This window comes from Zingiber officinale, chromosome 1B (assembly GCF_018446385.1).
Source record: "Zingiber officinale cultivar Zhangliang chromosome 1B, Zo_v1.1, whole genome shotgun sequence".
Classification (NCBI taxonomy): Eukaryota; Viridiplantae; Streptophyta; class Magnoliopsida; order Zingiberales; family Zingiberaceae; genus Zingiber; species Zingiber officinale.
In genome coordinates, this window is record NC_055986.1 from 101,361,877 (window position 1) to 101,433,965 (window position 72,089).

Here is a 72,089-nt window from a genome sequence, read left to right on the forward strand (position 1 = left end):
TAAGCTGCTTTCCTCATATGCATTTTATTCTTATCTTTGACCCTAAAGTTTCTCAATCTGGAAGTGTCTCTACCACTCAACTTTTCATCAGTATAGATCTTTACAGGGAACCAAGCTTCTTCTCATCATTTTGTTTTACTTTATATTTTTATTAACAGAATGATCAGAAACAATCTGGCACCTAGCTAAGTCAGAGAGCAGACAATTTATTTACTACATTCGGATGACTATTGAGTGCCTTGTGCATGGTATCTGAGACTCCAACTTGCAACATAATCAGTCCCATAAGATGACAATTTGCACTTGAAAGGAAGGTCTTTTATTTGTTTTTATTTATTTTTGAAATTAGTTTAATCTTTATTGTTGCAGGTGATGAATGTGGAAACTTCAGTTGCAAAAATAGGGTTTTTTTTTGGAACCATGAATGAGAAGCTTTGGTGTATGACACATATTGAGACTTTGAGGTAATTTTCGTTGTTGCTTTTACATTTTCAAGCAATTTTTAAAAAATGCTTGAGATGTTGATTTTGAACAACAATTGGTAATGTAAACTTATATAGGCATACATATTCATACCTATTCATTTAAGTTTCCTTTCATTTGAAAATCACAATGTTTCTGCATAGTTGTTTTTGACCTCGAGATTTTTCTTATTCATATAAATGCATTTATCATCTCTAGGTGTACTTGCCTGCCGCAAGGGTTCATTTTTGTTTTATCTAATTCATTTTTTAAGTTATAGAAAGACTACTATGACATGATACTGACATTATTAGATAAAGAGGTTAATTCGATCTTGCCTATACAGGCACTGTCCCAACCTTTCACATTGGGATGGTGGGACCCACATTTAAGTAATGGGTCCCACCATCTCATTGTGAGAGGTTGGGACAGTGCCTGTACAGGCAGGGTGAAATTTACCAGATAAAGATATGGTTGTTTAGTATTCTACCATTTTTTTATGATTTTTCGTAGTTCTAAAAAGTGATGCGGGTTGTTGCCTATGCCTAGGCGGAAATAGTGATTGAGTGATCCCTTGTTGTTGTAAAAAGTGGTTCGCTTTGGCAATCTAAACAATGTGCTTAGTTAGTTTAAGTAACCTCGTCTCGCTGGTTTAAAAGGCTAATCCGATGCATAAAATTTTTGTCATACGAAATTTCATAAAATAATTCATTGTACCAAGTCTTACTCTATTTTTTACAAGAGATTGTTAATCAGATTTGAATTCATGACCTTTAGATCAAAAAGTAATAATTTTACCATTATGTCAAGACTCCCCTTCTTATCTTATCAGTCTAATTAAAAAAAAAAAGAATTTATCTGACTCTATCGCATCTCTCTTTCGTCATTTTATTATACATTTATCTAATTTTGTATGAATCGAAGGAGAGCTTTGGTGTAACAGTAAAATTACTGACGCGTGATTTTATTGTTATGGGTTCAAGTAATAGAAATAACCTCTTACAATATAAGGTAAAATCATGTATAATAAATCTAATATAATCTGATTCTTCCCTAGATTTTATATATATTAACGGTAGTTTTGTACATTAGACTATTCTTTATCTAATTTTGCATGAATTATAATGTGAAAAATAATATGTTCTGTTTTGGTTATGTATGTACTAATTAATAATAGTTATTTACGTGTGATTGAAAATGATTAATACACTTGTTATTATAGGATATTCTCTCTTATAACTACTAAGTGATTATTGTAGACATGTCATGTGTATCGTAGGCATTTCTTTTGTTGAGATCATGCGCTCACTATATTTACAACTTTGTATAAAATGTTTGAAAGCATCAAGATTAATGTACGTAAAACCATACAAATGAAGAAAAAAAATTCAATAGAGTGCTTGTTGACAAACATATGTCAATTTTTTTACTTACTCTTTTATATTTTATTTTAATATTATTTTTATATTAACCACCTAGGCCTTATGCAGTGTTCGACCCCCTACTGCCTATAACCGTTTTTTCAAAACCGTCGCACCTTTTGGAGTTTTCTCAGTTAGACTGTCCTTTGACAGTTTTAATAAATTTCATCACTATTGATGTGGAGATCAGTAGAAGTTCACTTGGCACGGATCAATTACTAAGATATAGATTAAAGTGGAGACGGTCAATACTCAAGTAGAAAGACTCATTTGTAGGATCCGAGTGGAGGGGGGCTAATCGGCCACTCGGATATATGTTGACCGTCCGGGTATATATTTATCGCTCGAATGTACACTGGTCGATCGGCCTAAGTGTGTCTAGTTGGCTCAGATAGGGTCGACCGGGACTCCGGTCTACGCGGCGTATGACTTGAAACAGAATCATGGGAAGAGGAAAGCCCAGTGAAACCAAGGGTAAGGAAAATACTCCATCATTAAACAAGAAGATGGAAAGTTAAGTGATTAATATCATTAGTGTCATTAAACAAAAGAAGATAGAAGGTCACAGAACAAGATATAAAAGACAAGAAAGATTACAATTATCGTCTACTCTACTCCATTTTCTTTTCTCTTTCTACCTGTTCTAATTTGAGTGTCAGACGGTCAACGCTAGAGACTCTTTCTCTAATTTTGATTTTGTTTTGCAGAAGATCAAGAGGAGGAGGTCTTTATCCTATCAACAGAGTCGTCTCATTCTCATTTTTTTAACTTCACGATTTCAGACAAGATCAATTATTATGTAGCTTCATTTTTTTTTTGTCATTTCAAAATGCTATATTGATTAACTTAGTCATTTTTCTATTCAAATTTCTATGTTAATTTATTTTTTCTCCTGCAATATTTCCTGTTTGCACTCAAACATAATTTATTTCCCTAGTCTTAATATTATTATGATGTTCAATATCTATATATCAAGTAGTTTATTACTCTATGTCTGCAGCATTTGGGACTGGAAAAATGCAAAAGAGAGGTAAATTTTGAAGATGCTCGTTCACAGCTGGCTTCCAATAAGTGAAGCTCGATGATGTATGTATTTCTACTGTATCTTGTTAATCAAGTACTATAGTAGAGTAAATTCTAATGTGGAGGATACCTATCATCACTATCTGCTTGCATTTGTGTCTCTTTGCATCTACTTCATCCGATGATTCATAACAGTTTGGGTGGCATTTGGTGTATTGTCAATTATAATCTTGCAATATAATTAGTGTTATCATGTAGATAGATTAACCTCGATGATGTATGTATTTATACTGTATCTTGTTAATCATTGTACTATAGTAGAGTAAATTCTAATGTGGAGGATACCTATCATCACTATCTGCTTGCGTTTGTCTCTCTTTGCATCTACTTCATCCGATGCTTCATAACAGTTTTGGTGGCATTTGGTTCAATTTTTTGGATCACAAAGGTAGTGTTGTTTTGATAAAAATAACATCAAGGGATGATGTTTTGGTAAAATCAGCTCTAAGATGAGGTCAGATCCTCTGGACCGTAAAGTACGGTTCAAAGGATGGACCACTTCACTCATAAGTAGGATCTCATGGACCCTACCTGTATCATAGGTAGGATCTCATGGACCCTACCTGCTATACATGTAGGGTCCATAAGATCCCACCTATCAGCAACCTTTGGTCCAGGAACGGACCAAGGGTTGCCGTCCAGAGGATCCAGGCTGCTCTAAGGTGATGACATTTTTGAAAAAATTAATATCAAGATAATGATAATGTTAATGATACTTTGATGAAAACAACACTAAATTAAGACCAAGTGCTGCTACTCAAATAATATTGAGATGGTGATATTTCCACCATAGTAGTGTTAAAGCAAGTTTTTATTTTTTATTTTTTACTTTCAGTAATAATCTTTTAATATTATAATAATAATTATTATTATTTTAAAAAATATGAATTTAGAAGATTTAATGACTTAATTTTTTTTAAAAAAATTAAGGGTGCGTTTAGTTTGCCCCATTTTCATTTTCATTTTCTGAAAAATACGTGTTTTTTGTTTTTTAAAAAATGACTTTTCCGCGCTTTTCGTTTTCTTAGAAAACACTCTCTCATTTTCTTAAAAATGAACGTGGAAAACGCAAACCAAACGCGTTTTTCATTTTCTCAGAAAATGAAAACAGAAAACAACGTAGAAAACGCAAACCTAACGCCCCCTAAATTTTTTTTTCAAGATCATCAGTATTTTTATATGATATTTTTTAATAAAATATTTAAAATTATTTTTTATTTAATTTTATTTAAATAAAAAAATTAATTTTTTATTTTAATTTAGAGTTGAAAGGTGGAATCTTTTAACAAATTCAAAAAATTAAGAGTTTCTAATGCCAGTGGACATTTAATTAATTCACCCCTTTCTACAAGAAGGTAATGCATTGATGTCCCGGTGTAATGCATAGTGTAGTGGTCAGGGGCGTAGCTAGGTGGAGCATTGGGGTGCGATCGCACCCTCTGAAATTTGAAAAAAAAAATTATATTGAGAAAAAAATAAAAAGACTTAATTATAAATTTTAAAATTTTATGGACTTTTATATTAAAAAAATCTAATGAAAAACTAACCATGTTTTGATTATGGTGAAATTTTCTTATTTGATTTTTTTCGTTACAGATTTAAGTGCTAAAAAAAATATATAGTGTTAAATTTTCATATTCATATTTTTATTTGCTAGTCAAATATGTTATTTGTTTACTATCAATTTTATTATTATTTTTGAATGGTTGGAAAAAAGATAGTTATTAAATTAAGTAATTATGTGTTTAAAATATTATTCTAATGATATATTGTCACGTCCTGGAGGAGTCCCTATCCGAAGAAATTTCGGCAGCATCTCCCCTGTACGGCAGACAATCTGAAACTTTACTACATCATCATATACCTCAGCCACATGCGGCTGGAATAATAACAATAATAGACAAACAATCACACATACATCCACTCAGTTTATATCAATTTCAGCCTCTGGCTGACACAACCACGCAGTTTAATAAGAAATGCTAAGAAGACTCAAAATCCACCCTACTCAACTACACTCATAAAATACAAATCCGGCGATAAGATCAACTTACCTCTTCTGCCGTCTAGGCAGGCATGCAATAAAATAAATCCAAATAAAAATCCATCGACAAATACAATCCATACAAGCTCCAAGTATCAAAACAAAAACAAGTCTAAACATAGTCTAATAAAGAAGAAAACCAAAAGATCAATAAGCCCTCGTGGTCTGCAGGGAACTAGCAACTGGAACTCTCTCCTGACAGCATCAACCTGAAAAAAATAATAACGGAGGCGGGGGTGAGTCCAATGCTCAGCGGGTAACAACTGATATACATAGTAAGGAAGTAACTGTTAGGATGTATACTAAAAGCCTAGCTTTTGATATAAACATTTATCTAGAAATAAGAATCACATTGGTCAAATGTCTACATTTATGATAAATGTAGTTGTTCAATTAATTTATATTGTAGATAACATGGTGTGTGGTGTCACACACAGAGGATCATGTTATCAGTACCTTATAAATTATAAACAGTAGCTCACGACCAAGATGGAAAGGAACAAACTATTGGAAGGTCGTAGTGTAATTAGGTATTAGTTTATCTTAACTATATAATTACACTAGTACACTTAGAGTGTATTGAGTAGGACCATTAGAGGTCGTTTCTTTTATACTGACTTTATAAAGGAATAAAGACCTCAGTTATTATGGAAGTGTGTGCTCTTAATCCTAGTACAATAACAAGCACATATATTTGATATTTATTTCTTTAATTTATCAATGGGTGAGATTTAGTTCGATAAATCAATAAGCCCGATAAGTTGGGAAATGATATCACTTATAGTGTGTGTTGTTGATTATAGAAGGAAACTGTATCCTAGTAATGTAGGTTGAGAATGTCCCCAAGAGGAGCTCATAAGGATTGTCTTGTTAAACCCTACAGGTGGACTTAGTCCGACATGATGATAAGGTTGAGTGGTACTACTCTTGGACTAAGATATTAATTAAATGAGTTGTCAGTAACTCACTTAATTAGTGGACATTCGACATCTTAAACACAGGGAGACTAATACACTCATAATAAGAAGGAGCCCAAAATGTAATTTGGAATTGGTGCGGTAGTTCAATAATAGTTCCCTAGTGGAATGAATTATTATTGATAAAATTAAGTTGTGTGTTCGGGGCGAACACGGGATGCTTAATTTTATCAGGAGACCAAAACCAATTCCTCCTCTCGGTCCCTATCGTAGCCTCTTAATTATAGAGTACTATACCCACCTTCTTACCCATCCTATAGGGGTTGGCCAAGCTAGCTTGGAGACCAAGCTAGGGCCGGCCATGGTTTGGTTCATGGGTGAATTCATGTGGCCGGCCCTAGCTTGAACTCAAGCTTAGGTGGCCGGCCCTATTAAAATAAAAAGGAATTTTAATTTTAAAAAAAAAATTTATGTGGATAACATGATTTAAAAGAGAGTTTAAAAATTTAATTCTTTCCTTTTATAAGATTCTATAAAAGATTAAGAGAAGAGCTAAATCTCTTTCCTTATTTGTAGATTAAAAGGTTGATTTTAATTTTGGTAAAAACTTTCCTTTTAATCATGTTCATGATTTAAAAGAAAGTTTAAAAATTTTAAAAATTCTCTTTTATTAGTTTCTACAAAATATTAAGAAAAGATTTAATATCTTTCCTTATTTGTAGATTGAAAGGAGATTTTAATTTTTAGAGATAACTTTCCTTTTTGGAAATTATCCACATGTTTAAAAGAAATATTTTAATTTATAAAATTTTCTTTTAACCAATCATAAAAGGATAAAAATTATTGGAGAAATTTTTTATAAATTTCTGGAGACAAATTAGGAAGTTTTAATTAATTAAAACTTTCCTTGTTTTTGGGAGAAGAGTGGCCGGCCAAATAAATTGGAGAAGAGAAAATTATTTTTAATTAAATAAATTTTCCTTTTCATGGCAAAAGAATTAAGGAAGTTTTTATTTAAATTTCCTTATTTGCCAAGACCAAGGATTATAAAAGAGGGGGTAGAGGTGCCTTCATGGCGAACGACTCTATTCTTTTTCTTCCTCTCTTTTCTTCCTAGGTGTGGCCGGCCCCTAGAGGTTTCCCTTCCCCTTCTCTCTTCTCCTTCTTGTGGCCGAGACTTCATCACCTCTTGGAGACATAGAAGTGCCCGGATCTAGCTTGGAGAAAAGGAGAGAAAGGAGGCTTGTTTCTTGCATCCCTTGGAGCTTGGTTGGTGGAAAAAGTTCTTCATCCTTTGGAAGTTTTTGCTTGGCCGAAACTTGAAGGAAGGAAGAAGAAGGTGCCTTGGTGGTTCTCATCTCGGAAGATCATTGCCCACACAATGTCCGAGGTTAGAAGAGGAATACGGTAGAAGATCAAGAGGTCATTAAAAGTTCACAAAGAAAGATATAACTAGTAATTGTTTTTCGCATCATACTTGTTTTATTTCTTTGTAAAAATACCAAATACAAGAGGCATGTGATTCTAGGTTTCGAATTAGTTTTCGATGTTGTGTTCTTTTGTTTGTTTTGTTTTGTTTTTTTTTCGAACTTGTGCTTCGATTGTTCTTTTTGGTTAACCTAGAGTTATTTAAGGAAATTAAATATTAACTTTCCTTAAGAGGCTTTGTCAAGGTGGTGGTGGTTGCTCCCATATCCAAGAAGGTCATGTGCCTCGCCATGCAGTCCTGGAAGCCAAATTTGGAAATTAATATTTAATCAACTTTGTGACCTAGGTGATTTGGATTGAACGTGTTAAATTCCGCAGGAGATCCAAGTCTAAACCTAAAAGAACAAATAAATTAAACTTAGGATCAAACGTGTTAAGTTCTACAGGCGATCCAAGTTTAATTTAAAAGAACACATGGTAGCTAGGAAAAGGTTCAAACCTTTGTACAAAATTTTTGTACAGTGGAACCGATAGATTTGCCGAGTTGCAACCAACAATAACATCTAGCACAAATCATGCGTACAGTCTCCTGACGTAATAAAGGTAAATGCAACTGAAATAAACAGGAGAATACTGTACTAACCAGGATCTGGTACAAGGATAAACAGTCCGAGAGGTATTGAAATCCTGTATGCATGTCAAGCATGAGCATCCAACCAATATGCAGCAAATAAATGTAGCAAACAAAATCACAAGAAATAAATGCATCAATGCGTATGATGCCAATGCAGTCATGGTCACCCTGACGCCAGTCAGCCATCTCACACACAATGGTGGGACCGAGTGGGTAGGGCTGTGACAACCGTGCACTCTGACGTCACTACTCATGATGAGTGACCGAGTGGACGGGATGCTGTCGGAGTACACACATACTCCTATCCCAAATCATAAATGGGGGAGCGCAATGCTCTCATCTCCCGGTACACGATGACGGGAAGGGATCTCGACGTGCTACCACGCTGCAATCACACTACCCATGAGCGGACCAACGGAGCACCGAACGAGCAAACTGATGTGCTACCACGCCGCGTCACGCTACCCATGAGCGTCACAACGGAGCACCGAACAGTGATGAAACTGGCGATGTGCTCGACAATAATGGAGTAATCTATCACACAGCATGCAATCATGCGAATGGTGCATGACACTAAGCATGGTAATATACTGAACCAATCTATATACATATATGACGTGCACCATAGTCAATAAATCATATCAAGGGTACACAGATCAGATAAGGTATCATACCTAGGTTCTGAACATGGTGAAGCATGGTTATGTCACTACCCCTAATCATGTATAATCAGGTAACCAATAACATGAGATGCAAAACAAGCAATCAACCAAGCATGTAACAGGTAGCGGGTAGTGACTAACCGAAACAAAATAAGAAACATAATTATTGTTATTTGTTAAATTCACTACTATGCATATCAAAGACATAAAGTCTAAAGTACCTGCCTCCAATATAGATCGAGCTAATCAACCTCTATGTCGAATTGCTCATCCTGAATCCAATTCCTGTAGTAAAATTGTACAGTTTAGCAAAGTTAATTATAAACAAAATAGCTAACCAAATTCCTAATCCATCGACCATCTAGGGTTAGCTTCATTAACCCTAATTACACCATTAGATAAATTCTAAACCTTTCCTAGTCTCACATATGTGTACGCTACCACAAAGGAAACAATTCCTCTCCTCCTTACCTCAATTCATAGTCGTGATCACTGCTGGAGCAAGGGCTGCTGGAGGAGGTTGCTGCCGGAAATCAACAAACCACAGCACACTATACTTGCTGGACACTTCACTACTCGAAACAAAAAGAGGATCAAGTGGTCACAACACAAGGATCAAGTACCTGATTCACTAATTAGGGCAACTCCCTTACCTCTAAAGATCACGAACCTGCTGTAAAGAAGAGAGTGGCACCGGCAAAGAGAAACTAGGGCACAACGTGGTTGAAGTAGATCCAACAGTGGAATTAGGGCACGGAAGGGAACACTAATGCTCGGATTGCTGCTCCAAATCGAAGACCAACACAAGCTTCTGGATTCCGGCGATCTAGGGCACAGGAGTTGAAGCTTGGCCGAAGGGATGGGATCGGGTGGCAATCAGAGGAGAAGAAACTCCGTGATGTTCGAGGCTCAAATCGTCGGTGATCTGCCCCGCGGCGTCGTCGACGTCGGAGAAAAAAGAAGGAGGACGGCGATAGGGCCGAGGATTCAGCGGTGGTCGGCGCTAAGGCACAGGGGAAACTCGGCCAAGGAGTCTCGGTAGCGGCACAGAGGCGATCGGCGCTGGGTCGGCACTGCTTCGTGCGGTGTCGGCTGTGGCGGTCGGCTCTGGCAGCACAGAGAGAAGAAGAAGAGAAGAGAGGCGCTCCACGCCGTGAGAGGGAGAGGGAAAAGGCTCGGGAGAGGAGGGAACCGCTCTGCGGTTAGGGCTCGGAGGAGGGCGTCGGGCGCGCGGGGGGAGGAGAAGAAGTCGGGCATGGGTTCGGCGTTGAGGGAAGGAAACAGCGGGGAAAAATAAAAAAATAAGGAAAAGAAAATAGAAAAAGAAAAATAAATCCAACTTTTCCTCGCTTAAATGGGTCGCCTAAACAGGCTTTTTTTTCCCGGCCCCGTTTTTATCCCCGTTAACTCGTCCGTACGAGCTCCGAAAAATTCCTGAAAATTTCCAAAAATTTCGAAAAAATCCCTTATAAATTTTCGCCTATTTTTGGTATTTTACATTCTCCCCCACTAATAAAAATTTGGTCTCCAAATTTCGTTATCTACCATCAGCAAGTACTAACAACAGATATAGAGTATAAATGCTGAACGGTAAATTAAATCACATACCTCAAGTGAAAAGATGGGGGTATCGAGCTCGGATAGTATCCTCAAGCTCCCAAGTAGCCTCCTCATCTGAATGATGCTGTCATCCGACTTTAACCAGCCGGATAGTCTTGTTCCGCAACTGACGCTCCTTCCGGTCCAAAATCCGTACCGGAACCTCCTCATAAGTGACGTCAGGCTGAACTGGAACTGAGACATCTGTCAGCACATGCGTCGGGTCAGGTACATATCTCCTCAGCATAGATACGTGGAATACATCGTGGACGCCTGCCAGGGACGGTGGTAGTGCTAACCGGTAAGCTACCACTCTGATCCTCTCCAAGATCTCGAAAGGGCCAATGAACCGCGGAGCTAGCTTACCTCTGAGGCCAAATCTCTTCACCCCTTTCGTGGGTGAAACTCGCAAAAATACATGGTCGTCAACAGAGAACTCTAGTGGTCTGCGTCTCCGATCAGCATAACTCTTCTGACGGTCCTGCGCCTCTGACATCCTCCGTCTGATAGTACGGACCAACTCTGCATCCTGCTGAGCTCTATGAGGTCCCAACATCTGGGCCTCTCCAACCTCATCCCAAAGGGTGGGTGTCCGACAAGACCAACCATATAACACCTCAAACGGTGCCATCTGGATAGCCGAATGAAAGTCGTTGTTGTAGGCAAACTCTACCAACGGCAAGTGGCCATCCCAACTGCCTCTGAAATCCATAACACACGACCTCTGCAGGTCCTCTAAAGTCTGAATGATCCGCTCTGACTGTCCATCTGTCTGCGGATGGAAGGCTGTACTGAAACTGAGTTGTGTGCCCAAGGCTTGCTGCAGACTCTGCCAGAAACGAGACGTAAACCATGGATCTCTATCCGAAATGATACTCAACGGAACACCAGGTAGTCTGATGATCTCTCGGCAATACAGATCTGCCAATCGATCCAAGGAATTAGTCCTCCGGATCACTAAGAAGTGCGCGGATTTGGTTAATCGATCAACGATTACCCAAATCGCGTCATGACCTCGTCGTGTCCTCGGCAAACCCACCACAAAGTCCATGGTAATGTGATCCCACTTCCACTCAGGAATAGAAATCCCCTGAAGTAATCCTGTAGGTCTCTGGTGCTCAGCCTTCACCTGCTGACAAACAAGACATCTAGCTATGAAATCCGCGATGTCTTTCTTCATGCCGTTCCACCTGTAGGAACGCCTCAAGTCTTGATACATACGGGTCCCGCCTGGATGGATCGTAAATCGAGAGCGATGAGCCTCCTGAAATAGCTCCTGTAAAACCGGATGAGACTGAGGTACGCATAATCTGCCTCGGAAGTATATAATACCCTCCTCGTCTCGTGTAAACTCGGTCTGCTGCCCAGAAGCTATCTGACTGCTAATGAACTACAAATGCTGATCACCAGCCTGGGCCTCTTGGATTCTCGTCCTGATCGACGACTGAGCAACCATGGTAACAAGAATACCCTGCTCTGTATGTCCCTGCTCCTCAAGGTCTAACTCGGAGAAACCCTGAACCAAGTCTGTAACTGAAACTCGATGGCAAGCCAAAGTCCCTCTGGACTTCTTGCTGAGTGCATCGGCAACCACATTAGCTTTCCCCGGGTGGTAGCTAATGGTACAATCGTAATCCTTCAGGAACTCCATCCATCTCCTCTGTCGGAGATTAAGCTCCTTCTGAGTAAATATATATTTGAGACTCTTATGATCAGTGAGAATCTCAAATGTAATGCCGTATAAATGATGCCGCCAAAGCTTCAGAGCAAATATGGTGGCAGCTAACTCCAGATCATGAACTGGGTAGTTCTTCTCATGCTCCTTCAACTGTCGAGAAGCATAAGAGACTACTCTGCCGTGCTGAATCAGAACAGCGCCCAAACCCTGAAGAGACGCGTCGGTGTAGAGTACAAATCCATCATCTCCAGAAGGTAAAACCAAAACTGGAGCCGACACTAATCTCCGCTTCAGCTCCTGAAAGCTGGTCTCGCAATCCTCGAACCACATGAACTTCACGCCTTTCCTGGTAAGACGTGTCAGTAGCATAGCAATCCGGGAGAAACCCTCAACGTATCTCCGAAAATATCGAGCCAAACAAAGGAAGTTGTGAGCCTCTTCTATAGACTCCGTCTACTCCCAACGGTAACAACCTCGATCTCCTGTGGAACCATGGTATACCCTACTAGTGACCGTGTGTCTCAAACATCTCACATAAGACAACCAAAATACGCACTACTGATCTTCGCATATAGATGTTTCCATCGAAACATCTCTAGAACTATGCAAAGATGATGTGCGTGGCTCACCGCGGATCCGAAATAGATCACAACATCGTCAGCAAAGACAATGGAAACCGATCCAAACATCCTCGAAATACCAGAATCATCGAGCCCCTGAAAACATCTAAGGCTCTGCAAGCCCTAATGGTAAAACCAAAATACATAATGTTCGTATCACAGACATTCCTAACCATAAGATCTCCGATAATAAGTCAGAAATTTGATCACCAACAACATAAATCACCAAAGAATAAAACCTCCAGTGTGAGAGCAACGCTCCATCACAAAAAATATCACATATGTGGGAGCAACGCTCTACCACAAACAATCCGTAATATGTGGGAGCAACGCTCCACCACAACAATCCAAAATATGTAAGAGCAACGCTCTACCACAAACCAACAATAATATGTGGGAGCTCCGCTCCACCACAACAATCCATCAGTGACCAAGACATCTAACTATCCAACTAGAGACTATACAAGATCACTTTACCACATGTCATTGTGGCTAGCCAAAGGTAACAACCTAGTAAGCAAATCAAATCCATTGTCAACTCTCTCAATATCGTAGTGGGGCGGTCACCCACTAATAGGAGAATTAGTTGACAGGGTAATACAACAAATGATGTAATGTAGGCACTCCACATCCTACACTCAACATAGGTAAAATCATCATGATGCTACCAACAATACACCTAGCACATGTGCACACACAACATAAGTATGATCGACATAATCCTCCATTTAGTACACACCCAACACACTCATAACACAGGTATAAATCAGTGTGATACCTCCAACAATACATACCGAACTCGTATGCATAAATCAGCGTAGGTATAATCGACAATACACCTCAAATATTACACCGAACACATTTGCACATATCACAACTCAGATTAAATCGATAAGATACCTCCAAAAAAACAATTAGACACGTATGTCTAACCACAAGAGTATAATATACTAGACACCCACAATAATCATAACTGGACAAGTATACACCACATAGATATACATAATCAGCATATTCGTGTCTGATACCAAATAAATTGTCAAATAACTAAATCAGTTTATGGGTCAATTCAACACTAATTACATCAACTCAAACTAGAAAATGTCAACCCACATAATATCATATGTATAAATGTGTACGACCCAAAAGAAAAAGTCAGAATTCAAGAACATCAAGACACTCTCATTTTTATCCTCAAAAATATCAGCCCACATAATATTAGATGAATAAGTCTCTACTCCCCATGAGAGCAAGTTAGCATTCAAAACATCAAATCATTATTTATCCACATAGTCCAATATCAGAGGAAGCAAATATCAATTTTTTATCATCCTGTTAACTAACCACAACTAACCAGATTTATTAAAATCTCATAGGCACACTCAACCGTAAACTCTCTAGCACCCGATTTATAATCTGATCACCAACTATAATCATCAAACCTGTAAATATCATACATGACACTCACTAAATCACCATCAATGACAACCCAAATAATAGATCATCAAAATAGTTATCCACTAATAGATCATCAAAACAAATATCTAGTAATAGAACATCAGACAACCACATAACATTTACTCTCATAAATCACTATAAATCAACATATCACAATATCTGATCTCACAATATCCCTCAACCTTTAACCATTCTCAACAATGATCAAACATAATAACTCCCCAATGACCAATTTTCATCGTATCGGCTACCCTAATATCCAAAAGATATGAGTATAAAAACTCTACTGGCTAAGTCAACAGGAATATGTAGGTATCATCCACTACCCAGCTAACAATAGCAGAGGCTGGTTTGTGCCTCCATCTCCTACTAGTAGTAACAGAAGCTAAAACTACTGATGGTATGATATGAAAAATCACTAGAGACCATAATCCTTGATCTCTATTAAGGTCAACCATGCTCAATGGCTAACCCATCACATGTAATATGTGCTACAACAACCAGACAAGTACTAAATAAAGAATGCTAATACATGTCATAAACTATAAAATTAAACATCATACCTATATGCCGTCTGGAGATGTTCCATCGCTGTCCAGTCCCCAACTTCTGACCTCAAAATTCCGAACATGAAAATCACCAGAAATCAATATAAATCCGAAACGGAAGTCCAAAACATATACATAATGGAAAATCCGTGCAATCCAAAATAACTAGCCAGTTTGACTCGCAAACTTGGGCTAACCCAAAAATCCAGAATACCAAAACAGGTATCACACCCTGCTCTAATACCAATTCCAATTAATTGGTATCAGATAAATCTCAAGATCCGTACACGAAATCAAAACAAGTATCGCCAAACCTTGGCGCTCTGATACCCAATAAATTGGTATCAGGTTATCCCAAATATCCAAAATATGAAAACAAAGATCGTAAAACTTGTACTCTGATACCACTAAATTGTCACGCCCCGGAGGAGTCCCTGTCCGAAGAAATTTCGACAGCATCTCCCCTGTACGGCGGACAATCTGAAACTTTACTACATCACCATATACCTCAGCCACATGCGGTTGGAATAATAACAATAATAGACAAACAATCACACATACATCCAGGCAGTTTATATCAATTTCAGCCTCTGGTTGACACAACCACGCAGTTTAATAAGAAATGCTAAGAAGACTCAAAATCCACCCTACTCAACTACACTCATAAAACGCAAATCCAACGATAAGATCAACTTACCTCTTCTGCCGTCTAGGCAGGCATGCAGTAAAATAAATCCAAATAAAAATCCATCGACAAGTATAATCCATACAAGCTCCAAGTATCAAAACAAAAACAAATCTAAACATAGTCTAATAAAGAAGAAAACTAAAAGATCAATAAGCCCTCGTGGTCTGCAGGGGACTAGCAACTGGAACTCTCTAGCACTAATCGTTGGATACTGATATACATAGTAAGGAAGTAACATCTAGCACTAATCATGCGTACAGTCTCCTGACGTAATAAAGTTAAATGCAACTGAAATAAACAGGAGAATACTGTACTAACCAGAATCTGGTACAAGGATAAATAGTCCGAGAGGTATAGAAATCCTGTATGCATGTCAAGCATGGGCATCCAACCAATATGCAGCAAATAAATGCAGCAAACACAATCACAAGAAATAAATGCATCAATGCGTATGATGCCAATGCAGTCATGGTCACCCCTGACACCAGTCAGCCATCTCACACACAATGGTGGGACCTGTTGGTGCGGTTAGCACTAACGATTTAACCCAGGTTTTGATGAATGACAAATCAGGTTAAGTTAGTTTTGTTGTTGTCTGACACTTTGATCCAGTGTGCAGGAGAAGTCCAGACAGGTCGATGAGCTGACCGGATGTCTGGCACGAAGTCCAGCTAGGTCGACGGGCTGACCGGATAGCTGGCAAGAAGTCCAAGCGGGTCAACGGGCTGACCGGACGCTTGGCGAGAAGTCCAGCTAGGTCGACGGGCTGACCGGACGCTTGGCGAGAAGTCTAGCTAGGTCGACGGGCTGACCGGACGCTTGGCGAGAAGTCCAGCTAGGTCGACGGGCTGACCAGATAGCTGGCGAGAAGTCCAGACGGGTCGAAGGGCTAACCGGACGTCTGGCAGGTAAGTAAGGTAAGTCACTGGAGGGGAGTGATGCGAGGACGCGTTCCCGGGAAGGGAACATTAGGCATCGATCCGGCTTAGATCCATTTCGGATATCTAAGTCGAGATCGTGACTAGATTCCGGTCTCGGAAAGACGGAATCTAAGTCATACTCTTTGCTATTACTTTGTTGAACTTTAATTGTGCTAACAATCTGTTTTACAGGATATATATTTACCTCCGGACTAACGTTTGTCTTGCAGGACGGATTCTGCGGGAAAACAGGGTCCGGGCGCCCGGAAGGAATCCAGGCGCCCGGAGGTCCGGGCGCCCGGAAGGGATCTGAGCGCCCGGGAGGCAAACTTTATCCTGAATGCGCGTCGCCACGTGGAGCTCACTGGTTGGACCTGCCACGTCTCACCAGGGCGCCTGGAAGGGTTCCGGGGCGCCCTGAGCTTCATATAAAAGAAGGGGCAAGGGTAGAGCTTATATATGAACTTAGAATCCAATATCTGCTGCTCTGTGCTCTTGCGATGCCACGAAAAGCTCTCCGACTCAGTGCTGGTTTTGTTTTAATTCTATTGTCGGTATTTTCTTTATCTGTCAATTCTTGTACTTAACTCTGTAATATTCGAATTGATAGTGATTGCCCAACGAAAGTACTCACGGAGTACGGGCCTTCGAGTAGGAGTCGTCACAGGCTCCGAACGAAGTAAAAAACACTATGTCTACTTTACTTTTCCGCTGCGTCTATACTCGATATTCTCGAATCGATATTCACCCCTCCCTCTATCGAACGATCACGGTCCTACAAGTGGTATCAGAGCAGGTACCGCTCTGATTTGGTGCAACCACCAATCAGGCAAAGGGGGGACTTTTTGAAAGAAAAATTAGATATCGTTTGTCTTTAAAATAAAACCTTACGCCTTTCATTTTTTTCCCTCCAAAACTATTTTTGAAAAATACATCGCCATCTTTTCACCATTGTTTAGTATTTAAAAAATATTACATTTTCAAAATTTTGAAATAATATTTTTTCAAATATTTTATTAATATTTTATTATTTTTTCCGAAAATAGTGAAATATTATTTTTTCCAGCACTGCTAATCCAAGACCAAGTCTTGGGATTTTTTTTCTGTTTCTCTTTGTGCAAGAATAATGACTCTTCAAAAAGGACGGAACCCCCACGAACCACCACCATACGATCAAGATTTCAACTATTGGAAGCGATTAATGGAATGCTTCTTAGGAAGCGTAAACTTTGATTATTGGCTGATATTGAGAAAATCTTCTCAGAACTCAGAACTAAACACAAATGTAAGCAAAATCATTTGTAATGTTTTACCTAACAATGTTTTATGCAGACTAGAAAAGTACAAAGATGCACATGAGCTTTGGACCCAATTGATCAAACTTCACGAGGAGCTCGAGGATCAAGTAAAAATCGAATCCGAACTCGGGTTAGATCCAATCGAAAAGCCTACTGAATTAGGGGTTGCGCTCAAGGTTAGTGATATTTACCAAAATACCCCTGCTAATAGTAGTTTAAAAATATGAGCATTGATCTGGTTATTTCTAAAAATATATGTGAAAATAATGTAGTTGACAATAATTACAAAAATACCCCTAGGATATTATCTGATAAAATAAATCCAATTAATTTAAAAAATTCAAACTTAAACCTAAACAAATCTGAAAACTCAAATGATAGAGAAGGTCAATATTGATCTAGATAAAATTAATAAATTATTTAATAATCTAGACAATATTAATCTAGAAAATCCTATCCAAACCCAAGATAATTTAATTAATAAAAAATTAAATTTTAACGATAAGAATAATCTAATAAATTCCACTAATTATATCAACTTAAAAAATAAAGAAAATATAAGAATAAAATCAAACACTTTGATAAAATCAAAACTAAATTTAACAAAATTAAAATTAAATGTTAAAAATAACATATTAAATAAAGATAATCTGAAAAATTCAAAATTAACAATTAATAAAAGGTTAAAAGATAAACCTTTAAGGAAACATAATTCAAACAATTTAATTAATTCAAAGTTAAAAATGAATAAAAACTTAAACTTTAAAAATAAGCTATTAAAGAAATATAATTCAATTAACCTAATAAAAGTGAAATTGAAAGAAAATTTAAATATTAAATACACTCTCTTAAAGAAAGATAATTTGACCAATTTAATTAATTCAAAATTAAAAACTTAAATTTAAATTACAAACTAAACATTAAAACTTAACTAAAACCAACTCTAATTATACAAAAATCTTAAATTAATGGCCAATAATTCAGGGGGAGGCTCCAGAATAGCTGGCACCTCCAAAACTAACCTACCCGACAGGGTAACCCTAACCAACCTACCCGACAGGGTAATTAGGACTAGTTAAAGAGGGTTCAAGTTTAACTTGAATCATGGTACTGGTGAAGTTTTTTGATGATAGTACGTTGGGGAAGCTTGGGCATCGCATGTCTAGAAAGATATGGTTTCAATCTGGTGCATTTGGCCAAGTGGAACCGACCGAAGCTACCTTTAAATGGATCCTAACTAGTTAGACCAAGGTTTAGTACTAAGCTCCGTGGATAGAACTATTCGGAAAATCTCGAAAGGTTGGTTACTTCTAATGATGTCCAGGTGACTCACCAAGCTTAAAAGTTTATCCGAAGAATGCCTATTTATTGAGACCAAAGCTAAACCTGAATCTAACACAAGTTAAACCAAACTCTGTAATTAAATCTAATTCATCTCACAAAATTATAGGATTCCCTAATTGATAATCTAGATCGGGTGAGATGAATAAGGATCAAATTAATTTTAAAATTATATTAAAATTAATTAAAATTAAATTTCAAATTTTAAATTTAATTTCAAATTAAAATTAAATTTCAAATTGAATTTCAAATTAAAATTAAATTTCAAATTTCAAATTAAATTAAAATTAATTAAAATTAAATTTTGAATTTCAAATTAAAATTAAATTTCGAATTAATTAAAAATTAAATTTCGAATTAAAACTAAATTAATTTAAATTTAAAAATTATTTTAAAAATTAAATTAACTTTAAAAAATTATTTTAAAACAAAAATTAACATTAAAAAATATTTTTAAATTTAACTTTAACTTAAAAATTTTATTCTAAACATAAAAATTATTTTCAAATTTTTTAAAAATTATTTTAAAAACTCTTTTAAAAATCATTTTAAAAACATTAAAAAAAAATTATTTTAAAAACTCTTTTAAAAATCATTTTAAAAACTTTAAAAAATTCTTTTAAAAATTATTTTAAAACATTTTAAAAATTATTTAAAAAAACCTCTTTTAAAAATCATTGTAAAAAAACTTTAAAAAATTCTTTTAAAAATTATTTTAAAACATTTTTAAAAAAAATTTAAAAACTCTTTTAAAAATCATTTTAAAAACTTTAAAGAATTCTTTTAAAAATTATTTTAAAACATTTTAAAAATTATTTTAAAAACTATTTTAGAAATCATTTTAAAAACTTTAAAAAATTCTTTTAAAAATTATTTTAAAACATTTTAAAAACACTTTTAAAAATCATTTTAAAAATTTTAAAAAATTCTTTTAAAACATTTTAAAAATTATTTTAAAACTCTTTTAAAAATCATTTTAAAAAATTCTTTTAAAAATTATTTTAAAACATTTTAAAAATTATATTATAAACTCTTTTAAAAATCATTTTAAAAACTTTAAAAAATTCTTTTAAAATTTATTTTAAAACATTTTAAAAACTCTTTTAAAAACTTTAAAAAATTCTTTTAAAAATTATTTTAAAAACACTTTTAAAAATCATTTTAAAAACTTTAAAAAATTCTTTTAAAAATTATTTTAAAACTTTTTAAAAATTATTTTAAAAACTCTTTTAAAAATAATTTTAAAAACTTTTAAAAATTCTTTTAAAAATTATTTTAAAACATTTTAAAAATTATTTTAAAAACTCTTTTAAAAATCATTTTAAAAACTTTAAAAAATTCATTTAGAAATTATTTTAAAACATTTTAAAAATTATTTTAAAACTCTTTTAAACATCATTTTAAAAACTTTAAAAAATTCTTTTAAAATTTATTTTGAAATATTTTAAAAACTCTTTTAAAAATCATTTTAAAAACTTTAAAAAATTCTTTTAAAAATTATTTTAAAACATTTTAAAACATTTTAAAAATTATTTTAAAAACTCTTTTAAAAATCATTTTAAAAACTTAAAAAAATTTCTTTTAAAAATTCTTTTAAAACCTGTTAAAAATTATTGTTATTTTAAAAATTATTTTAACATAAAAATTATTTTAACTTAAAAATTATTTCAAAAATTATTTTAAAAACTTTTAAAAAATATTTAAAAACTATTTTAAAAATCATTTTAAAACTATTTTAAAAATTATGTATCATTTTGAAAAATTCTTCTTATTTTTTCACTATTATAAAATTCTTTTAATAAAAAAATAGTAATAATAAAAAATTATTTCTATAGACTATTGTCACTTTAAAAATTATTATTTTGTCTTTAAACTCATTTTTAATCTTAAACATCATTTTAACCTTAAAATTATTTTTTAATTTAACTTAACTAAAAATTAGATATCAAATTAAAACTCATTAAAACTTAATTTAAACACTACTTTTCAACTTAATTTAACCTAACTGAAAATTAAAACTTAAATTAAAACTTAAAAATTTAACTTAAACTTAAAACTTAAACCTAAATTAATCACTGATATTAATCTTAATCTAAAATCAAAACTGAATTGAACGTATATTAATTGTCATTAAATAATTATAAAAATCATTTTAAAATCTTGTTAGAAATCCCTTAAAAATAATAATTATAATTCTTTTAAATTCATTTAAAACTTAGACACCTAACTTAAAAGCTTAAATTCCATTAACTTTAACTTTAAACTTAATTATGTAATTAATAAGTAGAACTTAACTATTTAAGTTTTACTTTATTTGAGAAATAAGCTTGATTTGATTAGAACCTAGGTTTAACCTTAGTAAAAATATTAAAATTACTCTAAGTCATTTTTTTTTATCAACCTTTAAAATATTAATTATTTTTAAAAACATAATTAAAGTTTGACTTAAATTGAACCTTACTTAACCTTGTTTAATAACGAGTTTAACGTCAAACTACTACCAACTTTAAACTAAGTTAATCCAACTTAAAAGGAAGTAAATGAAAAGTTAAATTATAACTAACACCTTCGTCAATTAATACAAAATTTAGATTATATTAAATTATTGAATCAAGAATAATTTAATCAATAAATTATTAATATTGATTAATTATTGAATTAATAACAACTTATCTTACTTAACATTACACTAAAGGTTAACTCATTTCAACTGAATCTAACGTTAATTACGTTTAGTCAAATTTAAATGAACAATTTTATAAAGATAATTATACAATCACCTAAAACACTTAGGTACGAAAATATGTTATGGTTGTAAAATTTTATATTAAGGGGGAGTAATAAATAAGGAGGATTAATAAATTAAAGGAGTATCAAATTGGAAGTTTTAATTATCTCCTTAAGTGTTATTTTTTAATGTTCTCTTTAAAATCCCTCTATAAAATTCTTCCTCGATTTTTTCTACTTTGAATATATTTAGCAAATATTTTCAAAATTTTATGTCAGGTTCAGGGGGAGAAATAAAACTAATTCAGTTTTTCAAATCGAATTTTAAACTTAATTTTGAAAATCAAAGTTTAAAAATCAATTTTCAAAATCAACCTGTTTAAAATTGTGAAAAATTTCTTAAATCAACTCACAATTGTTTGTTTTAAATCACAAACTTTTTATCCTTTTTACTTAGTCCTTGAAAACTGAACTTTTCTAGTATTTTAAACCATGGTTTTGAAACTAGTACTTTTCTAGTATTCTAGAAAACTGAATTTTTCTAGTATTTTTCAATCAGTTTTGAAAAATAAAATTTTCAAACTCAGTCTTGGAATTTTTGAAAACTTATTTGAAAAGCATTTCAAAATTGAAACTTGTTTTGAAAATTTAAAATTTGATCTTGAAATTTAGAACTTATACACTTGTGTTTGAGATTTTGTTTATCTAAACTCCCCTAGATTATCTTAACACTTTTTCTTTGTCTGAAGTCTATGCTTACTTAGTCCATGCTTATTTTTGATGAATGCCAAAGGGGGAGGGTTAGGTGATTAAGTTAGCTAAACCAGAATTGAAAATACAAACTAACTTAAAAACCCTTTAAATGCTTGTTTTTTCTTGCATATGTTTTCACTAACTTAACCAAGTTGTCATTCCATCAAAAAGGGGGAGATTGTTGGTGCGGTTAGCACTAACGATTTAACCCAGGTTTTGATGAATGACAAATCAGGTTAAGTTAGTTTTGTTGTTGTCTGACACTTTGATCCAGTGTGCAGGAGAAGTCCAGACAGGTCGACGGGCTGACCGGATGTCTGGCACGAAGTCCAGCTAGGTCGACGGGCTGACCGGATAGCTGGCAAGAAGTCCAAGCGGGTCGACGGGCTGACCGGACGCTTGGTGAGAAGTCCAGCTAGGTCGACGGGCTGACCGGATAGCTGGCGAGAAGTCCAAGCGGGTCGACGGGCTGACCGGACGCTTGGCGAGAAGTCCAGCTAGGTCGACGGGCTGACCGGATAGCTGGCGAGAAGTCCAGACGGGTCGAAGGGCTGACCGGACGTCTGGCAGGTAAGTAAGGTAAGTCACTGGAGGGGAGTGACTGCGAGGACGCGTTCCCGGGAAGGGAACATTAGGCGTCGATCCGGCTTAGATCCATTTCGGATATCTAAGTCGAGATCGTGACTAGATTCCGGTCTCGGAAAGACGGAATCTAAGTCATACTCTTTGCTATTACTTTATTGAACTTTAATTGTGCTAACAATCTGTTTTACAGGATATATATTTACCTCCGGACTAACGTTTGTCTTGCAGGACGGATTCTGCGGGAAAACAGGGTCCGGGCGCCCGGAAGGAATCCGGGCGCCCGGGAGGCAAACTTTATCCTGACTGCGCGTCGCCACGTGGAGCTCACTGGTTGGACCTGCCACATCTCACCAGGGCGCCTGGAAGGGATCCGGGGTGCCCTGAGCTTCATATAAAAGAAGGGGCAAGGGTAGAGCTTATATATGAACTTAGAATCCAAGATCTGCTGCTCTGTGCTCTTGCGACGCCACGAAAAGCTCTCCGACTCAGTGCTGGTTTTGTTTTAATTCTATTGTCGGTATTTTCTTTATCTGTCAATTCTTGTACTTAACTCTGTAATATTCGAATTGATAGTGATTGCCCAACGAAAGTACTCACGGAGTACGGGCCTTCGAGTAGAAGTCGTCACAGGCTCCGAACGAAGTAAAAAACACTGTGTCTACTTTACTTTTCCACTGCGTCTATACTCGATATTCTCGAATCGATATTCATCCCCCCCCCCTCTATCAAACGATCACGGTCCTACAGGACCTAGTGGGTAGGGCTGTGACAACCGTGCACTCTGACGTCACTACTCCTGATGAGTGACCAAGTGGACGGGATGCTGTCGGAGTACACACATACTCCTACCCCAAATCATAAATGGGGGAGCGCAATGCTCTCATCTCCCGGTACACGATGATGGGAAGGGATCTCGACGTGCTACCACGCTGCAATCACACTACCCATGAGCGTCACAACGGAGCACCGAACAGTGATGAAACTGGCGATGTGCTCGACAATAATGGAGCAATCTATCACACAGCATGCAATCATGCGAATGGTGCATGACACTAAGCATGGTAATATACTAAACCAATCTATATACATATATGACGTGCACCATAGTCAATAAATCATATCAAGGGTACACAGATCAGATAAGGTATCATACCTAGGTTCTGAACATGGTGAAACATGGTTATGTCACTACCCCTAATCATGTATAATCAGGTAAGCAATAACATGAGATGCAAAACAAGCAATCAACCAAGCATGTAACAGGTAGCGAGTAGTGACTAACTGAAACAAAATAAGAAACATAATTATTGCTATTTGTTAAATTCACTACTATGTATATCAAAGACATAAAGTCAAAAATACCCGCCTCCAATATAGATCGAGCTAATCAACCTCTATGTCGAATTGCTCGTCCTGAATCCAATTCCTGTAGTAAAATTGTACAGTTTAGCTAAGTTAATTATAAACAAAATAGCTAACCAAATTCCTAATCCATTGACCATCTAGGGTTAGCTTCATTAACCCTAATTACACCATTAGATAAATTCTAAACCTTTCTTAGTCTCACATATTGTAACACCCACGAAATTATAAAATAGGTATATGAATATTATTTTCCTTAGAGCATAAAGAAATGATAAGAATAAGAGAAAAAGGAAAATAAAAACAAAAGAAAATATAGAATAAGAAGAGGTGAGGTCAAGGATTGAACCTTGAACCTCCCACAATTTAAGGAGATAAATTGATGAATGATAACCATTAAGATAAGGAGAAATAATTAGATAAAAAGGAATGAAAAATTTAGTTAAATAAGAAAATAAAACTAAGCAAAAAGAACAAGAGAAAACCAAGTTGCTTACCTTCTTTTCCCTCTTGGTTAAGAAAAGGAGCAAGCAAAAGAGGGATTTACTACTTCCCTCCCTCTCTCTATTTTTCGTGGGAATTAATGGAGTGGGGGAAAAGAGGAGTTGGGGGAGTGAATGAAGACATGTTTCATGGGCAAGGGAATAAATATATTGGAGAAGAAAAATAAGGGATTAAATCATTTCTTCCTTCTTCCTCTTTCTTCTTCATTCCTCACCGAACCAAGAACTCCCTCCCTCTCCTTTGTCCGAGAGCTAAGCTAAGCTTATCTTCAAGAAAAACTAAGTTTAGAGAGGAGACCTTCAAGATTTATCCCTTCCAAGCAAGAGAAACAAAAGGAGGTACAAGAAGAAGAAGCTCTCTCCTTCCTTGGCACCTAGGATACTTTTCTTCTTAAGAAAAACCACAAGCGAAAGGAGGTAAGCTTCCCCTCACCTGTGGTACAATAGTTCATATGGTTTTCATGAAGATAGATTGCTTAAAAACCTAGGGTTGCTTCATGGAAATTTTGGCCAAGATAAAAAGAAGAATCTAAGGAACTTTAAAATTCAACTAGAGGTGCTCAGTATATTTCTTATGATATGTATTTTATGGTAGGAGGTTAACCTAATGTTTTTATGCTAGAATGTTTAGTTAGAATTTAGATTTATGATCTTAGATTCTCGGCCAAGCATGAACAAAAGAGATAAGTAAGCGTAGGACTCAAACTAAGCATGCTCCCTTGTTCTTATGATATGTGCCCTATGATAATAGTGTTGTTAACATTTTCTTCCACTTGTATGTTGATTTGAACTTCATTTTCAAGCTCATGAACATTCGACCATGGTAGAACTAAGGGCCTAGAAGAGCTTTAAACCTAAAACTAAGCATGCCATGATTTTCCCTAAGATAAAATATGAAGCTAATATGATATGCCCATGAGTTTATGTTGATTTGAACTCTATTTCATGTTTGTGAAGATTCGGCTATGTTGAGATATGAGGCCTAGGGAAAGTTTAAAACAAGTTTAAGATGCTCATGACCTTCTTGATGAAAAGATATGAAACTAACTTGATGTCCTTATGCTTGTTTGTTGCATAGAAATTTAGTTACATGCTCTACAACTTTCGGCCACACAAGGTTTTAAGACCTAGGATGTTTAGAACTTAAACTAAGTATGTGTAGGACCGTTAGATTCGATAGAGGGGGGGTGAATATCGATTCGAAAAAGACGAGTATAAACGCAGCGGAAAAAGATAAAGTAGACACAAATATTTTTACTTCGTTCGGAGCCTGTGACGACTCCTACTCGAAGGCCCGTGGTCCTTGACCACTTTCGTTGGGCAATCACTAGCAAGTCGAAATATGATTACAGAAAAAGTACAGGAGATGCTAGTAATAATAAAGCAATACCGACAAAGAGAAAATTAAGCAAAAATCGGAAGAGCACTTTTGTCGGAGCGTTGTTGACGTCGCACTTGAACGTCGAGCAGCAAGATCAGCAGAAGAGTTCTCAGTCAAAGTTAATTCTGAAGCTCCTGTCTGGGGCTTCTTTTATATGCTGTTCCGGGCGCCTGGATCCCTTCCGGGCGCCTGGAGTGTGACGTAACTGCTCAAATCAAGATGCTCCACGTAGCGACGAGTTGTCTGGATAAAATTCGCCTTCCGGGCGCCCGGACCACCTTGTTCCAGAAAGACTCCTTTATCCTGCAAAACAAGGTTAGTCCGAGGCAAATATATATCCTGTAAAACAAATGGTTAGCACAGTTAAAGTTCAACAGATAGATAAAGAAAGTATGACTTAGATTCTGTCTTTCCGAGACCGGAATCTAGTCACGATCTCGACTTAGACATCCGAAATGGATCTAAGCCGGATCGACGCCTAATGTCCCCTTCCCGGGAACGCGTCCTCACAGTCACTCCCCTCCAGTGACTTACCTCACTTACCTGCCAGACGTCCGGTCAGCCCGTCGACCCGTCTGGACTTCTCGCCAAGCGTCCGGTCAGCCCGTCGACCCGCTTGGACTTCTCGCCAGCTATCCGGTCAGCCCGTCGACCTAGCTGGACTTCTCGCCAAGCGTCCGGTCAGCCCGTCGACCCGCTTGGACTTCTCGCCAGCTATCCGGTCAGCCCGTCGACCTAGCTGGACTTCTCCTGCACACTTGATCAAAGTGTCAGACAACAACACAACTAACTTAACCTATTTGTCATTCATCAAAACCTGGGTTAGACCGTTAGTGCTACCCGCACCAACAATCTCCCCCTTTTTGATGGAATGACAACCTGGTTAAGTTAGTGAAAGCATATGTACGAAACAACATGCATTTGTGTGGTTTTAAAGTTAGTTTGTGTTTTCAAATTGGTTTAGCTAACTTAACCACCTAACCCTCCTCCCCCTTTGGCATTCATAAAAAAAAACAAGGGAAACAATCATAGTGTAGAGTTACTGAAAACAATAACACTTAATATTAAAAAATAACTGAGTTTGGTTCAGAATTCAAGGAAAAAAGTATAATTTTTAAATCCAAGAAAAGATCAAGTTGACTTGGGGGAGTATAAAGTTTTGAAAACTTGTATAAAGCAGTAGCTTTTAGCTTTTAGAAAAATTGCTAAGTTTTAATTTTCAAACATAAGTGTATAAGGTCTAAATTTCAAGATTAAATATTCAAAACAAGTTTCAATTTTGAAACGCTTTTCAAACATAAGTTTTCAAAACCAAAATTCCAAAACTAAGTTTGAAAAAATCTATTTTTCAAAACTAATTGAAATTTATTTTTCAACACTAAGTTTGTAAAAGATTCAATTTTCAAAATCAAGGAAAATGAGTTTGAGAAGCTTAGTTTGTAAACTAATTTTTTTTTTTTTTTTGTAAAATTTGACCTTCAAATCAAAATGTCAAAATTAAGTAAAATCAAATTTTAAGAACTAGCTTCAGGACAATTTTCAAAGTAAAGTTAAATGAAATTTAAATTTTTACTTTTAGTTTTCAAAGGAGTTTGGTAAAAGTAAGATCATATTTTTAGAATGTTTTTGTAAAATTTGTTTTTCAAAATCAAATTTTCAAAGTTTAAAAGTATTAGATTCAAAACCTTTCAAACTTTCAAATTTTTGTAAAAAATTTCACAATTTTAAACAAGTTGTTTTTAAACTTTGATTTTCAAAATTAAGTTTAAAATTCAATTTGGAAAACTAAAGTAGTTTTATTTCTCCCCCTGAATTTGATACTTAACTTTAACCAGCTGTCTAACCAATTAGGTACTAACTAACTATCAAAAGATAGTAGCTTTCACTTGGTTAGTCAGATTAAGTTAATTATAATCAGTCAGTGTTTGACTTGACTGATGAACTTTAATCTGATTAATATCTGAATTGTATTTAACGTCCAGACTTATGCTGATGCACTGAAATAAGCATCTTAAGTCCAGACAGTTGGCCTATGCATCTCACCCCTTTCTATGTTTATCAAACACAAGCAAGGTAAACCTAAGGTGTTGGTGAGATGCTCAAAAAACTAGTCCTATGGGTACATGCTTTCTAAGGATGTAAAACTAGTCTAAGGCCAAAACTGTTTTCGAAAGTCTAAAAATGGAAAGTTTGAAAACAAACAAGTTTAGCCTATAAGTTGGTGAAATCAATTTTGAAAGTATTTTTGAAAGATCCTAGTCTATTAAGATAGAACATATTCAGTGTAAGGTTGAAATGCTACTAGATAAATCCACAATATTTTACAAGTAGTGTAGCTACAGAAGTAGGTCATCACTAAAGCTACTGAGATGATGAAGGGGGTGGTCCAGATCCCAAGGATCGAAGAAGTGCCATCAGCTCAGTGTGTCGGGTGTCCCCGGCAGCTCGTAACTCGGCAACCTCTCGCCGTATGTCCCGATGAAAATCAGAGTTCTCCTGCTGGAGACTCGCCATAGCTCTCTCTAGTCCGGTCATACGGTCGGCTAGAGTGCGGGGAGCGTGTCGTGGTGCTCGAGCTGGGGGTGGTGGTGGAGCCGGTGCGGCTTCCTCTGGAAATAGTGCGAGCATGAACTCGTCCACCTGTGCGTCTGGATCGGGCTGGTGCTGTGCCCCCCTCCGCCAAGACATAGTCCCGTCATCTCTATCTATATGGATGCCGGCTAGGGAAAAGTTCCGAGCGGCTATAACATCGAACTCGGTCATATGGGCAACGTCTCCCCTAGTGACATCAATGTGCAACGAGGACATATAGGCTGTCAGAATGTGACCAAATGGCATATGGACTCTACTGTCAGTCACATATCCAGCTGAATAGATGATGGTGGAGAAGATATGTAGGCTGATGTCAATTTCTAACCTATGAATCAGGGCATAAAGTAAGAACGAATGGAAAGGGCGCATCACAGCGATGTCTCGAGTAGTCAGTGGTAAAATGCAAAGGACTACAACCCTATAAAGAGCGTAGTCCTGGACTTGAAGTTCTACTGACCTAAACTGTGTCACCGTGGGATCTCTCTCTCCCCCGAAAAAATACGAATAAATCGTATCGAGAGTAATATGTGAGTAGGGATCTTCGAACGGTAGATCCCTAGGAGGATAGCACAAAAAGGAGCAAGTAGATGGACGCAACTCTAAAAACTCTCGGATGGTCGTAGGGGAAAATACGATATTGGTGCCTGCTGCCCTACTGGTATAGGTGAGATCGTCTACTTTTACTAGGTTATTGTAAAATTCGGCACACAGACTTATGTTTATTGGACTGGTACATTCGACAAGGTTCCTTAAATTATAGTGGCCTATAACCTCTAAAGCAGAGGGACATGACCTTAGAAAGAACGATCTATCTATGCAGGTAGTCCTAATGGCCTTATAAATGGTGGACTCAAATTTAATCCTAAGTTCGTCTGTGGGAAACCTAGGGTCTGTACTAGCATTGGAGGGTCCAGCACCAGTATTTGTTCGTTTCCTACTGTATATAAATAAAAGAATATTTAAAAAAAATTGAGAAGACAAAAAAAATAAAATTTTAGAGAGGGGAAGAATTTTTTACCGAGGAGCCATCGAAAAATATAGATTTGACGACCTCGGTTGAATCGCAACAGCGTCTTCATCGCAAGAAAATTTTGATTTAGAGTACTTTCGCACTGAGGTTCAAAGTGAACCTTGGCAAAAGTGAGAAGTAGTGGGGCAAAGGTTGGGGGCGCCTGCTGCCCCTTATTTATAGGAGACTCCGGGCGCCCGGATCCTTTCCGGGCGCCCGGGGTTGTTAGGGCGGGGCGCCCGGATCCCCCTCCGGGCGCCCCGGAGGGTAATACCAGGGGCGTCCACCCCTGGTTTTTGACTTTTTTTTTTTTTTTTTTTTGGAAATTAGATTTGAAGTTAAGTTTTAAAATAATTCTTTTTAAGTTTAGAATTTTGAAATTAATTTTTAAAAATTAGAATTTTGAAATTAGTTTAAAATTTTGAAAATAATTTTAAGTTTAAAATTAAAATTTTGAAATTAATTTTTAAGTTTGAAATTAAAATTTTGAAAATCATTTTTAAGTTTGAAATTAAAATTTTGAAAATAATTTTTAAGTTTAAAATTAAAATTTTGAAATTAATTTTTAAGTTTAACATTAAAATTTTGAAATTAATTTTTAAGTTTATAATTTTTTTTTAGTTTAAAAATTAAAATTTTGAAATTAAGTTTAAAATTAAAATTTTGAAATTAAGTTTAAAATTAAAATTTTGAAAATAATTTTTTAAGTTTATAAATTAAAATCTTGAAATTAATTTTTAAGTTTAAAAATAATTTTTTAAGTTAAAATTGAAATTTTGAAATTAATTTTTAAAGTTAAAATTAAAAAATTTTGAAATTAATTTTTAAAGTTAAAATTAAAAATTTTGAAATTAATTTTTAAGTTAAAATTAAAAATTTTGAAATTAATTTTTAAGTTTAAAATTAAAATTTTGAAATTAATTTTTAAGTTAAAATTAAAATTTTGAAATTAATTAAAAATTTTGAAATTAATTTTTAAAGTTAAAATTAAAAATTTTGAAATTAATTTTTAAGTTTAAAATTAAAATTTTGAAATTAATTTTTAAAGTTAAAATTACAAATTTGAAATTAATTTTTAAGTTAAAATTAAAATTTTGAAATTAATTTTTAAGTTTAAATTAAAAATTTTGAAATTAATTTTTAAGTTAAAATTAAAATTTTGAAATTAATTTTTAAGTTAAAATTAAAAATTTTGAAATTAAGTTTTAAGCCTTATTCATCTCACCCGAACTATATTATCAATCAGGGAATCCTATGATTTTGTGAGATGAAATTGGTTTGATTACAGACTTTTGGTTCAACTTGTGTTAGATTCAGACTTAGCTTTGGTTTCCACAAATAGGCATTCTTCGGATAAACTTCTAAGCTTGGTGAGTCACAAGGACATCATTAGAAGTAACCAACCTTTCGAGGTTTTCCGAATAGTCCTATCCACGGAACTTAGTACTAAATCTTGGTCTAACTGGTTAGGATTCGTTTAAGGGTAGCTTCGGTCAGTTCCACTTGGCCAAATGCACCAGATCGAAACCATATCTTTCTAGACATGCGATGCCCAAGTTTCCCTAACGTACTATCATCCAAAAATTTCACCAATACCATGTTTCAAGTTAAACTTGGTCTCTTTTTAACTAATCCTAATTACCCTACCGGGTTTGGTAAATTTTGGGTTACCCTATCGGGTAAGTTAGTTTTGGAGGTGCCAGCTATTCTGGAGCCTCCCCCTGAATTATTGGCCATTAATTTAAGTTTTGATTTTAGGCTTGTGTCGATTCTTTTTATAGTTATAGTTAACTTGGTGATAATTCTGTTTAGATTTTGAATTTGATTTAGGTTTGTATTTTGGATTTTGGTTTGGTTTATTTAATTTTATATAATGTATTTTTTCTTTAGGTATATAATATTGATTAAGTCCTACTTGCGTGGTCAGACACGCTTTCGGAACCCAAGCTAGATTGGTTGACTTGTATTGGGTTATTAATGATTTGAAGGTTTTATTTGAATTCGACTTATATCCTAGTCCGGTTTTATTATAACATGCTTTTTGATTATTTAGGATTAAATCTAAATTTTTTGATCTTGTTGTAAATTTTTCTAACATCTCTTTTAAGTTGTTTATTTCATTTTTTAATGATAAATTCTCCTCCTCAAGTGGTAGATCTTGAGTTGGATTTGAATTCTTTAATTGTTCCTTGAGGTTTTGATTTTCCTCAAGAAGTGATTTGTTTTCATTTTCTAATTTAGTTAATTTACTATTTAGACAGGAAATAATTCTAAAAAAAATTTTGTTTAAATTAAAGTATACCTCATTCGGGCCTTCGGAAACGAGTACGGACTCGTGGTTTGTTTCGGGTTCAGACCCGTCGTCATCTTCCGACTCGTTATCTGTTTCGGCTTCGCGGGCCATCAGTGCGAGGTGACTTTGATGTTTCTGCTCTTCTTCCTCCGATTCGTCCGAGGAGTCGTCCCACGTTGCTTTGAGTGCCTTCTTTTTGGTTGGCTTTGGTTTGTCGAACTTTAGTTTTGGACATTCGTTCTTGTAATGTCCCTTTTTGTTGCAGCCGTAGCAAGTCACGTTCTTTTATTCTGAGGGAGAGCTGATCTTTTGAAGATCCTTTTTGCTGAAGCTCCTCTTTTTCCTGGTGAACATTTTTCTTACCAAGTTCACCAGGTGTTCTTCGTCTTCGGAGTCTTGGTCGGAGTCTTCTTCAAGTTCAAGCTTGCCTTTCTTTTCTTTGGAGGAACCTGCAAATAGTGCTATACCTTTCTCGGCTCCGGCATTAGTTTGTTCGTGTAATTCTAATTCACAAAACAACTCGTCTAATTTTAAGTTAGAAAGATTCTTAGAAATTTTGTAGGCATCCACTATTGATGTCCACAAACTATTACGTGGAAAAGCGTTTAAAGCGTACCTTATTAGGTCTCTGTTCTCCATTTGGTGGCCTATTGCATGAAGCCCGTTGAGGATGTCCTTGATCCTCAAAAGGAGTTGATTCGCTGTTTCTCCTTCCTGCATTTTTATATTAAAGATTTTGTTTAGAAGCAGGTCTCGTTTTGTTACCTTAGCGTCGCTCGTTCCCTCGTGCAGTTCGATCAGCTTGTCCCATAGCTCTTTAGCGTTTTTGTGTGGACCGACTCTGTTCAGTTCTTCTCTTGTCAATCCACACTGTAGAGTGTTGATCGCTTTATTTTTTGTTGATGCTTTTTTCTTGAGATCTGCTGTCCAGTCTTCAGGATCCACTAGATTCCCGGCGTTGTCCACTGGAATTTTGTAAGGTTTCGTAATACTCATCCACTGGTCGAAGTCTGTTTTGAGGTAGACCTCCATGCGCTTCTTCCAGTAAGGGAAGTCGTCCCCGTTGAAGAGTGGAGGTCGCACTGTGCTGAATCCTTCTTGTTGGGACATTCTGTGCACAGGTAAATAACCAAAAAATATCTCAAGACTTGGTCTTGGATTAGTAGTGCGGGAAGAAAAAGATAGAAAAAGAAATCTAAATTCGTGTTGAACTAATTTAAATTGATTAGTGAAATATTAAGTTAACGAAACACCAGTTTTTAAAATCAATTAAAAAAACAATTCACCCCCTGTCTGATTGGTGGTTGCACCAAATCAAAGCGGTACCTGCTCTGATACCACTTGTAGGACCGTTAGATTCGATAGAGGGGGGGGGGTGAATATCAATTCGAAAAAGACGAGTATAAACGCAGCGGAAAAAGATAAAGTAGACACAAATATTTTTACTTTGTTCGGAGCATGTGACGACTCCTACTCGAAGGCCTGTGGTCCTTGACCACTTTCGTTGGGCAATCACTAGCAAGTCGAAATATGATTACAGAAAAAGTACAGGAGATGCTAGTAATAATAAAGCAATACCGACAAAGAGAAAATTAAGCAAAAACCGGAAGAGCACTTTTGTCGGAGCGTTGTTGACGTCGCACTTGAACGTCGAGCAGCAAGATCAGCAGAAGAGTTCTCAGTCAAAGTTAATTCTGAAGCTCCTGTCTGGGGCTTCTTTTATATGCTGTTCCGGGCGCCTGGATCCCTTCCGGGCGCCTGGAGTGTGACGTAACTGCTCAAATCAAGATGCTCCACGTAGCGACGAGTTGTCTGGATAAAATTCGCCTTCCGGGCGCCCGGACCTCCGGGCGCCCGGACCACCTTGTTCCAGAAAGACTCCTTTTTCCTGCACAACCTTGTTCCAGAAAGACTCCTTTTTCCTGCAAAACAAGGTTAGTCCGAGGCAAATATATATCCTGTAAAACAAATGGTTAGCACAGTTAAAGTTCAACAGATAGATAAAGAGAGTATGACTTAGATTCCGTCTTTCCGAGACCGGAATCTAGTCACGATCTCGACTTAGACATCCGAAATGGATCTAAGCCGGATCGACGCCTAATGTCCCCTTCCCGGGAACGCGTCCTCACAGTCACTCCCCTCCAGTGACTTACCTCACTTACCTGCCAGACGTCCGGTCAGCCCGTCGACCCGTCTGGACTTCTCGCCAAGCGTCCGGTCAGCCCGTCGACCCGCTTGGACTTCTCGCCAGCTATCCGGTCAGCCCGTCGACCTAGCTGGACTTCTTGCCAAGCGTCCGGTCAGCCCGTCGACCCGCTTGGACTTCTCGCCAGCTATCCGGTTAGCCCGTCGACCTAGCTGGACTTTTCCTGCACACTTGATCAAAGTGTCAGACAACAACACAACTAACTTAACCTATTTTTCATTCATCAAAACCTGGGTTAGACCGTTAGTGCTACCCGCACCAACAGTTTGATCATGTTATTCCTTGTAATAAATGCCATGAAATTTATGTAGGGTTTACATGCTTTATGGCACATGAAAACTAGTCTATGCCTTACATGTTTCGGCCACCATTAGGTTAAAGGCCTAAGGAAACTTAGAACCCAACTTAGATATGCTCATGATGTTCTTGTAATAAATGCTATGAAATTATTTATGGTTTTCATGCTCTTATGCCACTAAAAACCTAATTCCCATGCTTGATAAGTTTCGGCCACCTTGAATTAAAAGGCTTAGGAAGTTTGGAACTTGAACTAAATGTGCTTATGATGTTCCTCATGATATGTATTATGATATGGATTTAAGGTTCAACACTTTCATGCTACTTGTAACCTAGAATCATACTTGCTAGGGTTCGACCATGTTAAGGTTAAAAGCTTAGAGAACTTAGAACCCAACTAAACATGCTCAAGTTGTTTCTTATTATATATGATATGACATTAGTTAGGGTTTACATGTTTGTATGTTGCTTATAACCTAATTTGAGGCTTGATGGGTTTCGGCCATGATATAAGTAAAGACCTAGGAAGCTTGGAACCCAAACCAAATATGCTTAAGGTGTTCCTTATGATATAAGATATGATAAAGGTTTAGGGTTCACATGCTCTTATGTTGCTTGCTAACCTAGGCTACAACTACATGTTTCGGCCACCACATGACCTTTGGGTTAGAGACCTACTTATGTTTTTTTTTTCCCATATGCTTCATATGCAATGCTTTATGATATGATAGGAATATGATATGCTTCTATACTTATGTATGCTTATGACCTATGTATGATGATGTGCTATGTGCCCAAGTTTATGATGTGCTATGTGCCTAAAGTTATGATATGCTATGTGCTTAAATTTATGATATGCTATGTGCCCAAATTTATGATATGCTATGTGCCCAAGTTCATGATGTGTTGTGTGCCAAATTATGCATGTGATCATGATGTGCTGTGTGCCCAAAAATTCATGATGAGCTGTGTGCCAATTATACATGCTTTATGTTATGCCTAAGAGTTGCTTCCCTATCAATTGGGACTAGGAGCACTCTTCACGATATGATTATGACATGAATGATAGGTTAAGAATTAAAGATATGTATGACATGCTACTTTACTTTTAAGGCTTGTACCAAGGGTGGGCTCCATAAGCGCCCCGGAGTCGATGGACTAAGAAATGGGCCTCGTTAGGGATGGACTCCTAAGTGCCCCTATGTCGATGGACTAAGAAACGGGTCTAGTATGTATGCCTTGTAGGGTTCAAGACTTGCTACCTTGGACCTACATAGGACGCGCGCATTTATGTATGTGGTACAAGCCGGGGCCCCCCTTATGTTGAGATTATGTTTAAGTATGTATATTATAAGTTTTTAAAGGACATGTTGCATATGTTTTCATGATACATGTTTAGAAATTCACCTTGCATATACCTTATGATTATGCCATGATATTTACGATGATGTTATGATATGCCAGGGTGCATTTGATGATTATGTTATGTTATGTTATGCCATGATACCTTACGAATTATGTTACGATATGCCATGATATGCTACATGCTATGATGAAATTGTCTCCATGTGTTATGTCTTGTGATTTTGATATGCTATACGATTTTTGTGAGTAGGAAAGGAACTTACTGAGCCATGAGTGCTCACAGCTTACTTTCTTGTACTACAGATAAAGGCAAGGAATGGATGAACTAGGGGAGCAGCAGGAGGGGCTAGAAGGATGTGTGTGGTAGTGGCTTGGCTAAAGGAGAAAGACCTGCTTTCGTTTAATAAGAACTATGCCTAGTTTATGTTACTGCATTATGACTCTATGACATTTAATTTTGTGTTTGGGTATTATGACTTAAAAATCATGTTAAGTATGCTATGTGGTTTTATACGTCCAGTTGATTAGTCATGTTGATTTTTTTTTTAAAAAAAAAAGTTTTAAAATCCTATAAGTAAGACATCCGCTGTAGTAAGTAGGTATGTATTGTTGTAAAGTAACCCCCGCCGCCTTAACAGGAGGGGCGGGGCGTTACACAAATGTGTATGCTACCACAAAGGAAACAATTCCTCTCCTCCTTACCTCAATTCACAGTCGTGATCACTGCTGGAGCAAGGGCTGCTGGAGGAGGTTGCTGCCGGAAATCAACAAACCACAGCACACTATACTTGCTGGACACTTCACTACTCGAAACAAAAAGAGGATCAAGTGGTCACAACACAAGGATCAAGTACCTGATTCACTAATTAGGGCAACTCCCTTACCTCTAAAGATCACAAACCTGCTGTAAAGAAGAGAGTGGCACCGGCAAAGAGAAACTAGGGCACAACGTAGCTGAAGTAGATCCAACAGTGGAATTAGGGCACGGAAGGGAACACCAATGCTCGGATTGCTGCTCCAAATCGAAGACCAATGCAAGCTTCTGGATTCCGACGATCTAGGGCACAGGAGTTGAAGCTTGGCCGAAGGGATGAGATCGGGTGGCAATCAGAGGAGAAGAAACTCCGTGATGCTCGGGGCTCAAATCGTCGGTGATCTGCCCCGCGGCGTCATCGACGTCGGAGAAAAAAGGAGGAGGACGGCGATAGGGCCGAGGACTCAGCGGTGGTCGACGCTAGGGCACAGGGGAAACTCGGCCAAGGAGTCTCGGTAGAGGCACAGAGGCGATCGGCGCTGGGTCGGTACTGCTTCATGCGGTGTCGGCTGTGGCGGTCGGCTGTGGCAGCACAGAGAGAAGAAGAAGAGAAGAGAGGCGCTCCACGCCGTGAGAGGGAGAGGGAAAAGGCTCGGGAGAGGAGGGAACCGCTCGGCGGTTAGGGCTCGGAGGAGGGCGTCGGGCGCGTGGGGGGAGGAGGAGAAGTCGTGCACGGGTTCGGCGTCGAGGGAAGGAAATAGCGGGGAAAAAGAAAAAAAAATAAGGAAAAGAAAATAGAAAAAGAAAAATCAATCCAACTTTTCCTCGCTTAAATGGGTCGCTTAAACAGGTTTTTTTTTTCCCGATCCCGTTTTTATCTCCGTTAACTCGTTCGTGCGAGCTCCGAAAAATTTCCAAAAATTTCGAAAAATTTTCTTATAAATTTTTACCTATTTTTGGTATTTTACATAAATTAGGTGAAATATGAATGTCGAGGTATTTTAAGAAATATGAGATATACCTATTTCAAATAGGTCATCTTCCCCTCTACTACATCCTTCTCCTCTGTCTTTTCCACCTAAATGATTCTTCGACTTTGAGTCATAGATAAGGTTAGAGGATTGACAGATCGTTGTTTTAACTAAAATCAAGGGCTAAGTTAAAAAAATTTCAAGTTTGGGCTCATTTTTAACTTATTGAATTCAAAATTTAAACTTTTAGAGAGTGAAAATTGATCTATACTAATATTTAGAATTTTAAAAATTGTCCATTCTGATCTAAAATCTTGGCTACGCCGCTGGTAGTGGTCGACCCCTAACAATAGATTAAATATTTAAATTTGATATTCAATTATGGTATATTATGAGAGATTTTTCTAATTTGAAAACGCTAAATATTAGGATGAATCTATCCGAGTTTTTTTGAATTATTTGGATCGAAGAAAAATTTCAAAAAACAAACTTGATGTAGTGAAAAAATGGGTGACATCGATACATTGTGTGAACGAATATTCTTAGGGTCTGATTTAACTAGATGAATATTGCTGCACTGAATAAAATGTGAATTTTGATAAAATTGAAAAAAAATATCTTTTTGCAAGGGTCAATTATATCTTCCTAATTTATTTTGTAAATAATAATAGGACCCCGTATAAGAAACGGTGGGTGGCAGATTTTATATTTTTGCTGCCATGCATAGAGTGATGGGACGGATGACATCAACACATGGGGGACGGGTGACATCGGCCATGAGATCAAATTAATGTGCAGAGACTGATGGATAACTAGAAACTGTTGAATAACTCGAATAATTGGACATCCTTCTAGAAACTATTGAATAATTAACTCCAATAGCCAGCCCCACGTCCTCGTGGATTCCTTGGCTTTGTTTTGATGCTTTGCCCTTCTGCGTTTCGGTTACTTTTGCGCAATGACTTATTGACTTTTGCTTAAAAAAACATAAAAACAAAATAATTACATCCTCTATTTTTTATATCAATAATTATATATATATATATATATATATATATATATATATATATATATATATATATATATATATATATATATATATATACTCTTTTTCCATGATTGTTATAACTATTTTGATTGCATTGCTCCAAACAAGTTTAGTCAAGTGTTTTATGTCAGTTTAAAATATCAAAAAAGGGCGGATAACCATAAGGGATTTTTTCTAAATTTTTAGAAATTTTTCGAGAATTTTTCGGAGTTCATATGACAAGTTTACGGGGATAACTATTGGGCCCCGGGAAAACCTGTGTAGGGTACCCATTTACGAGGAAATGTTTGATTTTTCTTTTTATTTTCCTTTTCTTTTTTTTTCTATTTCTTTTTCTTTCCTCCGTTTTCCTTCCCGAGCCGTGCCCCGCGCCACCCGTCACCGTTTCTCCTTCTTTTCCCCAACCGACGCGCCGCTGCCGCCCTTCCCCGCCATTTCTCCTACCTCCGGTACAAAAGTCGTGGCTGAGGGTTTTTGCAACCCTTTCTCTTCCTCTCTCCCTTTGGCTCCCGCGACGCCGAAGCCTCTCTTCGCCTCTGCCCCGATCCTCCTTGCGCCGACGCGGAGCCCTAGAGCTCGAGCCACTGCCCGATCATCGGAAGGAAGGGCCAACGCCAACCCTCATCTCGCTGTGCCCTAGCCGCAGTCGCCGTGGCCTAGATCGTCGGGGATCGGGAGCGTGCGCCGATGGCAAGGGTAGGTTCTCGAGTCGTTTTCTCTTGATCCTCTCTAGCCTGTGCCCTAACACTATCTGTGATTGGGTAGCTGATCTCTATAGGGTTGATTGGTGTCTTGAATTGTTGATTTCTTTCTTGATCCGGCAATGTGGCAGCGAGATCCCTTTCCACAGCAGATCGGCAGACCTGTATTGGTTAGGTTTTGGATGGTTTGATCACGGAGAAGGTGTCAAGGTCAGTGCTACCAGTAAGTTTCTCAAATTAGGTTTTCTTTATGTTGCCTTGATGAATCTGGATTTTCTGTTCTTAATTGGAGCAGTAAGGTGGATTCCAGTCAAGTGTTGTGCGCTGTGGGGAATATTTCAGCAAGGATGGTTTTGCTGTGGTATACCTTGTTTTCCAGCAGCAATCAGCTCACCTTGTTCTTTGTTCAACAACGACTGAGCTTGAGGTATATAATGGATCATATGTGGGTGAATTAGGTTCATGTGTAGGTTTTAATGTAATCGAACAATGGAATGGAACCCTAAGTTTCGGATTAGGGATAGTTAACTAGGATTAACTATTTAATTAGGGTTCCTGGAGAAAATAATTTGGTTTAGCTATTTTGCTTATAATTAAACTTAGCTAAACTGTACGATTTATTGTAGGACTTTGATTCGAGACGGTGTCTCGATGAGGGATCTATTTCGGATACGATCCTCTTATTGGAAGAGGGTACCTTGACCTATCTATTTTGATATGTCTTGTTGATATGTTTAGTAGATCTTAACAAGTAGTAATAATTATGTTTATATTTGCATCGGCATGTCACTATTTGTTTCCGAGCATGTTTTGTTTGTTACTTGTTTAGCGTTCATGCCCTGTTTACTATTTATGTTATAGAGGTGGTGACATGCCATGCTCTATGATATACTGGACTGGTTAGATATCATACCTGACCTGTGTACCTAGATTATATTATTTGATCCACGTATATGGTACATGTTTGTATGGAGGTAGATAGGATCATGATATTTCTATGCTTAGTGTCATGCACCATCTCGCATGATTGCATGTTGTGTGATAGTCGGCTCCATTATTGTTGAGCGCATCGCTAGTTACATGGATCTGCACACATAACCATTCATGGGTTAGTAGTTTTTATTCAGCCAGGGTGTGTTGCAACAGGTTATTCTGTTTGACTCCGTTGGCCCGCTCATGGGTAGTGTGACGTAGCGTGGTAGCTGGCAGAGATCTCTCCTCTGGACTGGCTCAGGGAGATGAGAGCATTGTGCTCTCCTACTTATGATTTGGGGTAGGAGGACAGGTGTACTCCGACAGCATTCCGTCCACTCGGTCGCTCAAGAGCAGTGATGACAGAGTGCACGGTTGTCACAGCCCTACCCACTCGGTCTCACTATCATGTGTGAGATGGCTGACTGGCGTCAGGGGTGACCAGGACATATTATTGGCATCATATGTATTATTTGCATTTATTGCTTGTGTTTGTTGCACTTTATATGCTGCATATTGGATGGATACATTGTTTGACATGCATACAGGATTTATTATACTTGGGGTTTGACGGCCTTGATATCCCTATTCCCAGGTTCTGGTTAGTACAGATACTCCTTCTTTGCCGTTTTGTATTCTATATCCAAGAGACTGTACGCATATTTATTTCTGTTGGTTATTATTTATTATGCATGTCAACTAGGTATCCGCTGAGTGTTGGACTCACACCCCGTTATTATTATTTTCAGGTTGAGGCTATTCAGGAGGTTTCATTCGCTAGTCCCCCACCACTGCGCGTCGCGACGAGTTCGCACATTTCAGTTTCCTTATTATGTTATAGACTATGTTTCAGACTTGTATCTTTTGACATTTGGATCTTGTACGATTTCTTATTCTCGATGGGTTTTCGTTTAGATGCATGCTAAGGATTTGTGTTTTATGGGTGTAGTTGAGTAGGATATCAGATTTGTGTTTTATGGTTGTAGTTGAGTAGGATATCAGATTTGTGATTTATAGGTGTAGTTGAGTAGGTTATTTGAAATAATTATCTTATCGCTGCTTAGGTTAATGTTTTACTATTAAACTGCGTGGGTGTTTAATTATTTTCATTGTTATTATACATATGTTCCGGCCGTATTGGCTGAGGTATCTGGATTGATGTAGTCAAGTTTCATATTGTCACCCGTACATGGGAGATGCTGCCAAATTTCTTCTGGCAAGGACTACCTAGGGCATGACAGTCAGGGGTGACAATGTCATTGGCATCATATGCATGATGCATTTATTGCTTGTGTTTGCTGCACTTTATATGCTGCATATTTGGTGAATGCATTGTTTGACATGCATACAGGATTTATGATACTCTGGGTCTGACGACCTTGATATCCCTATACTCATATTCTGGTTAGTACAGTTACTCCTTACCTTCCAGTTTTGCACTTTCCATATGTTATATCCAGGAGACTGTACGTATATTTATTATTGTTGGTTATTATTTACTATGCATGTCAACTAGGTATCCGCTGAGTGTTGGACTCACCCCCATTATTACCATTTCAGGTTGAGGTTGTCCGGAGGAGTTCCAGTCGCTAGTCCCCCATCACTACATGTCTCGACGAATTCGTACATTTCGGTTTTCTTATTATGTTAGACTATGTTTTCAGACTTGTAGCTTTTGGTATTTGGATCTTATACGTTTTGTTATTTGTCGATGGGTTTTCATTTGAATGTATGCTGGAGTTTTGTATTTTATGGGTGTAGTCGAGTAGGATATCAGATTTATTTTTTATGGGTGTAGTTGAGTAGGATTTTTGCGATGATTTCCTTATTTTTGTTTTAGTTTAGTTGTTACTATTAAACTATATGGATGCTTGCTTATTGTACTTTTATGTTATACATATGTTCTGGTCGTGTTCGCCGAGGTATCTGGATTGATGTAGTAAGTTTCATATTGTCACCCGTATAGGAGTGATGCTGCCGAAATTTCTTCTAACAGGGACTATCTAAGACATGACATTCCAATTTTACGGTTCCAGACAGGATCAACTATTACGTAGCTTCTTTTTTTTTTTTTTTTTTGTCATTTGAAAATGCTATATTCATTAACTTTGTCATTTTCCTATTCAAATTTCTATGTTAATTTATTTTTGCTCCTGCAATATTTCATTTTTGCACTCGAACATAATCTTATTTCCCTAGTCTTATTATTATTATCTTGTTCAATATCTATATGTCAACTAGTTTATTACACTATCTGCAGCATTTGGGACTGGAAAAATGCAAAAAGAGAGGTAAATTTTGAAGATGCTCGTTCACCGCTGGCTTCCAATAAGTGGAACCTCGATGATGTACGCATTTATATTGTATCTTATTAATCATGATGGTAAAAAATGAATATGTTTATCCTCAGTATCTCCGTCAATTCGTCTTACGATCAATACAGAGGAGATAAATCACGAACAACTACTAATCTTTGAAATACCTATCATAACTATCCATTTACATTTGTCTCTTTGCATCTACGTCATCCGATGCTTCATAACAGTTTTGATGGCATTTGGTTCATTTTTTGGATCACAAAGGTAGTGATGTTAATCAAGGGATGATGTTTTGATAAAATCAGCTCTAAGATAAGATGATGATATTTTTGAAAAAATTAATATCAAGATAATGATAATGTTAATGATACTTTGATGAAAGCAACACTAAATTACGACCTGCTACCCAAATAATATTAAGATGGTGATATTTCCATCATAGTAGTGTTAAAGCTAGTTTTTATATTTTATTTTTTACTTTCATTAATAATCTATTAATATTATAATTTTTATTATTTTTTTAAAAATATATATGAATATATTTAGAAGATTTAATGACTTAATTTTTTTTAGAAAAAATTAAGTTTTTTTTCAAGATCATCAATATTTTTATATGATATTTTTTAATAAAATAATTAAAATTATTTTTATTTAATTTGATTTAAATTTTAAAAAATAATTTCTTATTTTAATTTAGAGTTGAAAGGTGGAATCTTTTAACAAATTCAAAAAATTAATTAAGAGTTTCTAATGCACATTTAATTAATTAACCTCTTTCTTTGGTAAAGTAATGCATTGATGTCCCGGTGCAATGGTATAGTATAGTGGTCGGCCCCAACAATAGATTAAATATTTAAAATTTGATATTCAATTATGGTATATTACGAGATATTTTTCTAATTTGAAAACGCTAAATATTAGGATGAATCTATGCGAGTTTTTTTGAATTATTTGGATCGAAGAAAAATTTCAAAAAAACAAACTTGATGTAGTGAAGAAATGGGTGATCATCGACACATTGTGTGAAGGAATGTTCTTAGGGCCTGATTTAACTAGATGGATATTGCTGCAATGAGTAAAATATGAATTTTGATAAAATTGAAAAAAAAATCTTTTTTCAAGGGTCAATTATATTTTCCTAATTTATTTTGTAAATAATTATAGGACGCCGTATAAGAAACGGTGGGTGGCAGATTTTATATTTTTGCTGTCATGAATAGAGGGATGGGACGGATGACATCAACACATGGGGGACGGGTGACATCGGCCATGTGATCAAATTAATGTGCAGAGACTGATGGATAACTATAAACTGTTGAATAACTCGAATAATTGGACATCCTTCTAGAAACTATTGAATAATTAACTTCAATAGCCCACCCCACGTCCTCGTGGATTCCTTGGCTTTGTTCATGATGCTTTGCCCTTTCTGTTACTTTTGCGCAATGACTTATTGACTTTTGCTTAAAAAAAACATAAAAACAAAATAATTACATGATTGTTATAACTATTTTGATTGCTCAAGTGTTTTATGTTATAATGGTTTTAAATAAATTTACTTTATTTTGTATCAATTTTAGTTAAAATTGCTCTAATTGTAACAATTTTGATCAAAATTGTTTTAATAAATTTAATCTATTTTGATCAAATTAGAATAATTTTTATTAATATTTAAACCTTTTTAATTAATATTAAAATAATTTAACTCATAATTATTTAGTAATTTTGAGGAATAACTTTGAACAAACCTACTGTAACAATTTTAGAATAAGAATATTTTTTTAAAAAATGAAATACTTTTTGATGTCATCCTTTTGATTTTCACTTGGAATAGTAAGAACGCGTCTAAGGTTAGCGCGTATTTAGAATAAAAATCATCAACAATCAAGCTCACTTGTTTTAAATAGATCCAACTCAACTTCAAGAAGAAACAAAATGCTAAAAATAAATGCATAAATTATGGTCTGAATTTATGAGGTAGATTATATTAATTAGGAGAGAAGGCAATCTATATATCTTCAGAATTAGTTGAGCTTGGACATTTGGAAATTCCAAAAGAAAAACTAATAATGAGAGTGGCGACAAGGCATAGTTAGAATGAACATCTTTAAAAATCAAGCCGGCATACTCGTTAAAACAAGTTAAATTGATCCATAGAAATGAAATTAATATTTTTTTCAGTTTCTTCTAAAAAGTTAAATTTGAACATAAAATTAAGTGGAAAATCACAATATTCACTATTAATTGATCTCATCTCCCAGCTGCAGGGCGGGGTCCAATTGAATTGGAAAATTAATTAACATGGCAAGATATTTCTGTCGAATAATTTGGATAGTTCAACTGATGGCACTTCACTTCTTCTTCGTGACTATGCAACCTAGTTGATCTTGTCCATGCTTGATGGGTTAACTGGGGATATGACTCCTCAGTTGATTATGTGAAGACTATACCCAATCTATAAGAATAGAAAGATCAGTGTCGGGTCGGGGAAGGGGTCCCTGACGTTACCCTCCGACGCTCAAGTTAGTCGCCGACAGCAAAGAGGAACAGTAAAACAATGGACAAAGGCTCTCAACAATGAGAATGTATGCGCGTACCTCTCACGGTGGTTGGATCCCCCCTTTATATAGAGCTATGGTGACGTGTAAGCACGTGTCCCAAGGTGTCTGCACGTTTCCACTTGTCCTATGAAAGGGCGTGTCAGTAAAGCATCTTTGACACCTTACCTTAACGGGATGTGCATATTCCTGATGTGACGATAGAACCTTCTGTTGTACGATTCGCCGCCTGACCATGCCCCATGTCAGTCCATGCCCCCATGTCAGTGTCACGAACTTCCAAAAAGGTATGCTGAATGGGGCAAGAGGTCCCACTGCTTGGCCGAATGGGGGAGCCTCTCGGCTTGGGGCCATCGCCCGGCCACTTGGGCAATCCGTTATTACAGCCATGTGGCTGAGTAGCTTTTCCCAGTCCAACCGGACAGTCAATCCGGGCGGACAATCCCTTCTGTGGTCACTACAAATATGAGAACGTACTACCCTTCCTACATTGACGGGAGCGTAGAAAATTATTTTCCACCCGGCCAGAGAAGTCTCCTGACCAGGTGGACAAGCCTGCCGCTCGGCCACCAGAAGCTTGTCCTCTGACTGTTGACTTTGACTGCCACATCGTGGCTCCCCTTCTTGACTCTAACTTCCCTCGGGTGGGCCCTCCTTCATCACCGCATCACAAGCTTCTCCCTCAAGTCTAGTCGAAGGAAACTGCAAGTCCAATTGACTGGACGAGTGGCGCCTCTAACCCCCGCGCGCTCGCTAGGCAATTCTCGTACAGTCTCTGCTGGTATGCTAGTGTCTTGTATTTTATGAAGTATCAATTCATGTGTCTCCGATCGACACTTTGCTATTTTATTGCCTTTTATTTTTATTCCCTCTCCGGGGCTATGCCCTTTCGACCGCTTTGCTATCTCGGAACAACACCTCCATATGCCTTGGGCTTTAACTATACAAATTTCGCCTAGTCGGAGGCACGCCTTGCTCGAGTGAATTTTTTTTAATACTTATCTCCTGCCACAGTAGATTTTCTCATTCCGGCATTTGTAACCACCGCTCGATTGGAGATCATTAGTATTATCAACTTAATGTTGCCTGGGTTTCTTAGCCGCACATGGGTTTATAGCCTCCACTCGGCTTAAATCGCAAGGTTTTATAGTCGCCGCTCGACTTAGGCAAGAGTTTATAGTCGCCGCTCGACTGAGGCAAGAGTTTATAGTCGCTGCTCGACTATGATACTTACTGGTCCAGGGTTTATAGTCGCTACTCAACTATCTATGATTCTTCTAAGTTTATAGTCGCCACTTGGCTTTTCTTTAACTTCCGATCTAAGGCTTATAGTCGTCGCTCAACTTTACACACAGCCGATTGGCCAAATAGTCTTGGACACTTAGTTTTTCCTTCATCATTCCATGCAAGGCTAATATAAATGCTATGATAGGTTACTTAACACATTCATGAACCTCTAGCCCGTTCGGTACGGTTGAAGATGATTTGCACTTCAAGGCCGCTCAAGAGCCCATCCTTGTTCGTCCTCCAGATAATATGCTCCCGAGCTAAGCTTCTGAACCACCTTGTAAGGTTTCCCCATGGTTTCTTGACCTTGGTGACGTTCTCGACCAACTTTACTCTTTTCTAAACCAGATCACCGACCTAGAATGACCTCGGAATTATTCGGCGATTGTAATTTTGCTTCATACGCTACCGTTACGCCTTTAGTCGTATGACTATTTTGTCCCAAGCTTCATTTATCAAGTCCAGCTCCATCAACTACCGATTGGCGTTATCCTCCCCATAGAGTGTCACTCAGTCGGTCTCTACTCCCACTTCGACCGGCACGACTGTCTCTCCCCCGTAAACCAGTTGGAATGAGGTTATGCCAGTCGCCTCTCTAGGAGGAGTGTGGTACACCCACAACACACTTAAGAATTCGTTGACCCAGCTTCCCCAAACGTGGTTGAGCCTACTGCAAAGCCCTCTGAGGATTTCATGGTTGGTGACTTCCGTCTATCTGTTGCTTTGTTGATAGGCCACTGACGTGAATGATTGCTCAATGTCGTAGCCCTCGCACCATTCTCTGAGCCTTCACCTGGAGAACTGTCTTCCATTGTCGGAGACGAGCCTACGTAGGGTGCCAAATCGACACAAAATATTCTGTCATATGAATTTGATGACCGTATGTTCGGTTATCTTGGCGACCGGCTCTACCTCCACCCATTTCGAGAAGTAGTCGACAACTACCAACAAGAATCTTTGCCTAGTCACCAAGGAGAATAATCCAACTATGTCCATGCCCCACTAGTTGAATGGCCAAGATACCATCGACACTTTTAGCTCCTCTGTAGGTCGGTGTGGGATATTTTGATACTTCTGGCAAGACAAATAATTGGTCACTGTCCAAGCGGCATCTGCTTGAAGCGTAGGCCATAAATATCTAGCCAGCAGGATCTTGCGAGCCAATGATCGGGCGTCCAGATGACTTCAGCACGATCCTTGGTGAACTTCAATTCTTGTAGGATATAGTCAATATCTCCCGATCCGATACACTTGAGTAACGGTCTGGAGAAAGCTTTCTTGTATAATTGATCGTTGATCAACATGAACCTCCTGACTCTCTTCTTCAGCATATGCACTTCCGTTTGATAAGCAGGCTAGGTACTCGAGCTGAGAGATTCAACAATAGGCATCCTCCAGTCGCTCGGTAAGCCTCCTATGATCGTCCTATCGATGTGCGCCACCAATAGAACTTGTTCGAATGGCTTGTTAATGACGATCGGGCTCAAGGAGCTTGCTAACTTAACCAACTCATCAGCATATTGGTTGTTTGATTGGGGAACTTTCTGAATGATGACCTCCTGGAAGCCCGCCTTTAACTTCTCAAATGCCTCAACATACAACTTGAGCCGAGCGCTACTTATCTAGAAGGTTCCCGCCAATTGCTGGGCTGCCAACGAGGAATCTAAATGGATGAGGACCCTTGTAGCTCCCATGTGCCGAGTTGCTTGCAGGTCAGCTATTAGGGCCTCATATTTAGCCTCGTTGTCACGCCCTGGAGAAGTTCCTGCCAGAAGAAATTTCAACAGCATCTCCTCTATACGGGTGACAATCTGAAACATTACTACAAAGCCCTCAGGGCTCACACTCATCAGCCCACACGGCTGGAATATATATGACATACAAAAATAAACAATCCACACAGTTATAATATATCAGCCTCTGGCTGTCATCACAATATGAAAAGAAATCAAAAACAACATCCAAACTTATCTCTTCTGCCTACCAGCAGGCGCATAGCTAAACATACTAAATGGAAACTCCACCAAGCAAGCAAAAGTTTAACCATTACAAGGTCTTAAGACAAAACACACAAAATCCAGAGTGCAAAATCAAAACAAGTCTGAAACATAGCTTTAAACAAATAAACAAAAAATCATCAAAAGACCAAAATAAAAAACCTTATGGCAAGGGGACTAGTAGCTGGAACCTCCTGACGGTTTCAACCTGAAATAAAAATAATCAATGTGGTGAGTTCAAGAACTCAGTGGATACCGGATAGACATGCATAATAAGATATAACTAACAGTAATAATTATGCGGTACATTTTTCTGAACAATAAAAGGAAATGCAAACTGAAATGATTGAAAAAAACTGTACTCACCATGACCTCCTATCTGAATATAAGGATCGTCAAACTAGATACAAAATGTCATCTGTGTGCATGTCAAACATATGCAACCCAAACAAATACAACATCCAAAATGCAGCAATCACAAACAATAAATGCAATCCATGCATATGATGCAAAAATAACATGGTCACCCCTGACGCCAGTCAGCCATCTCACACGCGATGGTAAGACTAAGTGGATTGGGCTATGACAACCGTGTACTCTGCCATCACTACTCCTGAGTGATCGAGTGGACAGAATGCTATCGGAGTACACCTATCCTCCTACCCCAAATAGAGTGGGGGAGCTCAATATTCTCATCTCCCTGTATCATGGTCAAGGGGAGGGATCCCTGCCCACTACACGCTGCAGTCATCGCTGTTAAAGTGTATACTAAAAGCCTAACTTTTGTAAACATTTATTTTGAAATAAAGAATCACATTGGTCAAAAATATTTACATTTATGTAGTTGTTCAATTAATTTATATCATAGATAACATGGTGTGTGGTGTCACACACAGAAGATCATGTTATCAGTTCTTTATAAATTATAAACAGTTACTCACGACTAAGATGGAAAGGAACTGTTGGTCCCTTTGGAGGCCGGCAAGAGGGGAGGGGTGAATTGCCCTACAAAATTAAACTCGAACCTTTCTCGGATTTCAACTATATAACATAAACACTTGTAATAAAAAGTAGAGACTAAGTAAAGAAATCATACACCAGAGATTTACTTGGTTTGCAATCAGAGGATTGCTAATCCAAGGAAAGTAAGCGCACTATGATCTCCTCTAGGCGGAGAAGCCTCTTTACAACGTTGACAGCACAAATGAAAAGAACACAACTGAAAGCACAGAAAGAATTGATTACCAGTGAGTTGAACTGAATGTGCAGACCAGTACTATATTTATAGTACTGGTCCGGGCGCCTGGAAGGAGTTCCGGACGCCCTGGAGGGGATAAAATTCTATCCCCAACGATCAGATCGCGTCTGACGCGATCCTGGTCAAAAGTCAGCTCCGGGCGCCCGGACCCTCAATAGTGCCCGGGGCGCCCGGAATGATTCCGGGCGCCCGGACCCCTTAAGTCAACTTTGTTGACTTTTTGTGGTCCGATTCTACTACTCCGGTTTAGCTCGTTTCGGTCCGGGTCTGTTCGCTCCGGCTCCGTTAGCTTGGGTGATCTCGGCCTTCCGGAATAGGGCTCACCCGAACCCATGTTCCGGCCTTCTCCTCGAGCAGCCTTCCTTCCCGGTTTCTCGTCCCTCGAGCGCCGCGCACGCTCTTCTCGTCCACCGGTGTACTCTTCCGCGGACACCTCGTCCCTCAGACGCACCGAGCCCGTCGGCTCTCTCCCGTGCCGTCCTTCTCGCTAGCCGCGTCTTCCGCTCGACTTCCTGTGTTCCTAAGCTCCTGCACACTTAGACACAAGGGTTAAACAAACGCAGGACCTAACTTAGCTTGTTTGATCACATCAAAACACCTTGGGGTTCCAACAATCTCCCCCTTTTTGATGTGAGCAACCCAAGTTAAGTTAGGGTAACCATATGCAATAAAAACGATTTATTTTCCAATAAGTCCAAATATTTTTCAATTGAAAAATTATAGTATCTCCCCCTAGACTTAACATACTTCTCCCCCTTTGATCACATAAAAATTGGGGCATAACAAGTCTAAGATAAATTCAAACAAGTCTAAGGTAAATTCAGATAAAAACAGTCACAAGTGTTTATAAAAAAAATTAAACACTTTAAATTTAAGTCAATTTTTTTTTTTAAAAAAAAGATAAGGCAATAAAAAAAATTCTAAGATAACTCAAAAAAAATTTCTAAGTCAATTTTCATAAAATTTTTCTAAGATAGTTAATATTAATTTCTAAGGCAATGTTTCAAAAGAGAATATCTAGTTTTAAAAAAAAAATTCTAAGTCAATATACAGAAAAATTTTAAGTTATTTTTCATAAAAGATTTCTAAAAAAATGTCTAAGACAATATTCATAGAAAAATTCCTAAGTTAAAAAATATCTAAGTCAATAATTTTCAGAAATTTTCTAAGTCAATTAAAAAAAATATTTTCCAATTTTTTTTTTATTTATAAATTAATTTTAAATATTTTCTAACACAATTGAATAACTCTTTTAAAGCATTAGGTAAATTAAATTAATGCTTTTTCAGTTAGTCAATTAAACTTTTCATTTCGATACTTGGCTTCCAGGTCGTGGCGAGGCACTAGGCCTTCTTGGTTATTGGAGCAACAACCACTTCCTTAGACAAAGCCTCATAATGAAATTAATCGTTTAATTTCCTTGCTGAAAATGCTAAGTCTAATTTTAGATTAAACAGGTTTTTGGAACCCAGTAGAGATTCCTACCTACAGGGTTAACCAAGTATTTCCTAGGTACATAGATTTTTGATATATTTCTAATTTGACTTTGATGAAATCTATAATACCAATTTAAACCTCTATAATTGCTAAAAGTAGAAATATTTGAACTTTTATATTTTTTCAATCTTTCTATTTCTTCTTTTAGTTTTTCATTTTCAATTTTCAATTTATCAAAATCCTCTATAAGACATGATTTTGCTAAAATTCTTTTTGTTTCCAAAATTTCATTTTTTAATTTGATATTTTCATTTTCTAATTTATACATGGATTTCGTCATTGCCTTAATGCCAGAATAAAGTTGATCAGGGGGTAAGAGGCATACCTCACTTACCATATCGGACTTGAAGCCTGAATCTCCCCCTGCTTCACTGCTTTCATCCGAGGTCACTCCCCCTTCATCGATGCTAAGTTCTGATATACTTTGTCTATCGTAGCTTGCCATTAGTGCTATTCCGGCATATTCTTGAGCTTCTGTTTCTGATGAAGAAGTGTCGTCCCAAGTTGCTTTTAGGTTGTGTTTCTTGGGAGACTTCCTTTTGGCCTTTTTGAGTTCTGGGCAGTCTTCTCTTAGGTGTCCCTCCTTCTGACACTGGTAGCACCGCACCTTTCTTCCACCTTTTTGATTCCTTTTATTCTGCATTTTAAATTTATTAGATCTAAAAAACTTTTTAAAATTTCTTACCATGTATGCTTCTTGATCGTCTTCGGAGTCTGACTCGAGTTCATCCTTCTGGGTTACGTTCAGCGCCATAGTCTGGGTTGTATCCTTTGTCGTTCCTGCATACCTGGTTTCATGCAATTCAAGAGTAGAAAACAACTCTTCTAAAGTGCTTACCTCTAGGTCTTTTGAGATGTAGTAGGCGTCGACGATTGATGTCCATTCCGGAGTTCTTGGAAACGTGTTGAGCGCGTATCGTATAGTGTCCCGGTTTGTTACCGTTTCACCGAGATTCTCGAGACCAGTAACTAGTTCTTTTACCTTTGCGTAAAACCAGCTACTTTCTCACCTTTCTCCAGACGGATGTTCATCAGTTTGTTGCGGAGGATGTCCCTTCTAGCGAGCTTTGCTTCGGACGTGCCTTCGTGGAGTTCCAAGAACTTCTCCCAAAGTTCTTTAGCAGATAAATAGTTTCCAATGCGGTTGACCTCTTGAGGCAGTAACACGCTCAGCAGGTGATGTTCCGCACGGCTGTTTGCTACCGACTCATTCTGCTCATTCTTTGTCCAATCGCTCTCTTCTTTTTCTTTTCCATCTTTATCTATTGGAGCTACAAAACCATATTTCATAATAAATCGAATTTCAAAATCTATTTTTAGGAATACCTCCATACGACGCTTCCAGTCTGCGAAGTTCCCCTCGAATTTTGGTGGGACGATGCTTGGTCCGGCCATCTTGTTGCTTCGATCGTCGGTTAGTCCTCCTGAAGCGCCCTCGCTCTGATACCACTTGTTGGTCCCTTTGGAGGCCGGCAAGAGGGGAGGGGTGAATTGCCCTACAAAATTAAACTCGAACCTTTCTCGGATTTCATCTATATAACATAAACACTTGTAATAAAAAGTAGAGACTAAGTAAAGAAATCATACACCAGAGATTTACTTGGTTTGCAATCAGAGGATTGCTAATCCAAGGAAAGTAAGCGCACTATGATCTCCTCTAGGCGGAGAAGCCTCTTTACAACGTTGACAGCACAAATGAAAAGAACACAACCAAAGCACGAAAGAATTGATTACCGGTGAGTTGAATCGACCGATACTATATTTATAGGTCCGGCGCTGGAAGGAGTTCCGGCCTGGAGGTGATAAAATTTATCCTCGATCGGATCGCGTTTGACGCGATCCTGGTCAAAAGTCAGCTCAGCTCCGGGCGCTCGGACCCTCAATAGTGCCCGGGGCGCCCGGACCCCTTAAGTCAACTTTGTTGACTTTTTGTGGTCCGATTCTACTACTCCGGTTTAGCTCGTTTCGGTCCGGGTCTGTTCGCTCTGGCTCCGTTAGCTTGGGTGATCTCGGCCTTCCGGAATAGGGCTCACCTGAACCCATGTTCCGGCCTTCTCCTCGAGCAGCCTTCCTTCCCGGTTTCTCGTCCCTCGAGCGCCGCGCACGCTCTTCTCGTCCACCGGTGTACTCTTCCGCGGACACCTCGTCCCTCAGACGCAACGAGCCCGTCGGCTCTCTCCCGTGCCGTCCTTCTCGCTAGCCGCGTTTTCCGCTCGACTTCCTGTGTTCCTAAGCTCCTGCACACTTAGACACAAGGGTTAAACAAACGCAGGACCTAACTTAGCTTGTTTGATCACATCAAAACACCTTGGGGTTCCAACAGGAACAAACCATTGGAATAGTCGTAGTGTAATTAGGTATTAATTTATCTTGACTAATAAATTACACTAGTACACTCTAAGTGTATTGAGTAGGACCATTTAAGGCAAGTTCTTTTTATACTGATTTAATAAAAAAATGAGACCTTAGTTATTATGGAAGTGTGTGCTTTTAATCCTAATATAATAACAAGCACATATATTTAGTATTTATTTCTTTGACTTGTTAAAGGGTGAGATTTAGCTCGATAAATTAATAGGCCCGATAAGTTGGAAAATGATATTACTTATAGTGTGTGTTGTTGATTATAGAAGGAAACAGTGTGCTATTTATATAGGTTGAGAATGCCCCCAAGAGGAGCTCATAAGAATTGTCATGTTAAATCCTGCAGGTGGACTTAGTCCAACATGACGATAAAGTTGAGTGGTACTAGTCTCGGAGATAGATGTTAATTAAATGAGTTGTCAGTAACTCATTAAATTAATGGACATTCGATATCTTAGACACAGGCAGATTAACACACTCATGATAAGAAGGAGCCCATAATGTAATTTGGGATTGGTGCGGTAGTGCAATAATAACTCTCTAGTGGAATGAGTTATTGTTGATGAACTTGAGTTGTGTGTTCGGGGCGAACACGGGATACTCAAGTTCATCGGGAGGCCAAAACCAATTTCTCCTCTAAGTCCTTGTCGTAGCCTTATTAATGCCTTAAATCTACTCATGAAAAACTCATCTTGGTGTCCAAGAGAGGGCCGGCCCAAGGCTTGGTGACCAAGCCAAGGGTCGACCACTTCCTTCTCAAAGGGGGCCGACCCCTTGCTTGGTGTCCAAGCAAGAAGGGGTCAGCCATAAAAATTAAAATTAGGAGGGGTGTTTTGAATTTTTAAAATCTTCTCTTTGTAAATATCTACAAGTTTTAAAAGAGAGATTTTAAATTATAAAATTTTTCTTATTTGAATTAGGCCACATGGTTTAAAAAAAAGTTTAAAAGTTTTAAAATTTTCCTTTTTAACCATCCTCATGGTTTTTTAAAAAAAGGAGTTTTAAATTTGGAACTTTTCTTTTTTGTCACCATGTTAAAAAAGAAAATTTTAGAAGAGAAGTTTAAAATTTTTAAAACTTGGTTTTATTTTTTTTAAAACTTTCCATTTTTAACATCCACTTTAGGAAATTAAAAGAGAGCTTGTAAAATTTTATAAGAGCTTTCCTTCTTTGCTTATAAAATTTTTACAAGATTATTTCTTTCTTCTTTTAAGGGTCAGTCACCCTTGCTTGGTGTCCAAGTAAGGGGTCAACCAATCAATTAAGAGAAGGATAAGGAAAAATTAAAAGGGAAAAGGAAAAATAAGAGGAAGATTTTAATTTGTAAAAATCTTTCCTTATTTGCCTTGGGCAAGTAATATAAAAGAAGGGGAGGGGAGGCCTCATGAAAAATCAATTCTTATTCTCTTGCTTGTGCTCCCTCTTGTGGCCGGCCCTCTCCCCTCTTCCTTTCCCCTTGCTCTCTTTTCCTTGGTGGTGGTGGTGGCCGAATATTAGAGGAGGAAGAAGGTTTTTGGGTGGTATTCATCTTGGAGGTTCATCACCCACACGACGTTCAAGAGGAGGCGAGGAATACGACAGAAGATCTCGAGGTTATTAGCATACAAAAAAAGGTATAACTAGTAATTACTTTCCGCATCATGCTAGTTTTTCTTTGTATGAATTCCAAACACAAGAGACATTAGATTCTAGTTTTTCGAATTGTAATTTGAGTTTGTGTTTTCTTATTTTTCGAATTTATGATTCGATTATTCTTTTTGGTTAAACCTAGAGTTATATAAGGAAATTAAATATTAGCGCTTTCCTTAAAAGGTTTTGTCTAGGCGATGGTGGATGATCTCATACCCAAGAAGGACTAGTGCCTCGCCATGCAGTCCTGGAAGCCAATTTTGGAAATTAATATTTAATTGAATTTATAACATAAGTGGATTTGAATCAATAGTGTTAAGTTCCGCTTGCGATCCAAATCTAAACCATTAAGAACAGATAAGTTAAATTTGGAATCAATAATGTTAAGTTCCGTTTATGATTCCTAATTTAATTTCTAAAGAACACAATAGGTTGTTTAGGAAAGGTTCGACACTTGTACAAAATTTTGTACGGTGGAGCCGGTACAATCTTCCTAGGACCAACCAACAATTGGTATCAGAGCTAGGGTTTGCCTCTGTGTGTTTTGGTTTTCAGATAGATTATGCACATTTCATACATAATTTAGGTAGGATAATAGTAGGATGTGCTAACTTTATGATTGCAAGATCCAACAATTATGACATATAGATATTGTGTGTGATTGGACCCTTGGACATGTCAAGGGCATTTTATTGTGTGTGCATGATTGTAATATTAAATACAGCAGGAGTTGTATTAGTTATTAGGATTTTACATTTTTGTTTCGAACTAGATTACATGTACATTCCTTTATGGAATATAGGATCGATATATGTAAAATTCTATTTTTGTTGCGGATCGTATCCTTATGAGGCATGGTGCTATTGGAGGACCAGAGACGCAGCGGAATAAGAAGCAAGATAGATGCTACGATTGGACCCGATGGCAGTGGCTAAAGATGGCAGCAGCTAGGGTTAGAGCACAAGGAGAATAGTGATGAAAAATGTCATAATAGTTGGAAAATTAATTTCTAAATTTATTATTTTTATTTACTGTGATGTGTGTGTGTGTGCATGTAATGTATGCTAGCATAGGTTAAAATTCCTCACCTTAAATAACTAAGTGGGAGAGGGATTTTTAGATAAATTCCACGGTCTCCATTACTGGTTTGTAAGTGATGCAAACAAACTTATGCGTTGGCTCTGAGTGCCTTCCTCCATATCGGATGAGTTTGTTTGCGGATCACTAGATCTAACTTCCATTTGGATGATTATAGGAAATTAACTAAGAGCGTGTGATCTTCCCCATCGGAAGGAGCACAATCTTATTTAATGGACTAAGGATCAAGTAATGGTGTACACTTAGGCATATTTAATAGTATCGTCCCCATCGGAGTCACTGCTATTATCTGTGTGACAAAGTAGACCCGACTATTAATTTTATTTGTCATAAAGTTAGGTTGACAAGAATAAAATTAATGGGTAAAACCTCCTCTTACAAATGTTTGATTTTGTATACGTCCACACTATCGTGACATGTAAAATTCACGGTGATTTGAGGTGTTGGTTAATTTAAAATAGTATTGTTTGAGGAATCGATATTATTCTAAATTTAGAGTCCTGACCAAAGTTTTTTTGTGATTCTTAGGATGACTTTCAACCCACTAGCCATTATACTGAAAGAGGTCGTACATAATTTAGGTAGGATAATAGTAGGATGTGCTAACTTTATGATTGCAGACTCCAACAATTATGACATATAGATATTGTGTGTGATTGGACCCTTGGACATGTTAAGGACATTTTATTGTGTGTGTATGATTGTAATATTAAATACAGCAGGAGCTGTATTAGTTATTAGGATTTTACATTTTTGTTTCGATCTAGATTACATGTACATTCCTTTATGGAATATAGGATCGATATATGTAAAATTCTATTTTTGTCGCGAATCGTATCCTTACGAGTCATGGTGCTATTGGAGGACCAGAGGCGTAGTGGAATAAGAAGCAAGATAGATGCGACGATTGGACCCGATGGCGGTGGCTAAAGATGGCAGCAGCTAGGGTTGGAGCACACGGAGAATAGTGATGAAAAAAGCCATAATAGTTGGAAAATTAATTTCTAAATTTATTATTTTTATTTACTATGATGTGTGTGCGTGCATGTAATGTATGCTAGCATAGGTTAAAATTCCTCACCTTAAATAACTAAGTGGGAGAGGGATTTTTAGATAAATTCCACGGTCTCCATTACTGGTTTGTAAGTGATGCAAACAAACTTATGCGTTGGCTCTGAGTGCCTTCCTCCATATCGGATGAGTTTGTTTGCGGATCACTAGATCAAACTTCCATTTGGATGATTATAGGAAATTAACTAAGAGTGTGTGATCTTCCCCATCGGAAGGAGCACAATCTTATTTAATGGATTAAGTATCAAGTAATGGTGTACACTTAGGCATATTTAATAGTATCCTCCCCATCGAATCACTGCTATTATTTGTGTGACCAAAGGAGAACCGACTATTAATTTTATTTGTCATAGAGTTAGGTTGACAAGAATAAAATTAATGGGTAAAACCTCCTCTTACAAATGTTTGATTTTGTATACGTCCACACTATCGTGGCATGTAAAATTCACGGTGATTTGAGGTGTTGGTTAATTTAAAATAGTATTGTTTGAGGAATCAATAGTATTCTAAATTTAGAGTCCTGACCAAAGTTTTTTTGTGATTTTTAGGATGGCTTTCAACCCACTAGCCATTATACCGAAAGAGAACAAACTTACTGGTCCCAATTATATTGATTGGAAAAGAAACTTGGACATTGTCCTAACTACTCAGGGATATAAGTTTGTACTGTCAGAGGTTTTCCCTAATGTGCCTAATGGTGAATCTACCCAAGAGGAGATTGAGTATCATAGGAAATGGATAAAAGCAAATAAGATGGCGCGGTGTTACATTTTGGCTTCAATGTCAAATGTATTGCAACATCAGCATCAAGATTTACTAACTGCTTATGATATAATGAACAATCTCAAGAATCTCTTTGGTCACCAGGATCGGGCCGCTAGGCAAGAAGCTATGAAAAAACTAATGACAACCACCATGACAGAGGGTACTCCCGTGACGGACCATATCCTAAAGATGATGGCTTATTTGAACGAAATACAAATCCTTATAGGAGAAATTGATGGGGAAATCCTGATCGATATGATTCTCCAAACGCTACCTAGAAGTTTTGAGCATTTTCTCCTGAACTATAATATGAATAAAAGGATGTATTCATTGGCGGAACTACTGACAGAACTTTAGGCAGCAGAAAGGCTATTTCGTCATAATTCTCAGATTCACTATACTGAAAATGGTTCTACTTCTAACCCGAAAGGTAAGAAGAAGAAGAAGAAACAAGTTGTCTCAGCAAATAAGGTGAATAAACCTCAAGGTACAGGATCAAAAGCTGGAATGAAGAAGCCGAAAGGCAAGTGCTTCATCTGCAAGCAGTCAGGGCATTGGAAGGCAGGCTGTCCTCATAGGAAAGAGAACAATAAAGGTATATCTCATACTCTAGTAGTTGAAATATGTTTAGCGGTGTTATCTACCAGCACCTGGTGTGTAGATACGGGAGCCACTGATCATGTCTGCAACTCTTTGCAGCGGTTCAAGAAACCCGACGACTATTTAAAGGAGAGATAACCGTCTACGTGGGCAATGCTACTAAGGTGCCGACTGTTGCAGTGGGAGACATCTACTTATCTTTTGATAGGAATAGAAGTTTGGTTTTAAGAAATTATCTTTATGTACCTAGTTTTAGAAAGAATTTAATTTCAGTTTCGAAACTGTATTTGGATGGATATTCTGTTTCTTTCAATAACAATGTGGTTATAAAGAGAAATAAGGTTATTATTTGTTTTGGTACATTGGTTGGCAATTTATATACTCTAAATCCAATTTCTTCCACAAAGCAACAAATGGAAATTAATAACACATCTTCTAACTCTAATAAGAGAAAAGAACCTTCGGAAATGAACCAAACATATGTTTGACATCTAAGACTTGGACATATTAACTTAAGTAGAATTCAAAGGCTTATAGCCGATGGAATCTTGAGTTCATTAGAGTTGGAAAACTTTCCAACCTGTGAATCCTGCTTGGAAGATAAAATGACCAAGAGACCTTTTAAGGCTAAGGGGTATAGAGCCAAAGATGTGTTAGAACTGGTTCATTCTGATTTGTGTGGTCCTATGTCTATCCAAGCAAGAGGTGGTTTTGAATATTTTGTCTCTTTTATAGACGATTATTCAAGATACGGATACATTTACCTGATGCATCGCAAGTCTGAGTGCTTTGATAAGTTCAAAGAGTACAAGGCTGATGTGGAGAAACGTCTTGGTAATAGTATCAAGGCACTACTGTATGATCGTGGTGGCGAATACCTCTTGGGAGAGTTTAGGAATTACTTATCAGAGGTCGGCATTCAATCCCAATTGTCTGCACCTGGTACACCCCAATAGAATGGTGTGGCAGAACGAAGGAATATAACTCTTATGGAGATGGTTAGATTGATGATGAGTTATTCAGAATTATCAAATTATTTTTGGGGAAACGCTCTAGAAACGGCAGCGCACATTCTGAACTTGGTACCTTCTAAATCAATATCCTCTACTCCTACAGAATTATGGAATGGACGAAAGCCCAATCTAAGACATATTCAGATTTGGGGTAGTCGAGCACATGTGCTGAAACCAGATGCTGATAAGTTAGAATCTCGTACAGAAGTTCGCATGTTTGTGGGTTATCCTAGAGGAACAAAAGATGATTTATTTTATAGTCCTAAAGACCAGAAGGTTATTGTTAGCACCAATGCCCAGTTTTTAGAAGAAGACTATATAATGGACCACAAGCCCAGAAGTAAAATTGTTCTAGAAGAATTAAGTGAGGACACGTCTACTTTAGTACCAACAATACAAGATGAAGTACCACAAGAGACTGCAACACGTGTCACACATGATACACAACCGCAGACAGTGCCTCGTCATAGTGGGAGGGTTGTGAGGTAACTTGAGAGATTCATGTTTTTGGGAGAGTCTTCGGACTTGATTCCGGGTAAACATGAACTTGATCCCCGGACATATGACGAAGCACTCCAAGATAAAGATGCAGCATCTTGGCAAAAAGTGATGAATTCTGAAATAGAATCTATGTATTCTAATAAGGTCTGGGAGCTTGTAGAACCACCAGATGGTGTAAAAGCCGTTGGATGCAAGTGGATCTATAAAAGGAAAACAGGGACAGACGAGAAGGTAGAAACCTTCAAGGCAAGGCTTGTTGCGAAAGGGTACACTCATAAAGAGGGAATCGATTATGAGGAAACCTTTTCACCTGTAGCAATGTTTAAGTCTATCCGGATACTCTTATCCATTACTGCTCATATGGATTATGAGATTTGGCAAATGGATGTCAAGACAGCTTTCCTTAACGGAAGTCTTGAAGAAAATATTCATATGAAGCAACCAGAGGGGTTCATTGAAAAAGACAAAGAGCATCTAGTGTACAAGCTCAATTGGTCTATTTATGGACTGAAGCAAGTTTCAAGATCTTGGAACATCCGGTTTAATGAAGTAATCCAGTCATATGGATTTATTCAGTGTCTGGATGAGTCTTGTGTATACAAGAAGTGTAACGAAAACGTGGTGGTATTTCTTGTACTATACGTAGATAATATTTTGTTAATAGGCAACAATGTCAAAGTATTATCGTATGTAAGGGTATGGTTGTCCCAACAATTCGATATGAAGGACTTAGGAGAATGTGCACACATTCTTGGGATCAAAGTTATAAGAGATCGCAAGAAAAGGATGTTGTGTCTATCTCAAGTTTCATATATAGATACAATCCTTGCTCGTTTTAGCATGCAAAACTCCAAGAAAGGTTTCTTACTTTTTCGGCATGGAGTAGCTTTATCTAAAGAGATGTCTCCAAAGACATCAAAGGAGATAGAGGACATAAAGGCAGTTCCTTATGCTTCGGCTGTGGGAAACCTAATGTATGCAATGCTGTGTACGAGACCAAATATCTGTTTTGTCGTGGCAATGGTTAGCAGATATCAAAGTAACCCTGGACAAGGACATTGGACTGCTGTAAAGCATATATTGAAGTACCTAAGAAGGACTAGAGATTATATGTTAGTTTACCAAGTAGACGATTTGCTCCCTGTGGGTTACACGAATTCAGACTTTCAATCAGATAGGGACAATAGTAAGTCTTAATCAGGCTATGTGTTTACCTTAGGAGGTGGAGTCATTGCATGGAGGAGTGTTAAGTAGAAATTCATTTCAGACTCAACCATGGAAGCTGAGTATGTGGCAGCCTCTGAGGCAGCCAAAGAAGCTGTATGGCTCAGGAACTTTCTAATGGACTTAGATGTGATTCCTGGTTTGCCCAAAATCATCACAATTTATTGTGATAATAGCGGTGTAGTTGCAAACTCGAAGGAACCACGAGCCCATAAGACAAGTAAACATATAGAGCGCAAGTACCACCTGATATGAGACATCGTCAAGCGAGGAGAAGTTGTCGTCGCCAAGATTGCATCAACAGATAACCTGACAGATCCTTTCACTAAGGCCCTTCCAGCGAAAGATTTTGATCGACATGTGGAGGGGATGTGAATCAGATGTATGGCAACAGATATGGTAGCTTAGTCTTTTAGTATAAGTGGGAGATTGTTAGAGTGTATACTAAAAGTCTAGCTTTTGTAAACATTTATTTTGAAATAAAGAATCACATTGGTAAAAAATATCTACATTTATGTAGTTGTTCAATTAATTTATATCATAAATAACATGGTGTGTGGTGTCACACACAGAAGATCATGTTATCAGTTCTTTATAAATTATAAACAGTTGCTTACGACTAAGATGGAAAGGAGCAAATCATTGGAATAGTCGTAATGTAATTAGGTATTAGTTTATCTTGACTAATAAATTACACTAGTACTCCCTAAGTGTATTGAGTAGGACCATTTAAGGTAAGTTTTTTTATACTGACTTAATAAAAGAATGAGACCTTAGTTATTATGGAAGTGTGTGCTCTTAATCCTAATATAATAACAAGCACATATATTTAGTATTTATTTCTTTGACTTGTCAAAGGGTGAGATTTAGCTCGATAAATCAATAGGCCCGATAAGTTGGGAAATGATATTACTTATAGTGTGTATTGTTGATTATAGAAGAAAATTGTGTCCTAGTTATCTAGGTTGAGAATGCCCCCAAGAGAAGCACATAAGGATTGTCATGTAAAACCCTGCAGGTGGACTTAGTCCGACATGATGATAAAGTTGAGTGGTACTAGTCTCGGAGATAGATGTTAATTAAATGAGTTGTCAGTAACTCATTAAATTAATGGACATTCGATATCTTAAACATAGGGAGATTAACACACTTATGATAAGAAGGAGCTCATAATGTAATTTGGGATTGGTGCGGTAGTGCAATAATAACTCTCTAGTGGAATGAGTTATTGTTGATGAACTTGAGTTGTGTGTTTGGGGCGAACACGGGATACTCAAGTTCATCGGGAGGCCAAAACCAATTTCTCCTCTAGGTCCCTGTCGTAGCCTCATTAATGCCTTAAATTCACTCATGAAAAATCCATCTTGGTGTCCAAGAGAGGGCCGGCCTAAGGCTTAGTAACCAAGCCAAGGGCTGGCCACTTCCTTCTCAAAGGGGGCCAGCCCTTGCTTGGTGTCCAAGCAAGAAGGGGCCGACCACAAAAATTCAAATTAGGAGGGGTGTTTTGAATTTTTAAAATCTTCTCTTTGTAAATATCTACAAGTTTTAAAAGAGAAATTTTAAATTATAAAACTTTCCTTATTTGAATTAGGCCACATGGTTTAAAAGAAAGTTTAAAAGTTTTAAAACTTACCTTTTTAACCATCCTCATGGTTTTTTAAAAAAGGGAGTTTTAAATTTGAAACTTTTCTTTTTTTTCACCATGTTAAAAAAGAAAATTTTAGAAGAGAAGTTTTAAAACTTCGTTTTATTTTTTTTAAACTTTCCTTTTTTAATATCCACTTTAGGAAATTAAAAGAGAGCTTGTAAAATTTTATAAGAGCTTTCCTTCTTTGCTTATAAAATTTTTACAAAATTATTTCTTTCCTCTTTTAAGGGCCAGCCACCCTTGCTTAGTGTCCAAGCAAGGGGTCGGCCAATCAATTAAGAGAAGGATAAGGAAAAATTAAAAGGGAAAAGGAAAAATAAGAGGAAGATTTTAATTTGTAAAAATCTTTCCTTATTTGCCTTGAGCAAGTAATATAAAAGAAGGGGAGAGGAGGCCTCACGAAAACTCAATTCTTATTCTCTTGCTTGTGCTCCCTCTTGTGGCCGGCCCTCTTTCCTCTTCCTTTCCCCTTGCTCTCTTTTCCTTGGTGGTGGTGGTGGTCGAATATTAGAGAAGGAGGAAGAAGGCTTTTGGGTGGTATTCATCTTGGAGGATCCTCGCCCACACGACATTCAAGAGGAGGTGAGGAATACGGCAGAAGATCTCGAGGTTATTAACATACAAAGAAAGGTATAACTAATAATTACTTTCCGCATCATGCTAATTTTTCTTTGTATGAATTCCAAACACAAGAGGCATTAGATTCTAGTTTTTCGAATTGTAATTCGAGTTTGTGTTTTTTTATTTTTTGAATTTGTATTCCGATTGTTCCTTTTGGTTAAACCTAGAGTTATATAAGGAAACTAAATATTAGCTTTCCTTAAAAGGCTTTATCTAGGTGGTGGTGGATGATCTCATACCCAAAAAGGACTAGTGCCTCACCATGTAGTCCTGGATGCTAATTTTGAAAATTAATATTTAATTGAATTTATAACATAGGTGGATTTGGATCAATAGTGTTAAGTTCCGCTTGCGATCCAAGTCTAAACCATTAAGAACAGATAAGTTAAATTTGGAATCAATAATGTTAAGTTCCGTTTGCGATTCCTAATTTAATTTCTAAAGAACACAATAGGTTGTTTAGGAAAGGTTCGACACTTGTACAAAATTTTTGTACTGTGGAACCGATACGATCTTCCTAGGACCAACCAATAATCGCTACCCATGAGCAGACCAGCGGAGCCCTGATAGAGCAAACTACACACACCCTGCCTGATGTACCACTAACCCATGAGTGGTTGTGTGTGCAGATCATGTAACTGGCAATGTGCTCAACAATAATAGAACCAATAATCGCTAAGCATGCAATCATGCAAGATGGTGCATGACCCTAAACATGTAGATACTGACAGTATACACCTCCATATAAAATGTACCAAAAAGAAAATAAATCATACAATGATCTAGGAATTATAAATCTAAGTACACAGATCAGATATGACAAATAACAAGTCTACTACACAGTATGTCAATGTATGCCACTATTTCTAAGAACAGGAGTACACATGGCAACAATCAAGATGATATAAGCATGAATGTATAACAGATACAAATATATGCTTACTACAAGAACCAAATAGTGACATACCAAAGAAAATGTAAACATAATCATTTCTAATAGCTTTATACTATTTGCATATCTAAAATGACTATATCAAAGAGATAAGTCAGAAGTACCCACCTTAAAAATATCATATCCGTTGAATCCCAAGTCATGATGTCGTCTTAAACAGATCCTACATCAAAGTATTTTATTTAGATAAATTCATTTGAATTAAATAGCTAAATAAAATCCCCCACACTAGTTAGAGAAACCCTAATCAATATAACCATGAACCCTAACTAATTATAATTCATCGGACAACTAGGGTTAGTTTTCTTAACTCTAATCTACAACAAAGATACCATTCTCTGCTTCTTACCTCAATCTCACAGCCACCGCTGTTGATCCACAACCAGAGATGTTGCTGACGAAAAGGAGTAGCTGTTGGAAACCACCTCACTCAATAGACCCTTAACTCCTCAACCGTGTCCTCCACAGCAACCAAAAAGGAGAGGGCAGTGATCGATAGAGGAGGAGTCTACCAGTGTGGTGATCCAATGTTCTCCTTTGATCTAGAATAGAAAGAACAACCCAATAGAAACCATTAAGCAAGATCTTGAACCCATAAGAACTCCAATTGAAGCTTACCTAAACTGATCACCTCCGGTTATTGATGCCTGATTTGATCCAGCCGGTGTGAAGAGTCAAGAAGAAAGATCCGTCGAGGCTAACTTACCCTCGGGTCCCTGAACACCTCAGGTCGGTGATCGGGTGGCACCGGCTTGATCCAGTGGCACCGGCCGAGCGATGGCCACACAGTGACACAGCAAGCAGCAGAGCTTGCGGTTGGAAGACCCTCGGTGATCGAAAAACGCAACCTCGTGTAGGCTTGGTATCGCGTGAAGAGTCACCAGACGACGATCAGTCGAGAGGAGGCGATGGTGACGAGACTGTGATCGACCAACGGAGTGGAAGAGGGGAATCAGAGTAGAGGCGAGAGGAAAGGGTCGAGTTGGCGTTGCTCGGCGTCGCGAGAGGGAGGAGGTGCTGCGCGCCGCGTGAGGGAGAGGCGGCATCGGATGAGAGGGGAAGAATTGGCGCAGGTGAGGTTAGGGCACGGGAGAGAAGAGGAGGTTGGACGGCGCGCGCGAGGGAGTTGGGAGGAGAAAAGAGGAGGAGGCAATAAAAAGAAATTAACTTATGTTTTGCTTAATCAAACCCTAGGTACATTCCTCAATCAACTCCCACTTATTGGTTTTCCAAACAGGATTTCTCTTGGTCCAATAATTGATCCCCTTAAACTCGTCATACGAGTTTTGAAAAATTTTTAAAAAATTTCTAAAAATTCCGTTAAGGTTATTCCTCAAATAACCTTATTATTTTATCATTATTTGGGTATCTTATTTTACACTCGTTGTTGGTGGCCTGATAATCTAATCGCACTGAGAGCTATATTCTGTCCTCTCGTGGCGATATCGACAAGATTCTTATCCCATTGCCTTACCGAGTGGACGACTGTCTACGTATATTCTCCATGTCGCCTCCAGCTCAGTATTCTGGATGTCCGTGAAGAAATCAACTAAGGCTTGAGCTTTTGTCGTTGTTCAAGGTTGGTATTGTATATCGAATTCACTTAGCTCGGTGATCCACTTGATCAGCCGATCGGACGCTTCAGGGTTGAGCAGGACTTTTTTGAGCATGTTGTTAGTCAACACCATGATCGAATGCGCGAGGAAGTAGGGTCGCAATCTCCGGGCGGCCAGGACGAGCCCATATGCTAACTTTTCGAGACAGGTGTACCAACATTCGACATCTTTTAATATATGACTTTAAAAGTAAACTGATCACTATTCGGAGTCGTTCTACCATACCAACGCTGAGCCTACCGCTTGCTATGTAGATGAAAAGTAAATCCAGAGCGGCTCGCCGGTGATGGGCTTTGCCAAATATTGGGAGAGAAGAAAGGTACTCCTTCAGCTCTTCCAGCGCCTTGTCACATTTGTCTTCCCATTAAAACTTGATAACTCGACGCGGTATCTTAAAGAAGTGATGACTCCAATTGGATGACTTTAAAATAAACTTTGACAGTATCGTGATTCATCTAGTCAGCCACTGGCTTCCTTAAGGTTGCAAGGTGGGGGCATGTCTTGAAGAGCTTTTACCTTACTTGGATTTGCTTCTATCCCACACTCAGTGACAATAAATGTTGGAGCAATCCTAATGTTCCGTGCGACCATGTATTTTGGTGTTTGGGCAAAGGGTTTAAGTTAGGTTTACCCTTGTTATTTGATATGTGTATGTGAGTGTGTAGGTTTGCAGGATACACATATGACTCAGTTTGATGACTTTGGGTTCGGTGAAGGATGAAGCATCCGAGGGACCGTGGACAAGGCAGCAAGGACAAGGGCTGAGGGAAGCGACTTCTAGGCATACGCGAAGGATGGCATTGGGGATGAGCCGCGGGCTTGGATGCATCCAAGGGATGAGAGCCAAAGGAAGTATTATTGAATGCAAGAGGTCAATGCTGCAAAGAAGAGTCAAGTGAGTCGTGAGGGTACAAGTGCATGAGAGATTGCACTCGGGGGAAATGGGGGGGGGGGTTGTAGTAGTCAACGGTACTGTAGCAATTACTGTAGCAATCGACTGGTGCACTGTAGCAACAAACTAGTGGACTGTAGCAGTCGACTGGTAGAGAACCGTTGGGCTGGCACCAGTCGACTGGTAACGGTAAAACAGCAGGGCTATTTTCTTCCAAGCTCTATAAGAAGGAGCTTGGGATGGCCAACCAAGGTGACAAAATTAGACTTGGTTAAAGCCTAATTAGTAGTCACAAGAGTTCTCAAGTGCTTGTGTAATATAAGAGGTCTTGGTGTGTTTGTGGTGAGGTTTCTCCACCCACAAGGAGAGACTTTAGATAGCCGGAGTTTGTCAGGGGCTAATCCATCGACGGATTAAGGGATCGTCCACCTTACGGACAACCGTGGAGTAAGATCAAGTTATCTTCGAACCATGTTACATCGACGTGTATTGGTTTGCATTCTTTCCTTTAGTATTTAGCTTTTGTATTTGTGTTTGTATTATTGTATTTCCGCTTGCGTAACTAATAAATACGTAGGAACCATTCAATCTGGGGGCACCGTCTATCCAACCCTCCTTCTAGCCAGCCGCAAGATCCCCAACAATAAAGACCAGCAAGCATCCACTCCTTGCCCTGAACAGGCACTTGCCCATGTTCAGCTTTATCCCATACCTCCTTAAGGTTCAATAGGTTTCCTCTACATTTGCACAGAGCTCAGTAGCTCGGACAGACTTTATCAATATATTATCTACATATACCTCCATATTGCGGTCGATATGCCCACGGAATACTTTGTTCATCAACCTCTCATAAGTCACGTCGACATTCTTCAGCCTGAACGACATGACATTGTATCAATACGTCCCATCAATAGTGATAAAGCTAACTTTCTCTTGGTCTTCGTTGGTGAGCGGAACCTGGTGGTAGCCCTAGTACGCATCGAGCATGGAAATGAGTTCACAGCCAGCTGCCGAGTCAACCATCTGGTCGATCTGTGGCAGAGGATATAAGTCCTTTGGGCAAGCTTTTTTCATGTCGCGAAAATCAATGCACACCCATCATTTGTTTCCCGACTTGGAAACCAACACTACATGGCAAGCTAGCTCGGGAACTGTACTTCATAAATGTGACCGACTTCAAGTAAATTCTCGACCTTCGCCCGAATTATTTGGTTCTACTCTGAGCTGAAGTCCCGCTTCCTTTGATTGATTAGGTGGGCGTTTGGTCGAACATGCAGCTCGTGTTGAGCCACACTCAGTGATATTCCTAGAAGCTCGTGGGTTGATCAGGCGAAGACGTTGTGGTTTCACCTAAAGCACTCAACAAAATCAACCTTCTTCTCCCAAGGTAGATTGGCGACCACGAAGGTTGTTGCCTCTGGTCGGCTAGAGTGGATATGGACCTCCTCCTTCTTGTCGTAGACCAGCGTTGGGGGTTCTTCGAGGATTGCATTCACTTCCAGCCGCTATGCCTTCCGTGCGACTTTGGTCTCAGACTTAACCATCTCGACATAACATCGCTGAGCGACAAACTGGTCTCCTTTAACTTCTCTGACAATATCCTGACTGGGAATTTGTTTTTTTGACAAAAGGTGGAGATGATCGTCCAGAATTCATTCAAGGTCGGTCGCCCTAATATGACGTTGTAGGCCGACGACGCATCCACCACGATGAAATTCGTGGTCCTCGTCCACTTCAGTGACTCTTCTCCAAGTGATATAGCTAGTCATGCCTGGTCGATCAGCAACACTTCGTTGCTGGTGAACCTATATAGAGGAGTGGTCATGGGCTACAACTTGTTGTGGTCGATTTGCATCTTATCGAATGCCTTCTTGAAGATAATATTCACCAAGTTGCCTGTATCTACAAAAGTTCGACAAATAGTGTAATTAGCTATTGCCTTTTGGATGATCAGGGCGTCGTTATGAGAGACTTCTACTCCCTCCATGTCCCGAGGACCAAAGATGATCTCCGGTCCGTCCGCCCTCTCCTTGCTACATCCAACAGCATGAATTTCAAGTTGCTGAGCAAACAACTTCCTTGCTCGGTTGGAGTCCCCGTCCGTCGAGCCACCCGCAATCATCCTGGTTTCTTCACACCAAGAGTCGGGTCCATTCGGCTGAGGTTCGGGAGGGATTGGTCTCTCTTCTTCGATGGCCTGATCCCGACATTGTTCAGCCCTAGGACTCGCCTTCTCCCTTTTTTCGCCCGACTGGCGATGCTGTTGGTGCTTAGGTGAGGGAGTTCTGCCACGAAATTTTTTCGGGACCGGCTGGCCTGCTCCTTCTTTTAGATCGTAGCAGTCTTCTGTATTATACGTTGTCGACCAGTAGTAGGAACATAACAGGGGGGGTCCATTTTCGCCCTTTTGAGCTTCTGGGCTGCTCCGCTTCAACGTCTTGCACAACGTGTGCTCGATTCTCCTAGTGCTACTGAGACATTCCTGCTTGGGGTTCGTTTGGCAGGTGGTTATGGCTTGAGGGACGCCGCTCGAAAGTGATGGTCGGCTCGATGACCGACTCCTTCCTTCGCGCCGCTTGGGTCTCCTCAACGTTGATGTACTCGGTGCCCCATCCAAGTAGGTGATCAAAGTCTCTAGAGGGATTTCGAAGAGTGAGCGAAAAAACTCACCCTCTGCTAGCCCCTGCGAGAAGGCACTGACTAGTATCTCCGGGGTGGCTAAAGGGATGTCCATGCCCACCTGGTTGAACCTCTTGAAGTAGACCCGTAATATTTTTTGGGCCCCTACTTGATGGTGAATAGATTAATGTTAATCTTCTGGTAGTGGCTGCTAGCAAGTGTTGCAAGAATGCCGCTCGTAAATATTTAAAGTTGAGTATAAAGCCGACCAGTAAACGTCGGAACCATCATTGCACTGATTCAGCTAGAGTGGTGAGAAAGACCTAACACTTCACTTCGTCATGTACTGATGAAGAGTAGCTTGGTTGTCGAATTTGACTAAGTGATCTTCGGGGTCGGTCGTACCGTTGTACTCCCCGATTGTCAATGGTCAATAGTTGGTCGATAGTTGGTCCTCCAGAATCTCCTAGGAGAACTGTTAATTGATCTGCTTAGGGGAATCGTCCAATCAGGGCACCTTTCCTTTTCGCCTATTCCAAGTGGGCGCATTTTCTGAGGATCTCTCTGCCTTCTTCTCTCGTCCTTGCTCTTCTGAGGGTGTGCAGAACAGTGTTTGATGAAAGGGAATTAGCGCGTTTGGCGCTTCACAAGAAACACATGTTGGTTGGTAATGTGATTGCTGACCAGCGTGCTCTTGAGTTCGACTCCGCTAGTCGGCCCGTGGCCCTCTCAGCGATGCAGCCGACTCATTCGTTGCTCGGCCATCAGCTGCTGCTTCTTTGCTGTTGCTGCAACAACTTGGTTGCTCGGGCACTGACCAACAAATCCAAATCTTCATGCGTCAAAGTGATGGTGGCGAGTTGTCCAACGTCATCTTCATGGTTTGGGTGCAAACTAAGTTCTTACAGACGACGCTAAATATGATTCTATCTAAACTCGATGAAAATGGATGGCTAGGGATGTGACTCCTCGGTTGACTATGCGAAGACTACGTCTGATCTGCAAGAACAGAAACGTTAGTGCCGGGCCGGGGAAGGGGTCCCTGGCATTGGCCCTCCGATGCTCAAGTCAGTCACTGACAATAAAGAGGAATAGTAAAATAGTGGATGAAGGCACTCAACAATAAGAATGCGTGCGTGTACCTCCCTTGGTGGTTGGAGCCCCCTTTATATAGAGCCGCGATGATGTATGAGCACGCGTCCCAAGGCGTATGGAGCTGTAGAAATGTGTGAGCACACGTCCCAAGGAGCCTGCACGTTTCCATACTTGTCCTACGAAAGGATGTGTCAGTAAAGCATCTCCGACACCTTACCTTAACAGAACATGCATATCCCTAACATGACGGTAGAACCTTCTATCATACGATTCACCGCCTAACCATGCCCCCATGTCAGTGGCACGGACTCCCAAGAAGGTATGCTGAATGGGGTAAGGGACTGCTTGGGCAAACGGGGGAGCTGCTCGGATTGGGGCCACTGCTTGATCACTTGGGCAATCCGTTATTACAGTCGCATGGCTGAGTAGCTCTTCCTAGTCCGGTCGGACAAGCAACCTGGGCGGACGATCCGTTCTGCGGTTGCTGTGAATCTGAGAACTTACTGCCCTTCCTATATTGATAGGAGCGTAGAAAAATGTCTTCCACCTGACCAAAGAAGTCGCCCGACCAGGCGGACAAGTCGGTCGCTCGACCACTAGAAACTTGTTCTCTGATTGTTGACTTTGACTGCCATATCATAGTTGTTCTTCTTGACTCTGACTTCCCTCAAATAGACCCTCTTCATCATCGCATCACTAGTTTTACAGATCAAGCCAAACCACACCTTCTTTTTCTTATAAACAAAGGGGACTACTGTCTTTAGGGGCCTCTTAGTAATAAATAAGAGGAAGGTAGATGGAGCTAGCTGCCGAGAGGAGTCAACAAAGTGAATTACGTATACACCTAACTGAGAGAATTATTGCCGATGAAATTGATATCGCTTGCAAGTTGGCTGCTTTCAGAGGATAGTCGAGTTGGTCCATATTGATGAATGTAGTTGGAGCTAAGTGTCGAGAGGAGTCCACTAAAGTGCTGGTGTTGTTGTCGATAATGGAGTTGCTGATAAAATAAACATTTAAAATTGTTTTTTTAACGTTAGAAGTCTTAGTAATAAATATTTGAAAATTTAATTGATTTATTTAGTTTCAGATGTTAGAGATGGAAAAAATTCATTGCTATTTGAACAATTCGGCGCATTAATTATC